Source organism: Corylus avellana, chromosome 2, assembly GCF_965113065.1.
Source record: "Corylus avellana chromosome 2, dhCorAvel1.hap1.2, whole genome shotgun sequence".
In the NCBI taxonomy this organism is placed as follows: Eukaryota; Viridiplantae; Streptophyta; class Magnoliopsida; order Fagales; family Betulaceae; genus Corylus; species Corylus avellana.
Window position 1 is genome coordinate 34,310,819 of NC_142491.1, and position 66,865 is coordinate 34,377,683.

Genomic DNA, 66,865 nt, shown 5'->3' on the forward strand with positions numbered 1-66,865 from the left:
AGGGCAGGAGTTTCCACTGGGGTGTCTAGAATTTGGATAGATCGAAGAAGTCCCGGAAATTATTCATGAGGTAGTTGTTCGAGAGCAAGACGCTCTTGTTGTTTTAGAATCTCTTTGAGTTTCTTGGTATTTAGAGCCACTTGGCTCTAGATGTTTTTTGTATCTCTTCATAATTTTTTGAATAAAGATTTGTCCTTCATTATAAAAAAAAAAAAAATAATAAAAAAAAAAAAAAAAAGAAGGCTAGCTGTTAAACTTTTCCCTTAAGTACACCATTCATTAATACATCTCCCGCATTGAATATTTTTTGTTAGCTTCTCTGAAAATGAAACGATACAAGATTAAATTGAGACATACATGGACATCCCGTACTTCTTCTTAAAACAATTCAGGCCCCATTTGACAATGGATTGAGTAGGTGGTTTTTTGTTTGAAAGTGATTGATATCACAATATACAAAGTAAAAACATTGGAGGTTAAAAAATATTTTAGACTTTGATCGGACGAGGCCCCTAGTCCTCTTCAGTTGGTAGAGCTTAGAAATGAGTGCAACAGAACTTCTCTCCTTTGACTTGTTTTCTTTCTGATATAACAATCTGGCTGTCGTTTGTACGACTCAAAAGAACTCCATACAAGTGGTTGAGTCCAAATCTCTACTAGAATAACGCCTTTCTTTCTAAATGGACAAAAGTTACATATATTAAATCATTAATGAGATCGAAATCATAAAAATCATAACTACAGTTTTTAGAGCTAAAGAACTACTATGATTAGTCCACTTAGTAGATTAATGGTCAACTAATTTCTCAAGTAAAAACTAATAATACTACAAAAAAGGGTCATTTTGTGACGTGTTTTAAACTACACCAATTAGGTAGAAAATGATGTCAACCATTTTGTATTGCTTTTCTCGCATCATTTCAATTAGGGATTAATGCTACAAGAGATCGATAAAAAAAATTTGCACCTTTTTTTCAAGGAACGACGCCTTTTTACATCCTTTCATGCACGCTGTAGTGATGTAAACACGTTCACGTCCTTTGCACAGTAAAGGACGTGAAAATTCATGCCCTTTTCACTAAATGACGTGAATTTTCACGTCTTTTGAAAAGTCAACGACATTATCTTGTATGCCGTTTGCTGTGTAAAAGTTGTGAAAATTTCGTTTTTATTTCGCATTATTTACATTAAAATTTTCTATAAAAAATAAAAAATATCAGCAAATTATTGACATCAATTATTTCTCTAAAATAATTAATACACAATATTAGTACACTACATTGCTTCCTTAACAAAAACCTAACGCAAACACCAAATGAGCATTATTGCTTTAGCCATAAGATGTACCAAATTCAAAATTAACATATGATAGGAAATTCATCATAATTAATTTGCACATGCATTCTCAATCCCTTTCTTCAAAATGCCTTTTACTGGTCAACTACAACTATATGAAATAATATTATAGTGAGAAATTAAATCATATGTAAAGAAGAAAAAGCCACAATAACAGAAGTGAAATGTTTCAAGAATTATACCCATACCAAAGGCAAAGAGTACCATATTCATCGTACTGCTTTGGGTACCTTTGCAATGAGTTGAAAGATGGATTAAAACAATATGTCTAAACAGTCCATTCAGATAACAAAGTTGCTTAAGCATATTACGAACACAAAATTAATAAAATAAGTGCAACTATATATTGTATCAGTAGCATACCTTCTGGCCTCTCTCCCGCCTATATCTCCAACTTAAGCATCGTCATCGTTCGCATTTGGGGGTTCACCTACAAATCAGCAATATCCCACATGTTAATGTGTTACGCCAATTAATAAGTATGGTGTTATATCATAACACTAGATAATTAATCTTAGTTGTGAATCAAGACTAAAAGAAAAATAAAAAATGCTCAATTTCCAGCCCTAAGCCTTCCTACAGAGGCTCCCTTAATTACCGACCAAGAAAAAAAGAAGCTGGCTAGGATATCAAAATGAAAAAGAAAAAGAAAAAAAAAAAGGTATGAATAGCAAGGCATGATAGTACATGCAAGTTTTAGTTGACACATTGCCATTCGTTCGTAGGAATAGATTAGTAGCAATCAGTGAAGGCTCCTGTGAAGAGTCCACATCATTTTAACTGAAAATTGTCCAAACAATTTGGCGTCATCTATGGTAACGAATTTGTTGTTTCCATAAATCAATCGTAGAGTGCATGCGAAAGGAAGTCACAACCAGGAGTGAATGCATCCCTCCTAACTATATGTAGGGAGTCTATATATAGGCGTCTAAAATATGAGGATAAGCCTGAGGTGTTATTTTCCAGTACTGTCATTATAGTATACGAACGTTCGAGGCTATGGTTTCTTGTGAACGTTTGTGTATCCTTCCTCAAATGTTCCATCTCGGACGATGATTAAATCCTTACTCATCAAAACAGTTCTAACACACCCAAAAGTAGGGCTGACAATTTTGAGACGACCCACGAACACGACACAAGGTTACTGGGTTTGGCTGTTCCTGGCAGGTCAACCCGTGGGTGACCTGCCACACCTGTTTAAATAATTAAAAAAAAAAAAAGCCCACATGTGCAGCCTTTAGATTAAAAGCCCACTTTAACCCAAGCTTACTAAGCAGTCCATAAAAGCTTCCTCCTTATTCTTTTACTCCCAAAACTGCACATTTTGTACATTGATATAGCTATTAAGCATTATATCAATAATGCTTGCCAGCTGATTTTACCCCCATGCAATGTGCTCCACGTGTCTAACTTTATTGAATAAGCTGCAGATTTATTTTCACTTCATCAAGAATGTTCCTGCATTTCTCTTTTTGCAAACCAACCCTAGCCATCTCCATCTTCTTCCTTTCTTTTCACCCTAATTCCATCTCTTAGGTTTAACTCCTCAGATTAAACCCTAACACGCCTCCGCTCGCCAGCTTCGCCTCTCTCTCTTGCGCCGCCACCACTCGCGTTTCCATCTCTCTCAGCTCGTATCTCTTTCTCTCTCTCTCTCTCACTCTATTTCCGATATCTCTCTCCCTCTCTCTGATATTGTCTTCAAGTTAACGGGTTGACACGGTAACTCACTAATTTTGGCATGTCGTGCCCGAGTTAGAGATTTTCACCCGTTTAGCGGGTTGCGTCCGAGTGGAGGCTAATCAGGTGGCATGTCATTACGGGTCGTAAATTAATGCGTTAACCCGTTAACCCGTTTTGCCAGCCCTACCCAAAAGTTCATACAAAACTCACTTACATCTAATTAATAGTTTGGGGTATTAAAAATGTCCCATCAAATCCCTAAACCAATGGGAACAGGCATCATGACTTGTTGACATGTAGCATTTGGTCTTGCTAGGGCCAACCCCTAACCTTAGGGTGTAGGAAAAGAGGGGCTTAGCTATCATAACAGCATTCAATGCCCAATCTCTATATAAACCACGTTACACCCAAGTATGAAGATCATTTGACAATTTGGCATATGAATTACATTTATTGTGTCATTTTCTATCTCCACGGTTATAACTGACTTAAACATCAGAGTTATTTTTTATTAGTTTGTTCTGGCAAGCTGTTTGCCTCATCTTTATTTATTTTGCAGGAATCAATTAGCAGCTATCGATGAAGGCTTCTGTGAAGAGGCCCATATCATCCTATCTGAAAACTTTCCAAACATACTTGAAATAAGAGCAATTTATGCAACACAATTATAGGAAATCTAAATCCTAACACTACAAAAAAAAAAAAAAACAAAAAAGCATAGTTAGTGACATGTTACTGTTCAAATGTCACTATTCATAAAATAGTGACGTTCGAATAGTGTTAGTATTCATGTGCGAAAGGAGACGTGAATACGACACCTTCGCACGTGAATAGTGACACATGAATAGTAATACTATTCACGCGTCACCTTTCCCGCATGAATAGCAACATGTAAAAAGCAAAACGTCTCAAAATTTGAAAATATCGTCACCCAAAGTTTGCGTTTAAAACAACTACACATATCAAAAAACTTCAAAAAATTTCCTCTTACACCCACACACATAAAAACTTTTTTTTTTTTGGAAAAAAAAAAAAAAAAAAAAAAAGTAGGGCCAGTTTACTGCCAAACCGGCAGCCACCCTGAAGGCTGGGGTGCCCTTCGGGCCACCCCCCACCCCTCTATTTTTTTTTTTATTTAAATTTGTTTTATTTTTTAAAAGAAAATTAATTTGATTTTTTTGTATATATATTAATTTTTTTTTTTTTTGTTTCGTTTTGTATATATATATATATATAATTTTTTTAAGGGTAGCGACATGTTAATAGTGAAAACGTCACCTTCTAAAAGGTGATAGGAGTATTCAAATGGGCTCTGCCAACCGCTAACCGCTTTGGTAGACGGTTATAAAAAAATCGCTAACCGCCTAGGGCGGTTGCAGTTTTAAGAGTAGGAAAAAGCAGTTAATAACACTAACCGCATACCCTTATAATAATAATAATAATAATAATAATCATTATTATTATTATTATTATTATTATTATTATTATAGTCTGCTTATTATTATTATTATTATTATTATTATTATTATATAACATCCAAAACAACGCCGACATCGTTTTGGCCATGTATGACCGAATGTATGTAAAATATAATGTGGTATGTGATGTTTTGAGCCAAGCCTTATTCAAAAATATTGCGTGGCCTAAAAACTAGCATGTGCTTTTCATCTATTTGGGAATACTTTTGACATCCTAAAAATTTTATAGATTTAAATAGATTTACAATGCATCTTTGTATATATTAAATGCTTTTATAAGTAATATTTATATTATTTATCTATTAAATAATTATATATATGTAAATACCTGGTTATATATATGTAGTTGTTGGTTTTAATCCACGTGATTTATATTGGTGTACATGTTTATATATATATATATATATATATATATATATAGCAGTATCCATTAGTATAGGACTTTAGGTGAGATTATTAGATATAGGTAGATCTCCTAGAATATAGGAGGAGTTTTTTTTTTTTTTTTATCCTTCTCTCTTCTCAACTTAACGCAGGTTTTGGAGTTTAATTCCATTTATTGTTTGGAATTAAACTCCAAAACCTGTGGCTTAAAAACAGCAACTACATAGATACTTATATAGATATAACCACGTATTTACATATATATAATTATTTAATAGATAAATAATATTAATATCACTTATAAAAGCATTTAATATATACAAATATGCATTATAACTCTATTTAAATCTATAAAATTTATAGGATGTCACATCCTCCCCCCTTATTAAAATTCCGTCCTCAGAATTTGCTTAGTCTATATAAATGCACCATAATGCAACATCAAGCATACACACAAATAAATTTATCCGCTACTACATACCTTATATTCTAATAGTTCTCAGCAAACAAAGAGGGGTATTTCTTGTGTATCTCATCTTCTAATTCTCACGACGCTTCTTCAATTTCATGATTTCTCCACATGACTTTTAATAGCGGAATGCTTTCCGTGCGTAGTTCTTGGATCTTGCGGTCTAGTAATTTTACCGGAACCTCTTCATATGCCAAATCTCCTTGTAACTGCAAAGGTTCGTATTTAATTACATGGTAAGGGTCTGTGATGTATTTTCACAGCATAGAGACATGAAAAACATCATATATATTTGCAAGTTCAGGTGGCAAAGCTAGACGATAGGCCACGGGACCTACTCTCTCCAGAATTTTCAAACGCTTTGATGTAGCGGGAGTTCAATTTCCCTTTCTTGCCAAATCTAGTGACTTCCTTCATTGGTGCCACTCTAAAAAACACCTTGTCGCCTTCTGCAAATTCCAAGTTTCTTTGGCGTATATCTGCATAGCTTTTTTGTCAATCTTGAACTACTGACAATCTTCGTCGAATTAATGCAACTTTATCTATTGTATCCTACACAATATCTGGTCCTAAAATTTTCCATTTACCGAGCTCGTCCCAATAAAGTGGAGAACGACATTTCCGTCCGTACAACGTTTCATATGGGACCATCACAATACTTGCTTGAGAGCTATTATTGTAGTCAAATTCCACCAAAGGAAGGTAGCATGCCCAGCTACCACTGAAATCTAGTACGCAGGCTCTTAACATGTCCTCCAGTGTTTGGATGGTCCTCGCTAACTGTCCGTCTGTCCGAGGATGGTAGGCAATGCTAAATCACAATTTAGTCCCCATTGCTTCTTGTAAACTCTTTCAGAATCTTGACGTAAAACGAGAATCTTTATCCGACACTATTGATTTTGGTACCCCATGTAATCGAACAATCTCCTGTAAATAAAGTTTTGTCAGCTTCTCGAGTGAGTGCTTCACCTTTATTGGTATGAAATGAGCTGCTTTAGTCAACCTATCCACAATCACCCATATTGCATCATACCCAGCCTGAGTTCGTGGTAACCCCACTAAAAAGTCCATGGCTATTCCTTCCCATTTCCATACCGGTATCTCTAGAGGTTGCAATGGTCGTGCAGGCTTTTGATGTTCCACTTTGACTTGTTGACATGTCGAGCATCGCTCTATGAATTCAGCAATGTCTCGCTTCATTCCATTCCACCAAAATCACCCCTTAAGATCCCGATACATTTTAGTGCCTCTAGGGTGTATTGTGTATGGTGAGAAGTGTGCTTCCTCCAATATTAGTTTCCTTATCTCCTCATTATTAGGTACACAAACTCGATTCTGGTATCTGAACAAACCATTAGATGTGGCATAAAATCCCAAAGCTTGACCCTTGTTGACTCTCTCCTTAATTCGAATGATCTCCTCATCTTTTTCTTGGGCCATGCGGATGTCCTCTAGTAGCGTGGGTTTAATCTCGAGTTTTGCCATTAACACTTGTACCTCTCCTATCACAATCTCCATATCGAGCTTCTCAATGTCCATCTTCAGATTATGGGGCAAGGCTTTTAAGCACGCTATCTCACTTCTTGATTTTCTGTTTAAGGCATTCGCAACCACGTGGCTTTCCCGGGGTGATAATTGATTATGCAGTCGTAGTCTTTTATTAGCTCCAGCCATCGCCTCTGCCTTAAGTTTAGTTCCTTTTGCGTGAATAAGTATTTAAGGCTCTTGTGATCTGTATAAATTTCACACTTCTCCTCGTAAAGGTAGTGTCTCCAGATTTTCAACGCAAAAACTACTGCAACAAGTTCTAGATCATGGGTGGCATAATTTAGCTCATAACTTTTAAGTTGTCGAGAAGCATACACTACTACTCTATCATTTTGCATGAGGACGCAGCCAAGCCCCTTTTTGGAAGCGTCGCTATAAATAACAAAACCACAAGATTCTAAAGGAAGCGTTAGGGTCGGAGTAGTTACCAACCACCGTTTTAGTTCTTGAAAACTTTGCTCACACTCATCCGTCCACACGAAATGAGCATTCTTCCTTGTCAAAGCAATCAGCGGTCTAGACAATTTTGAAAACCCCTCCACGAAACGCCGATAATAGCTGGCCAAACCCAAGAAACTTTTGATTTCATGTACATTGGTGGGTCTCTCCCAACTTACTACAGCTTCAACTTTCTTGGGGTCTACCGAGATGCCTTCTTTTGACACTACATGCCTGAGAAAAGTAACTCTATCCAGCCAAAACTCGCACTTTGAGAACTTTGAGTACAACTATTTTTCTTTAAGCCTTTGTAAAACACGCCCCAAATGGTCTTCATGTTCCTTCAAGCTTTTGGAGTAGATTAAGAGATCGTCAATGAACACTACTACAAATTGGTCTAAGAAATCATGAAATACCTAGTTCATCAGATCCATGAATGCTGATGGTGCATTTGCTAACCCAAATGGCATTATCAAGTACTCATAATGGTCATATCGGGTTTGGAAAGCCTTCTTGGAAATATCTTCCCTACTTATCCTCAACTGATGATACCCCGAACGAAGGTCGATCTTTGAGAAGATCAGAGCACCCCGCAGCTGGTCGAACAAATCGCTTACGCAAGTCAGTGGATATCTATTCTTGATGGTAATTTTGTTGAGTTCCCGATAGTCAATACACATCTGAAAAGTACCATCATTCTTTTTCACAAAGAGTACAGGCGCTCCCCATGGCGACACACTAGGGCGAATAAACCCTTTGTCTCACAACTCTTGTAGCTGGGTCTTCATTCTTTTAACTCTGTTGGTGCCATCCTATAAGGTGCTTTGGATATTGGAGCTGCTCCCAGAATTAAATCAATGAAAAATTCTCTCCCTGTTTAGGGGAAGTCTTGGAAAGTCTTCTGGAAAAAACATCAAGAAATTCTTGCACCACGGGTATCTCCTCCATCTTCCTCTCCTCATGAGATGACTCAAGCATGCAAGGTAGACTTAACATCCATCTAGCCATAATTGCTTGGCCTGAGTTGTTGAGATTAATTGTGGAGTAGCGCTCACTTTGGATCCCACAAATTTGAATTTAGTGTTAGCTGGTAATCTGAAAATTATCTTTTTGTTGTGGCAGTCAATGATGGCATGATTGTTTGATAACCAGTCCATTCTGAGGATGATATCGAACCCTTCCATATCAAATACAATCAAATTGGCCGTGAGGGTTCTCCCCTCAATAAGAATTGGGCAACTCAAAACTATTTTCATGCATAGCATTGATTTGCCTACCGGGGTAGATACTACTACTCCTACTTCCATTGGTTCCATATTAATATGAAATCTCCTAGCATACTTGGTTGATATAAAAGAATGAGTAGCTCCAAAGTCAAATAAAACAACAACCTTACCAATAAAGAAAGGTAAAGTACCTATGACCATTACATTATCTGTCTCAGCATCACCTGGTGTGAGGGCATATACCCTGACTTGAGTGGGTGGTTTGTAGTTGTTCCCTGTCTGTAGTGATGCAACACCTCCTTTTGTCTTTGGGCAATCTTGTGCAAAGTGGATGGCCTGTTCGCATCGGTAGCATATGTTAGTCCCTGCACGACACGGTCCATTGTGGGGGCGTTGACATTTGGGGCAGGGCGTGCCGTTGGCTGAACTTGGTCTGTTTCCTATGGGTTTGACTCTCTGATTATTTCTATTTGGTCTTCGTTTTCATCCAGCTTGGTTTCGATTCAGTAGGAGTGCAGCCCTCTTTCGTGATTCTATCATTGCCATAGCATTTCTCTTCACACTTTCCTCAGCTAGGGAGGCCTTGTTGACCAATTCCACAAAATTTCGAATTTCAAAGCATACAACTTGGTCATGGATCCGTGGGTTGAGACCCTGTTCAAACTTCCTTACTCGATTTTCTTCATCCATTACCAAGTAGGCAGCAAAGCGAGCCAATTCATTAAAGTGGCCAGCATATTGAGCGACTGTCATATTTCCCTGGGTGAGGTCCATGAATTCTCAAGCCTTCCCGTCTCTGAGTATCTTAGGAAAATATTATTGGAGAAATTCTTTCTGAAATCAAAGCCAAGAGATTGTTTCCTCACTGCCTAGTTCTTGAATCGGTAATACCTTCTTGGAGGTCCACCAGTGCCTGGCTTCACCTGATAGTCAATAAGCGGTGTATTGTACCTTTTGCTCTTCCGTACAATCTGCAAGTTGCAAAATTTCTTCCACGTTGGTCAACCAATTCTCGCACTCCATAGGATCTCGTTTCCTATCAAACAGAGGAATGTGGAGTCACTTAAAGCGTTTGAACGGGCAGCCATGCTCCTCTTCACTGCGTGCTTCTCTCCTAAGATCAATTATAGCCGTGACAAATTTCCTAGCCATAGCCTGAAACATCTTAGCCATATCAGGGGTAGCCTCAGCTCTCAAACCTTGTGATGATCCTTCTCCTCCTTCCGCCATAACTCTTTCCTATTTAAATATTTGTAAAAATTAAAAATTTTAAATCGTAAGTGTAGCGATGAACCTAACCTAAGCCTAGGTTTCCATGTTATTCCCTAGTTTAATTAGCAAGTCAAACTTATAGTTGACTTCGCTCTGATACCACATTTGTCACGACCTCGTTTAAAAAGAAAAGGGGAAACACGAACTAATGAACTTACAACTATTAAGAAATGTTTATATTACTATTAAACATGCACATACATTCCAAGGAAAGATAAGAGAGATAGCTAGTATAATTAAAACTTTAATATAAATAATCTATCATCATATAAAACTTGGAATCCAAAGAAACATAAGAAGCCCTTCAAGGAGGTATAAACCAAAAGTAATTACTATAGGGAGGTCATAGCCTTCCCACGAGTCAGAGTCCTAATACAAAATATCAAATTGTACAGTCGACAAAACAAAAGGCTGCATAGTCGAGGCTTGGTCCATCAATCTACAGTGGAATCTCAGGTGCTGCGGCTAATACGGCTATACAAAATAATATGTCCAGATATCCCAATCATAGGGCCAGATGATTGGGTCCTTAAACACTAGTAGGCCTACTGGTAGACCCATCCTCAAAACTATTATATAAAGCGCCATCTGAAAAAAAAAAAAAAAAAAAAAAAAAAAAAAAAAAAGGGTGAGGTCGACAACTCAGTAAGTAGCCACAACATCAAGATGCTATAAAACATGTTATGCAGATTTTATGTCATAATCTCAATCATGTACAATAATAATCATTTCAAAATTAAATAATTAAAAAAGTGAGAATAGTAAATAAGTGAGTAAGTTATGCAATGTATATGCAGTTCCTTTTATTTTTCTTTCTCAAATCATGTTTTACCCTTTGACCCATAATCGCAATTTTATCATGTGCGGCGCATGTTGGCTTGTCCCGAAGGACCTATTTGCTCATCCTATCGTCATAGGAGAGAGCTACCGGGTTGAGAACTTCTTTAGGTGAAGGCCACCTGGTTGATAGCACACACCTTCTCGTAACCGTCATTCGGTGTACCTGCCATGCTACCTATGTGATCTGGTACAGACCATTCCTTTAGTGCCTCGAGGTTAAGCATTTATTATCATGAATGCATATGTAACATTTCATATAATTTTACAAGCTCATTCCTAATTGTGTAATATACCATGAAACCTCGTGAGCTGTTTCATTCATAATCGCATTCATGCATAACTCATCAAAATAAGGTAATTGTAATACGTAAAATCCTTAAACCATGACATATGATTGAATAAAACTTGATATTAAAATATGAAAGGAAGTGCAATTTTAAATCTTTGGAAAAAAAATGTTGGGGATTTTAAGTTTTATATGAAATGTTACATATGCATTTATGATAATAAATGTTTAACCTCGAGGCACTAAAGGAACGGTCAGTACCGGATCGTATGGGTAGCATGGTAGACACACTGAAGGGCGGTTACAAGAAGGTGCGTGCTATCAGCCAGGTGGCCTTCACCTATGGAAGTTCCCAACCTGGTAGCTCTCTCCTGTGACAACAGAATGAGCCGATGGGTCCTTGGGGACAAGCCAACGTGTACCGCACATGATAAAATTGCGATTATGGGTTAAAGGGTAAAACATGATTTGAGAAAGGAAAATAAAAGGAAATGCCTATATATTGCATAACTTACTCACTTATTTACTATTCTTGCTTTTTAATTATTTCATTATGAAATGATTATTATTGTGCATGATTGATATTATGATATAAAATCTGCATAGCATGTTTTATAGCATCTTGGTGTTGTAGCTACTTACTGAGTTGTCGAACTCACCCATTCTCCCTTTAATTTTTTATTTATTTATTTATTTATTTTTTTTATTTTATTTTTTTTATTTTTTTTTTTCAGATGGCGCTTTATATAATAGTTTTGAGGATGGGTCTACTAGTAGGCCTGCTAGTGCAAGGACCCAATCATCTGGCCCTATGATTGGGATACCTGGACATATTGTTTTGCAGAGCCGTAGTAGCTGTAGCACCTAGGATTCCACTATAGATTGCTGGACCAACCCTCGACTGTGCAGCCTTTTGTTTTGTAGACTGTACATTTTGATATTTTGTATTAGGAGGACTCTGACTCGTGGGAAGGCTATGACTTCCCTATAGTAACTACTTTTGGTTTATACCTCCTTGAAGGGCTTGTTGTGTTTCTTTGGATTCCTAGTTTTATATGATGATAGATTATTTATATTAAAGTTTTAATTATACTAGTTGTCTCTCTTATCTTTCCTTGGAATGTCTGTGCATGTTTAATAGTAATATAAACATTCCTTAATAGTTGTACGTTTATTAGTTAGCTTTCCCCTTTTCTCTTTAAACGGGGGCGTGACAATACTTCGGCCAAAATGTTTAAAATAAGCCCAAAAAATAGGTCCAGTGATGACCAAAAACACTCAAAAGTCCAAAAGCCCATATAAAAAAGTGATTATAAAACTGTTGGTTATTAGTTTGGATAACTGCTAACCGCCTAGGTGGTTGCAGTTATTAAAATCGACAACCATCCAAGGCGGTTGCGGTTAGTGGTTATAGCCAATAACTGCTAATCGTAACTGCTTGTGCAGCCCTAAAATGTGACATGCACTGTTCACACATCACCTTCTCAAATGTGACGTGTGAATAGTGAAAAATGTCACTTTCTAGAAGGTGACGTACACTATTAACATGTCACCTTCTAAAAGGTGACACTTGGGCAAAAACGTCGCCTTTTACTATTCATACTTCATTAATTTGGATTCCAATCTCTATAATTTGAGTCATTTTGAAAAAGTCACTATTCAAACCTCACTAGTTGAATAATGACTTTTTTGGGCAAAAAACATCATTACATCTGGTATTTTTTTGTAGTGTAAACGAGTAACCATTCTATAAGAAGAAAGTGTAATTTTTATTTAAAAAATTGTGTAGAATTGTTGCAGATTTTTTTTTTAAAATTTTTTTTTATGAGCCAATTGTTGAGGACCTTGAAATATGGGTTCGTACGTGCCTTTTACTAGTTGATAAGAGCATCTCCAACCGTGATAAGCTTCCAATGCCCCTTTTGTTTTTGGTTTCTGGCGAACACGCGATTGACTCTTCTTTCCGGTTGCTGTCATCTTCTTGGTATGCTTTTTATGTTTTTTATTTCCCTGTTTATTTTCCTATAATTTTATTTGACTTTCCTTTTTTTTGTTCTTTCTATCTTGTTTTATTTTCCTGTAATCGTTTTTGTTTTTGCTTATAATAATGTTCGGTCCTCTCTCTCGATCTACCCGCCTGATGCCCTTCGAGTTTATTGCTTTGGTCTAGACTTTTGGATTATGGATGTGAACGCTATCCTGACTTTCGAGTTGAGGATGATGAGTTTTAGCTTGAGGTTCTCTACCCTCAGTGTCGAGGAATAAGAGTTACTTATGCATTGGTTTGAGTCTGTTTGGCACAGATCTGTTGTTTAATTTGAAAATTAGTCATAGATTAGCGAATTTTGTTTGAGTTTAGAATGTAATACGTTATTTTTTACGCTTGTAACCTTGTAACTTCGACTATGGTTGCTTCAGAACTTTTGCTATATGTTATTTAAGATTTATGCTCATTTATCAATGAATGAGACTCAACTGATTCATTTAAAAAAAAAAAAAAAAAGGCATCTCCAACTGTATAGGGAAGTGATAATAGTTAAATCTGCCTATTTGCTGTTCATAATTACAAATTTTTTTAATAATTTATCTCTCTATACCTATCGCCTTTCTCTCTCACTCCCTCCAATTCCAACAACCCAACCCTTCTTTCTCTCTCGCCTTCTGGTACTCTCCCTCCCTCTCGCTCTTATCATTGAAATTCCGCCTACTGTTTGATTTTTTTTTTTTTTTTTTTTTCGTTTTAAATTTCGAAACTCATCGGAGAAGGTGATTTTGGAGGGTTGATTTTCTAATTTTTTTGGTCGATTGGTGAATGGGGGTGTTTGGCTGTGGAGTCTGGTGGTATTGGTGGAAACAAAGGATGGGTTTGGGTAAATCCGGTTGGAGGGAAAACTCGATTCTGATGAATCTGGATTCACACAAATTTTTTTTTTTTTTTTTTTTTTTTTTTTCATATTGGTTCTTTGCCTGGTGTGGGTTTTTCATATGGGTTCTTCATGATCTGTTTTTTAATTTTTTGGAGATGCTTTGTGTTTTTCTTCATTTGGGTTCTTTGTCATTTGATGGTTTGGTTCGGTATTCCATTGCTGGTAGAGAGAGAGCCGAAAGAGATGAGATGGGAAGAAAAACGGTTGGGATAAAAATTAATAAAAAAAATATTGAAAAATAATTTTTTTCTTAAAAAAAGTTAAAATATATAGTCTATTGGAGTTTGAATTAAAAAATTAATAGTTAAAATAAATAAAAGTGTATTTTGAGTGGCTAAAATAGTCATTCTTGCTAAAGATGCTCTAATATGAAATGAATGAGAGCTGCTAGGCATCCCAACACTTTTTTTTTTCAAATGATGTGGACCCCAAATTCATTTAAAAAAATATATATATAAATTTATTTATTTATTGAATGAACCAGTTCATTTAAGAAAAGTAATTTGATAAAAAAATGTTAGGATATCTAATATTATTCGAAATGAAATAGATGGTTGCAACTGGCGTGCCCTAATTGTCATCTTTAAAAGGCAATGCCGATTAGGGTTGTTAAGAGAGCAAGCCGCTCGTGAGCGAGCTCGGACTCGGCTTGCATAAATTTGACTCATACTCGGCCCAAATATTAAATAAAGTGTTTCATGAATACGAATCCTGGCTCGAATATTAAACGAAACTAGCTCGGTTCAACTCGGCTAAGCTCGTGAGCAGCTCATATAAAGCTCGAATTGGTAGTTATTCACATAATTCCTCATATTAATATTAAAAATTGATTATTATTATTATTATTATTTTTTTCTAGTAACATCCTTTTATTATAAAATGATGTATATTCACTCACTTTGAAACCAAGTGTTTTATTGTATTGACTCGGGCTTCATACTCTGCTAATCAGACTAAGGAAATGCTCATATATGCAAGTTGGCTTCTTGAGCAGTTTAAAAGTACTTAAAGTTCAAATTTATAATAAAAATAAATTATTAAATTAAATTAAATATAAGAGTCAGCTCGTGAACTGACTCGGCTCGGCTTGACTTATTATGAATTCGAGTTCAATTTTTTGACTTGTCTTTAAGCTCGGCTCGAGTTCGAACTCAAGTAAAATTTAAACAAGCCGAGCCCAAATAAAAAAAAGTTCACTCAAACTCGGCTCGTTTATACCCCTAATGCCAATGTATATATATATATATATATATATATATATATATAGAGTTATATATATATAGTTATTTATATTTGAGTAATATTTTTAACTTTAAAAAACCGGTGAATATTCTACTTTGAGCGAGAGTTGAGCAATGCTAGGAACCGGGTAAAATCAGTTTAAGGTGGTGTTTGGTAAATGAGTTGGCCTATACACTGTAGTTGATGTAAAAAGAATAAGAATGTTTTGTATAAAAAAAATGGAAAAAGTGGTATGGAAAAGTGAAAAAATTTTGTTTTGTAGTGTTTTTTTTTTTTGAATAATAATAAAAAGTAAATTATTTGATATAAAAAGTGAAAAAGTTAGAATGTTTTGATGTTAATTTTTTTGGAAAATGGTGATGAATAGTGTCTAAGCCAACTCCAACCCTTTTATCAAACAAGGCCTAAAGCTGGAGTTACTGACATGGCGTGACGTCATCCCATTTATTATATTAAAATAATTTGAAATAAAAAATTTGTGGCGGGCGTCTAGTTAGGGATTCGTTTTTCATTCCTATTTCATTGCCCCAAATTTTTCTTTCCCTCCCCCTTCGCGTTCAGCCACCGCTCATTAGCACCGGCGCCGACCTCCTCCCTTTCCATCCCATCCCACGCGACGCTTTTTGTCCTTCCCACCAGCCATAAGCACTCGCGCCGACCTCCTCCCTCCTCCATCCGACAAACTCCCGGCACCACCGACGACCCACAGTCGAACGCCGGCATCATTGCTCTCCTTCCCCGTTTGCGTGAGTCTCTTCAAGCGCTTCTTGATTTGTTATGCTGAAACGGAGTTGCGTCCATTTGATTAGATCCCCAGCCATGGGAGATACCCATCTTCTCTAATGCTTTGCTGCTTTTATTTTGGTCAATTTTTTTGGCTTTGTTTTGGTTGGATTTTCAATTGTTTGCATTTCCCAGCGATCTTTTTGTTTTGGGGGTAGGATATCTCATTGAGCATCGGATTTAAAAGTTCCTTTCTTGTGACTTCACTTTCTTTTATCAACTGACTTTGCTGGTGTTGAGTCTTATTTTTTCGGCTAAGAATGGTGTGGGGTTTAACTTGGAAAGATAGTGACCTTTTGCTTCTGTTACTGGCTACTCAAGTTTTGATCTAATTTGCGGTAAAATTATGCTTGGTCAGCTGTTACAATTATTGATGCTTCATTTCTGAATGTTTGATGTTGTCTCATGGCTTCATGTTGTGACCGAGTGGATGTTGTGGCTAATGGGTTTCGCCATGTTTATGCACTACTCGATAATACCTCTCTTTCCTTCCTTATTTCTTTTAATTTGGGTTTGACAGAGAGATGGGACACATCTCAAGTTTGTGCGTGAATCAAACCCATCAGCGCCGTTCATTTTTAATCAATGCTGAATGTGTTAGATTCACGCACAAACTCGTGATCTGTCTCCTCGACAACACGTGCTCATTTTTCAATCCAGATTTCACAAGCTTTTTACTTTTGGCGCCAATTCCGATTCTACCTTTTTCCCTCTTAAGAAAAATCGAGGACGTTCGGAGGAGAGGGAAAAAATAGTAATCAGATCGGATGGCTTCGGGGTCAACGGCTGGGACGGATGACGATTATGAGGCGTTGATTTCGACGACCGACGTGGAGCTCCTCAAGAGGGTGTGGCGTAACGAGAAGGCCGCCCCAGAGATCCTTCGCTTCGAGACTGCTCTGATTCAGCGAACCAGAGGGCAGATCCAGTTGATGGTAACTTTTCAAACTCTAAAAAATCCTAACATCTCAGTTTGGTTCCCCAGAAAATATAGGAAAAAAAAAAAAAAAATCAAAATTCAACATTGCTTTTGTTTAAATTTGGATGCGTAAAATTTACACTTTAATTATTTTTCCTTTTATTTTTTGGATTTTTAAATTATTTTTATTATTACTGCTAGTAGTACTTTTCGTTTAATTTGATTAGCTAGTTTTAATTGTCTGTATCTGATTGGTTATTTCCATTTGTTATTTCACTGATTCTTGATGTTGATTATGGATTGGTCGGGTTGAACTCAGAAACACTAAGAATTTTAGGCTCAAATAGACAGAACACCTAAGATAAAAAAAATTACTATTAAGAAAAGAACGTCATAGTGGATTATTGTTGTTTTTTTTTTTTTACCGGATGAATGAGAAATTTTACTAAAGAAAAACACTTTACAAATACTCCAGACCACACCTACTCTATACAAATCAAAAGAATACAAAAGCACTGCAGTTTAACCGCTGGATTACATAACAGCAGCTAACAAAGACATACCATATATTCTCTATACAAAGATCAAGAACACAAATCCAGAAAACAAACCAATTTTAAATTCCCTATGTTGAAAGAATTTTATCTGGAATCCCCCATCTAGCAAAGCACTAAGTTCTCCTTTGTCTTTTTGAATATCCCTTTAGCCATAAATCAAGTTGTTACCTCCCAAATGGTATTCTGCAGCACAATTTTCTCTTCTTCCTCTGCCTCCAAATATTGTACACTGTCACACTCCAGCTCAATATGCATAATGTTGCCTTCATGTTTGTGCCGTGCAAAGCTTTTAATCCCCATATCATAATTTCCTCCCAATCTGTATATGAATTATTTACTAAACACCTTATCAAGACCCCCTCCATATTCTTTTACTAAAACCATCTCTCCCCTATATATTACTTCTGCAGAACACACACATAACATCTCCTTTAAAGCTCTATTTCAGCAACCTCTCTCCAGTTGATAAACTATCTCTTACAGCCAGCCAAAAGATGAAAGCATGCCTGGGAATTGCAATAGGAAACCAAATTAAATTCCACCAGTTAACTTTTGGCAGTTTGGAACGAATGGCATTCCAAGTTTCTGAACTAGTATAGATTCCTTTTGTAGATATGGCTGATCAAGATCTCCAATTCTCACCATAGGCAATTTGCTTTCAATATTAACAAGCTCATCTGATCTTGCTGGCTGCCAACTCCATACTTTTAATTTTTAAACGCTTGATAGCTTTGCTTCCACCTTGCTACCAGTATCATATACTACAACGTGGCCAAATCTGGTATAAAGAATTCCATTTGGATGCCACCAATCTAACCACATATGGATACTATTTCCATCACCTACTTTGAATTTTTATGAAATTCTTGGCAGTGTCACGAAATTTCAATATTTTCCTCTGACTCCAATAACAATTCTGTGAAATTTCTACTTGCCAAAAACTTCTACCTTTTTAACAAGTTCTTCTTTACCCAAGCCACCCATAAAGAACCAGCTTTGGCGAACAAATTTCATATATTTGTCATGATAGCAGCCTTGTTCCATTTTTCAATCCCAATCCTCCTTCCTTTTTAGGAACACAAATCACTTCCCATGCCACTTTAACTCTAGCGTTTGTAGTCTCATTTCCAGACCACAGGTACTTATTAGATTTCTGTTCTATGGTTCTTATGAGATACTAGACCAAGAAACTTGTATACTATACAACATAGAAGATAAGAACTGCAATCTCCCAGCAAATGACAACTTCTTTGACAGCCAAGAATCAATTCTAGCTGTAATCTTCTCAATTAACATAGCACAGCCAGTTGCTGCCAACTTCTTCGATATCAAAGGGACTCCCAGATATGGAACTGGCAGTGTTACCTTCTTGATTTCCGAACAATCAATTTGCTTCTCTTTAACCAGTTGAGTAACCCTTGTGCAATATAGTGAACTTTTGTTAGGATTTGGAGACAAACCTGACAATTCAGAAAACTATTGAAGCACTTTTTAATGGTCTGAACAGATTTAACATCTGCAGCTGAGAATAAAAGCAGATCATCAGCAAAACATAATTGAGTAAGATGAAGCTTCGAACATTTAGGATGAAAATCGAAGGATCTGTTATCCAAGACAGCCTCTTCCATCAATCTCAACAGTACTTCCATTGCTATCACAAAGAGGTTAGGGGATAATGGATTCCCTTGCCTTAAACCCCTTCTTCCTTCAAAGTATCCAACAAGAGTACCATTTATGGATACTGAAAACCATGGATAAGTAATGCATTCTCTCACCCATTTTACAAAACTGGAAGGAGCACTAAAGTATGCTAAGCAATGCCGAATGAATTCCCAATCCAGTGAATCATAAGCTTTGATCAAGTCCACCTTGATTGTGCATCTAGCTTGCCTTTATCTTTATGATAATCTTTCACTATCTCTTGAGCAAGTAAAACATTTTCTGATATGCTTCTCTTAGGAATGAAAGCTGTTTTAGTTATCAGATTAAAAAAAAAAAAGAATGAAAGCTGTTTGATTATGGCTCACAATCGAATCCAAACCAGGCAGCAATCTATTTGCTGAAATCTTGGTAATACATTTTTTAGATGTTTGTTCATCTTTCTCTATGAGTTAGGGCTTCTCTTGTATACTTCCTGTGTACTTGAGTTGCACCCCTCTACTCTTTAAATGAATATACATTATTTATCAAAAAAAAAAAAAAAAACCCCTTGGTAATACACTATGATTTTTGTGGCGTTTACCTTAGCTAAATGAGGAGCAGTGTAAATTCTACCATTAAAAATGCTTAAGTGGCCACCGTAAAGAGTCCTGGATTTTTCTAAATGGCTATTCTGATTTATTGGTGCAGTAATGGTTATAAAACTTTTGCTGCGTTTTTACAGGAAGAAACCATTGAGGAATTTTCAAGTAGTGGGATTGATCCTCTAACGGTATCACTCTACCAGATGGACTTGGATAGGACTCAGTATTTATTGAGATCGTACCTTCGGACTCGCCTCCAAAAGGTTGCTATTAGCTCTTCTATTGTATCTTTGTTAGTGTCTATGGATGTTTTGTGGAAATTTAATCGGTCATTTTCTGTTTCATTTGAAAAGAATAATGTTCATCTAATATGTAGCTGCAATGGTATAGAGACCCTTCCTAACCAGTAATAAAAAAAATAAAAAAATTGCTAATTTTCCAGAATAAGAAACAGATTGGTGCGTACTGAATTAAATTTTGATGCCCCAAGTTTCCTGCTGTCAACATTGGATTACGTTTTCTATATTGTTTCCTAAGTAAGTTTCTATTGCAGATTGGAAAGTACATGTTCCATATCTCAAATAATCCTGAAGTTCAGAACCGGCTTTCTGAACAAGAGAAAGGGTTTGCCAAAAGGTAAAGGCAGTATGTTTTATCTGTTGAAAGCACATATTAAAGTTTTTATTCTCACTGTTGCTGAAGTTGGCGTTATGTAACAGGTGTACTGAGGATATGGAGAGACATCTTGAAGAGAGTGTTCTGTCAAAATTGCCCGATAATTATCGGGATATACTAAAGCAGTCCATAATAAGTGAAGAGAATGACATGGGTACTTAGTCATCCTTACAAGTTACTTTTGTTTTTTCGTTCTCATTTTAATTCTCTCTCCCTCTTTCCCTTCTGGGTTTCAAATTTTGTGCATGCCTTCGTTATTACTCCAATTCTAACGAATTTGGCACATGAAGGAGTTTTATGTCTTGTTTGGGTTTGAATGTTGATTGTGTTTGTGAGAAAATCTAGATTGCATGGGAAGAAATTATTTTCCTTTACGCATCTTATTAACATTTGTGAACTGATCAATAAAAATTGTTGGACTTACAACATCTGCTCTATTGGGTTGCTATAACATGAAGTCAGTAGAACTTTGACCTAAAATTTCTTGACCTTCATTGATTTGGTAAAATGTGCTTGGAATAACTTGGGCACTAGTGCATCCTGTTTGAGATTCAAAAAGTTATATGGCTAAAGCGTGAACTTCTAAAGCAGGCATCTTGTAAATTGTTTCTTAGGATGCTCAAACAGTTGATTGTGTCTTGATTGGGTCTGAATGTTGATTGTGTTAGTGAGAAAATCTAGATTGCATAGGGGGAAATGATTTTCCTTTAAGCATCTTATTAACATTTGTGAACATTAAATAAAATTTTTTGGACTAAGCTTTAAATTAAGCTTTTCAAAGGAAATCACAATCTGAATTTTTTTGGGTTTCACTAGTTTTTACTGATTCAATGCGTAGATCAATTTGGTAAAGCAGTTTTGGACAACTCAGGAAGTAAATTTCAGCTTCTATTGTCCTCATAGGTAAATTTTTTTCTTTTTATAAAATCTCTATATCTGACAACCTCGTATTGCTTACTGCTATTTTTTATGAAAGAACATTGGCCACTACATCTGCTCTTTTTTCTTTTTCCTGGTTGGTGAGAATTTTGAGTGATAGGGAGGACTCCAATATCTTGCACCTTTTTCTGGATGCCCGACAAGATACTCTCTCATGGTTTTATTAGTCAATGACTATAAGATGTTGATTTGGAGCTTGTGGTAGACATGCTTACTTATTAAGCTACTATGATGATGTGTATTGTTAATAATCTCTTGTTTTTATCTCGTGAGAAATAAGTTGTTTGAGTGTTTGTTTTGTTGCTAGTGTTTGATTATTTACTTTAAAAAAAAAAAAAAGAAAAAACTAAAATGCCTTTTTGTATTTACTAGAAGCAAGAAGTATACAAGGCTCAAAAAACTCATTACCTCATAGCGGATAAGAACCGCAATAATCGTGCAGATTTGGATAGTAATTAGATGATGCGAATACGTATACCTAAAACTGATAACCTCATTATGCAGATGTTGATATTACTAATAACTGCATTCACACGCATTTTGTGTGTAGCCTTACCTATTGGAAGGCATTTCTAGGATTACCGACTACGGGGAATATACACATCCCCAACTTTTCTCCTTTTGCTGTGTCATAAACTTGAGCAAAGCTTTTGAGCATTTGACTTAGGTTGACTTGAATCAAGATTTGGCTGGGTTGATTTGTAACTATATGCACCTTGAAATTTACAATTGCTCTATACCTGTCATTTCCAGTCCCAGAGCCGCAGTTGGACACCTTCGTTGTGTGCAAGAGCAGGAGATTTCTGGGACCTTTCCAGCTTGATGGCAGGCAAGCTGTTATTCTTGCATATTCTACTCTTAGAAATGTTTCATCTGTTTGCTAATTAAACTATATCTCTTTTGGCAGCGATGAACTGCTGGAGATGAAGCCTGACGATCTTTGTATAATACATTACAAGTCAATAAAGGAGCGTGTACAGGAAGGGGAAATTGATTTGGTCTGAGAATTTTCCGTTATTCAGAAAGATGTGCTGCTAAGTGAAGAAAGCCGCGATGTTGTAACACATGTAATTCTAATTGCTACTTTTTCATCATTCAACCAAATGAATGTCATGGCGGTTTGATTGATTGTGTTATTTTATGACATTTGCTATATAAGGTTGAATTGTTACCAAGAATGTTGAGGCACAACCTTAGTCTGACAGACAGGTTAACCTGGATCTGTATGTTTCCCACCCGAGAAAGGGTGTGTAATTAGCGGTTCCATCTTTATTGAGTGAAAAGATGCGAAGCCTATTTGGCTATGTTGTATGAAAAATTATCATCCATCAAATTAATATTAGTTCCCAAGGGAGTTTGCACTAGGGATATCAATACGGTGACAGTTAACGGTTATTAGTAATAACTGCTAACTGTAATTGCTTTATCGATTAATAGATTTCACTAACCGCAATTGTTAACCGTTAGGCGATTAGTGGTTAGCTACTAACCGCCGGTTAGAGGTTAGTAAAATAAGTAACCACTCGTTAACCGTTTTTTTTTTTAAATATTTTTAGTGTTTTCTTAAGCCCAATTTTTATAAAAAGAGTTCATATTGAAAAATTAAAAATATTTGACCCTTAATTTACATTTACTTATACTTTAAAAAAAAATTCTTTAAATATTAAATCATAACAAGTTAACTTTTTTTTTAAAAAAAAAAATTTATAAAAAAAAGTCCAACACAACATATAAAAGAAGTTCAAATAAAACATATGATATATATGATTATATGTCATATTATATATGAATATATATATTATTTGTTATTATATAATCATATGATTTAATAATCAATTCATCATGTGATATAATCATATTAATTATAGTGATAATATTACTAAAATTAGAATGATAATACATTAATACTTCAATTGTGTTTATAAGTAACACATTATAAATACAAGAGGTAGCTCAATCGGCTGGAACCACACTTAATGAAGTGAAGGTCACTAGTTCGAATCCCCCTCCCCCCTCTTGTGCGGACATGTCAAAAAAAAAATGTCAATTACTTAATTTGATATTATACGAATCACATTATCATTGTACATTAATAATATGATTCACTTGAATAAAGTATTTGAATTGTCATTGAATCATATGATTAAGTATTAATATTATACATTTATATTATTCATAATTGTTGTATTTGTATGAATTGGTATACTTATGAGTTATGCCATATTATATATGTATAATTTGTTATTTTATAATCAAATGATTTAATGATCAATTGATCATGTGATATAATCATATAAATTATAGTGATAATATATTAATACTCAAATTGTGATTTAATTATCTAAAAAAAAAAGAAAGTGATTTAATGATCAAGTGATTATGTTATATGTATAAATATTATTATAATTATAATTATAAAAATATATTATATAAAAATGCGGTTAGCAGTTAATATGGTTAAGCGGTTATGTGGTTAGCACGCTTCATGAAGCGCAGGTCACTAGTTCAAATCTCATCTTCCTCTTCCCTTGTGTGAGCATGTCAAAAAAAAAAAAAAAAAAAAAAAAAACTAGTTCCAAATTGTTTATCCCCATTCTTGCAAGACTGGCAGTGATAAATTATTTTACCATTATATTGTTTGATGAATTCAATATATTAAACATTAGAGGGAGAATGTTAGGTGTATTATCTTAAGGTCGTTTGAGATTGCGGTTTCAATAAATGCGATTTTAAAAATTACGTTTTTTAAATCACTACTTTTTAAAATTACAAAGACGTTTTGTAAAACATGTTAAAAAATATTTGTTATGCGAAATCGTAATTTTGGTTTAAATTCACATATTTTCAAATAAGTACTCCCTAAACTGTTTATAAAAATCACATATTTTTTTCTTATTTTAAATTAAGTGCTTTTTAAATCGCAATATCAAACGCTTTATATATTGCGATATTTTTTAAAAATACAGATTATTCATACAAAATTGCAATCTCAAACGTACTCTTAATGTGTCCTCTTACCGTAGATAGATATTATTTTCTAAAAAGAAAAAAAAAAAAAATAGCTTTATTTTTCTCACTTAATTTAAAATAATAACATTTTCATAAATACCATGAGAACAATAAGAGTACAATCAAGAGAGCATCTAATATTTGTCGATTAATACCTACAATTTGAAAAAGGAAACGAGTATTCTTACACCACATGATTAAGGCACGCACATCTACCAGTCAAATCCCAAAACGAACGCGTCTTCACCTGGAATGGCTCAAGAGTCAAGACAATGGAACAAGACCCAACACTAGCGTCGATTATTCTCCCGAAGAAGAAGAACAAAAGTTTGTTGAAAAAAAAAACAATATAAAACTACAAAAACTAATAGGACAAAAAGCTGAACAGATCTCTGAAAAATTGAAAATTCCAACGACGGGAAGATTATGAGCTAAAATCAATGGCCAATATCTTGAGCAAACCGTCATAGGACACACCGCCCTTTTCATCACCGCCTCCCAACGCAATCATAGCTCTAATATCTTCATCAGTGGCAGCGAATCCAGCCCACTCCATGTAGCTCTTCAAATCGCCATGGCTCAGCTTCCCATCCCCGTCCTTGTCCATGATCCTAAACACGTCTACCATAATCTCACCGCCACCACCACGTGCCTGCGGTGACCTTCTCCGATCACCCAAAACGCGCTCGAACTCGTCGTACTCCACGAAGCCGTCTTTGTTGATATCCGCCACCGATATCATCGACTTTATAGCGTCTTCGTCGGCTCCTCCGCTCGAAAACCCTGCGTAGAACGTGCGAAGGTCGTCCCGGCTGATCTTTCCGTCGTTGTCGGCGTCGAGCACGTTGAAAGCTGGCCGCAAAGACGAGCTATCGGCGACCTCGGCACGTAGGGTTCTTCCAGAAGGACACATTTTTTCTTTGTCTCTTGTTGTTGTGTAGTTTTTGCACCGCAAAGGAGGAAATGAACAAACGTGCTCTACGAAATCTGTGGTGAAAATGAAGGGGTCGTTACTCCTTCCTTAGGCCTTGTATCGATCGTATTATATAGGATGAAAATGAAGGGACTAGGTCTTTTACCCCTTCTTTTTATTTTTGTATAAAGCTTTCTATATTTTATTGTTTTTAATTAAGTTACAGTTGGGTTCCAAGAGTTTCGGGGTCCACCCGTATGGAATCGAATATCTTGGGCCACAAGTTTATGAGGCTGCACGTGGGCTTTTAGCATAGCTCTATACGTACGTAATGACGTCATTGGTCTCATCGGTCGTTGTTTGTTTGTGTTTTTGTTACGTGGGCTGTTTGGTTAAACCACACGTGTCACAGTTTACTGGTTGGTTTACTTCGCTTTGTAGTTGCCTACAGTGGCGGAGCCACATGGTCCCGTGGGGGTGCCCCAAGAATTTAATATTTTTTAATTTTAATATATATATATATATTTTTTTTTAACTCACAGCACCCTCAAACTTAACACACATCACATGTTTGGTATAATATCTCAATGATGTGTAGTTGGTCAAATTTTTCTTGTTTTTCTTTAAGTGATTATGACAAGAGACCGTAAAGTGCAATTTTAAACACTTTTTTTTTTTTTTTGTATTTCTATTTTTTTGATCTAGTATCGACATGTTACAGTTATAATATATCAATTTCAGCACATATTTATGAACTTTTATAGATATTTTGTGTAATGCATATATTATGTGAATTACCAAATTTTTAGGGTGAAGAAAATTTTTAAGACGTAAAAAAAATTTTAACAGTACCCTCAATATAAAATAGTTGGCTCTGCCACTGGTGGCCTAGTTGGAATGAATCACATTGACATACCGACTTTTCTCTGTGATTTTTGTGGACTGTGAGAGCAGTTTATTTACTTTTGCCTTCATTTTGAAACTCTTCGTTACTTCATTATATTTTTTAATAAATTATTATAATTCACTTTAATTATTAACTTTATTGCGTCCATTCGTTACTGATCGTACTTTTACACTAACATCATATTGACACTTTATACTCACAAAACTATTATTATTAAATAAAAAAAAATACAATTGCCTTGTATTTGATATCACTGTCTTTAAGAGGTACCTTAGTCGGTTAAGACTACGTCTAATGAAGTGAAAGTCACTAGTTCGAATCATCTTCTCTCTTATACAGACATGTAAAAATAAATAAATGAATAAATACAAGTACATCAATGAATAGCACTTTCTGCGTCACCTCTCACGAACATGCGTGGCATTGTATTGTAATATTGACTTGTGCGACTTGATATTTGATGGGCTCGTGGGTCTTGGCCCACACACGACCCAAACCCATGTGACAACTCTAACGTGTGGTCCAGCATTCAATCCTACCATTCAATTGGAATTTCCTAATCATTCAACCAATCACGTTCTTGTCACTATAGATGCCAAAGGAACCTTATTCTCAATTATACAACCAAGTTACACTCCCTATAATTAATTTTCAAAAGCACCTTTAGAGAACTTTTAATTCTAAAAACTAAAATATTGGTAATGAATTATAGAGTACAGAAGATTAAAAGCATAGATTTTTATTTTTATTTTTTTTTTTTGGGTAAAGCATAGAAATTCTAAATTATGACATACTATATATCTATGGTTTATAAAATTTATATATATATTTTTTATAAAATTATTTTTTCGGGGACCATCTTATGGCTTGGGGGCCAAGTCATAAGGTGATTTCGCTCCTGTCCTCATCGATCCATAAATAAAAAAAGACTTGACCAAGACAAGTAGCTTATTTGGAATAATCTTGATAGATAATATAAATGGATTCCACAAAATGTATTTCTATTTTGGAATATTCTTTTTAGTTTTTAGTTTTGGTGAATGGGAATAGATCCGGAGCTAGTTGAGGCTTAGGGGGACCTCAATGTGTTCCCTATTTTTATTTTATAAAAAGTTCTTTTTATATTATTTTTAGTTTTATACCTCACACTTCAAATTTTATATCCACCCATAAATATAAATGAACATGTATGCACGTAGATCACACAACAAAGCTTCTCATATAAATTATAAAGTATGCCCTGCCATGCCTTCGAATTACATGATCCATCATTAGTGGTTAAGTTTGTTAATGTCTTTTTAAATGGCGTTTATTGTTTTTTTTTTATTACTCTTATTAAAAAAACATATATGAGAAGCACTTATTAAAGCTACTTTTAAAGACTAAGGGCTTGTTTGGAGTTGCGTTTGAGGGTTTTAAAAGTGCTTCTAATACCCAAAAAGTCTGTTTGAAGAAAAAAGTACTCATTTGGTAAAAAAATTAAAAGCGCTTTTAAGAGTCCAAAAAACCTAAAAATTGCCAAAACGTACTTTTGACAAAAACTTAAAAACAAAGCTTTTGCCCAAAAGTTTTTTTTAACTTAAAAGTTCTATTTTTCAAATGCAACTCTAAACATGCTCTAAATTGTCCTACAACTCAATTTGTAAGAAATTTCTATTCTTATGAAAATATGTTATTTTCAAAAATAAATTTTTTAAAGTTTTATAATGGGTTTTTTGTATTATTTTCAGCTTTTCAAAGTTTTTTTTTTTTACATGTCTATGCAAGGGAAGAGGGGAGGAAGACTCAAACTAGTAACCTCACTTCTTGAGATGTGATCCAAGGCCAATTGAACTATCCCTTTGGGACAGCTTGTTTTCAAAGTTGCCGGTAGGCCTGGGTATCGGTCAAAACGGTCCGGTTAAGGACCTTATCGGTTATTAACCGATAATTTTCGGTTAAACGGTTTATTAACCGATACCGAACCAATAAGAATTTTAACCGATAATTTCGGTTAAAACGGTACACGGTTAAACGGTCCGGTTAAACCGGTTAACCGATTTAACCGAGAGCTTTATATTGATTTATTTTTTTGGGCCAAAAACCAAAAATGAGTTTTTTTTACTTTTGAGAGCCCAAATACTTTTTGTTGGGCTAAAATAATTTATTAAAAATGAGTTATTTTAGGGACCAAATACTTTTTGTTGGGACCCAAATATTTGTTTTTTGGACTAAAAATTGAAGCTTTTTTATATTGATCCACTTCAACTTTTTTTTTTTTTTTTTTAATATTATAAAATACATTTTTCCAAAGCAAATGGACTAATTAACATAATGAATGCTAATTAGACTAGCAAAACTAGTTAATGAAAAATGCTTTTACCAAAGGCAAAGAAATCTCATCAAATGCCATCACTTAAAAAAAAAAACATCAAACCTACCCAAACCCAAATTAAAATAAAATTCATTAATGAATAATAAACAAAGTATTAACTAATTAAAGTCACTTAGCAAAAGGAAAATAAGTCATGGGCAACACCATTACACAAATTCGGAAACCTGTGTTACTTGTGGGAATTTGGAAACCTCTCTAAAAGACTAAACGGCGCCGTTTTGGGACTAGGACTTAAAAAAAAAAAAAAAAAATTCCGGTTTCTTATCGGTTAACCGGTTAACCGATAAGAACCGCTTAACCGGACCGGACCGGACCGAATTCCGGTATATTTTTTTTAACCGATAAGGATATCGGCATATCGGCTACGGTTTATATTGGTTCGGTCGAAGCCGGTAGACGGCCGGTTAAACGGTAACGGTTAATTTGCCCATCCCTAGTTGCCGGCTTATGATGTCTACTGTTCTATTTTCACAATGATTAGTGTTACTTTTATTTTTCTTGGGTCCAAATACTCTTGTTGGGCTGTTGACTTTTGGGCTCTGTAATGAGACAAAAGAATTTATGCAAGAGGCCCAAAAGAGTTCGAGCGATTCGTAATTTTACAGAAGATGAAGGATCTTTTTTAGCAAACCCCATTTCCCAAAACCCTAATTCAATGTCTCAGTATATAAACCCAACACCACCATCCAGAGCCATGCTTCTCCCTCTCTCTCTCTCTCTCTTTTTGTTTGCCTGTGTTTTCATGTGTATCTCTGTGGTTGTTGATTTGAAGATGCCTCTTATTTGAATGCCTTTGATCTAATACCCATGGATCTATGGTGTTTTCTTCCAGTCTATTTGGATTAGGAGGCATAGTTTTGTGCAAGAAAGTTGAGTCATTTTGCCTTAGTATTGTTCCCCAGGCACAGTGAATAACTTCTTGCCAAATCCCCTTAGTTTTTTCAATTATTTGTAGCAATTTTCATATTTGATATCCCATTGAAGTTTTCCAAAGCTTTTCAGATAGTAGAACATGGGGGGGCTCCGATGATGGCATGAAATCTTTGAGACCTGATTGTCTAATTTGATGACAACTATAAGCATAACTTCTGAGGACTCCTTCGTATTCATCGTGTTTGTTACTTATTAGTTTTGTTATATATTTTACATGGGTTTTGATTTCAAAAGGCAAAAAGGATAATTTGTAGATGATGAAATATGCACTGGGCTCTGATCTTATATTTGATGGACATTTGCAGCCTAGAAAGCTATATCTGATCTTTTCCTTTTGATTCAGTCTTTTTCTTTTTTGTTTTGTTTTGTCTTTTTTCTCCAGCTGGGGGTTGTTTGGATCTAAATTTAGTCAACCCAGCTTCTTAAATATCGGTGTTTGGATGCCAGCATTTGGTGTATACAGGCTTTAAACCGTTTTGTAAAATGGAATTGAAAAACCCCAATTCAAGCTCGACTGTAAAATGATTAATGGAATTTAAGTCTTGATACGAAGAGTCGTGGAAAAATGTTAGTTTCTCAACTAATTGCATGTTCTAACAATTACGTTATGGCACAGAAGACAGCTCACAGGATGGGGCTATTAGGCATTTCAACACTTTTTTCTAATTTTTTTTTTTTTTAAATCTTCAAATGTCTGAATTCCACATTTATTTAAGAAAAAAAAAATTATTTATTGAATGAAGTAGATTATTTAATAAAATGAATTTAGAAAAAAAAATCATTTGGAGAAAAGAATTTTAAAAAAAGTGTCAAGATGTTTAGTATTTTATCTTCCAGATGATAAAGTTCAAAATCTTTACTTGCTGAATAATCCTCTTAAAATCATCAAGTTGGATGTAATTTGTGGTAGAAGTATGTTAATTAAAAGGGCATGGTCTGAGTTTGTTTAGGAGTATGCTATACTCCTAATAAATTTAAGGAAACTTGTTCAAAAAATAAATAAATTGAAGGAAACAAAGTACTCTTTGTTTTCCCATTCTAAATACAGTTCATAATAACTTTCTTTATATTTATCTAAATACCATTTAAATACCCTCTTACATGCTCGGTTCTCTTTTCATTAATTGATATTTTCTTGGCACCCATATAGAAGAAATAGATTTTGTTTTGAGAATTTCAACATGTTTTCTAGCAACCAAACAGAATAGATATATATTTACAACGAAGAGAATTTTAGAGAGAGTTGAGAGTAGAGACGGGATAAGGAGATTTTTCCCAGTGAAATCAAATAGAAGCATCGTATCCTCATACCCAAACAATCCATCAATGACAATCTAACTCACTAGTGGGTCACGACACGAGGGACGATCTCAGCTTACGACCCACCCTGAGGGACAATGGGGTTTCCGTCCATCCCTAATGAGTGATGACCACCCAACAAGCCACTATTGTTATTATTATTATTTAAGTGACATGCTGAGATGACAAGAATGGACACGTAGCTGCCTGCACGTATGAACAATTTTTTTTCATTTTATTTTATTTTTCCTTTTTTACTCGAAAAAAAAAAAAACCATAGTTTAATGATTAATCCTTAAATTTATTCATTATGATGATCATGACAAAGTTGTACCTTCCTCAGATTTTTTCACGAAAGTCATAGGGAGCATCTTGAACAACTTTACGAGCGCAAAGGACCTTCTGCCTTGTATGTTTATGGTTTCTCAATATGCACCCACCCACTAATGTACATTGATTTAGTCAATTACTACATTGTCACAAACCACACACACCTTGGTTCCACTTCCACACACAAAACCATGAAAAGCGTGCCATGATACAACTGAAACGAGCACCATCTAGGCTGCATAGAATCATCTAATGCTGGTAATATAATTCCAAAATACTAGTTACTGAAGAGATGTGGACTGCCCTGATCTGCTACTCATTGTGTACTAAAAAACCATATAAAGATGGTATAGTCAAAATTCTTGTCAGATTTTAAAAATGCATTTCTTCTACATGTGAGCATCTGAGCTTTGAAAAATTGGTGTGTATTCCATAGAGAGTAAGTCTTAAAGTCAGCGCACGGGATTGGAAAAGAAGATGACAAGGAAGTATACAAAGAATCCAGCAATAAGAATGCCCCCGTAGATGTATGTTTGGGAGGATTGCACCGGATATTTGAACTCGATTTCGCAGCACCTCATCTTTTCCCTTTCACTGGCTAAGACATGATCTACATACCTGCATTTCAAACATGCTGAGGGTAATCATAAAAATTCAAAAAGAAGCTTCTCAAATGGGTACTCCAGATATGTAATGGCATATTTATCCCCCCCAAAAAAAAAAAAAAAAAAGGAATTTGATTGACTACAGACTATTTTGCAGAATAACTTACTGCTGGGTAAACATGGAGCTCTGTAGAATTTCTGAACTGTTAAAATGTGCATCATGTAACCGGTGATCATATAACAAAGAAGACAAATCTACAAGCTGTTCCTCAAGGCTCTGCATTTAATCACATAAAAAAGCAACATTTATTGATATTGAAGCTGTTAAGAGAGAAGAATTTGAGTTTAGCTCATGAGTGACTTACATCTAAGTACTTCTCTAAACGTTCAACTAATTCATGAGGGAAAGGTTCTGGCAGGTTAGTTGTTTTTCTGTAAAACTTCTCCAACCAGAGCTCAGTGGTTGTCTTGTTCTTCTTGCCCTTGACTGGTTCACCAAGTGAAGTTTTGAGGTGATCTGCAGCAAAAGCTTCTACAGCCTGTGCAGAATAGATAAGACTCGATGTAAGCGTCTAATAATACAAATAAAAGATGGGTGAATGAAGATTAAATTACCTCTGAGGTATCACGGATCCTGTGAAGTGCAGAATCTACACGTGCATATATTGAGTTCCTCTGCCAACAAGAATACAAAGTGACTTCAGATAAATGTCATCCACAGTAATGTCAGAATAAAAAGAGAAATTTTCTATTCACAATAATGACAGTGACAACAATAATTACCGTAGACGGTAGATCTATGATCATTATGCATCAATGACCCAAAGTATCATATCTGATATTTATGGAGTATTTGGGTTCGATAAGATTGGCCTTACCAATGCAACATCTTGCAGCATTTGACTAATTTGAGAAGTATTTGAGAATGGTCCAAACGGATGACAACCAGCAGCCCAAAGCCAATTCACAACTGGCCTTTCATGTACATGAGAAGCCTTCTCATATGGTGCACTCAATCCACCCACAACAGAGGCAAGCCCTGCCAATATATGACGCTGTGCCTGTGATGGGATAGCATGCCTTCTCTCCGTTTCTGAAACGTAACTGTCCAACAAGACAATTAAATATTATGAGAACCCCCACTTCTCAAAGGAAAGGCAGAAATATACAATAGCTTAGTCAATCTTAGATCATAATGCAATGCTGATAAATTGGACATTGTGTTGTGCAAGGAATGAAAGCCTGCATGTTTGCATTCTCTGGGACATGCACTCCCATGCATATGCAGAAAGAGGACAACCTACAACTTCTGTATCAGAGTAGCTGCATGGATGGCGAACAGATAGCTGACCATTGCCATTATTCCAATCTTGGTTCAATGATCCACGAACATAGTGAGATTGAAAGGTTGAAACTCAGCCTTCCACAATGTTGCTTGAAGGAAAAAGTACATCTATCAAATTGAAGGAAAAAGTACATATGTACAGACGGCTAGAAAGTTGTCCAAATATTCTGCCGCAAGTGAGCAATACATCCACTGAGAGAGTAGCTCTACTCAGGATCTTGAGATGAGTCATTGGCAAGAAAAGATAGATCAAAATTAGAGTTGAGTGCCTATGCTATGACAACCGACAAACTGTAATCACCAAAGATGAGAAGAGAGATACTCGACTGAAATGGTTTTGTAAAGGCAGCTTTAGGTAATTATTTTAGGGGTTGGGGTTCAGCACGGATTGACATTGCTAAGTTGGAGGTCCTACAAAGAATGACTAAAAAGGACATGGTTGAGTTTCTGAAAAATGACTCAATGCCCTATAAATCAATGGATTATGCATTGCTACATGGGGTAACACTTCATAATGAGCCAGAGTTGACTCTTGATTACCTGTCCGCATGGCCCCAAGGTGGGATGAGGTTATGGAATTTAATAATATAGTTTTGATCAATGACACTTTAATGACTACAACACAAACAGGATATAGTCAACAATGCAGCAAAGCTGGTAGCCAGGAACAATTGGTAGCCAATCACCTCAGAGGTATCTTTTCACTTTGATGCTCAAGTACAATGACAACATCATTGCTTGTCCATATGAGACTTTCGTCTTCCATCATAAGTTGAGCATCCACATCAGCTAATGATAGCACAAAACTGCAAAAGATGAACTCATCACAGTTAAATACCTCATAAATAGCTCTCATATCAAATAAAACAATCTACAGCATCAAAAAAATAAATAAATAATTCAGAGTTTAAATACATTGTTTACAGCAATAACTAAGCAGTCTGATATATTCCATGTTTTGATATAATTGCAATTAAAAAGGTGTCATGAAGACCTAGCCTTTGCCTTCAAATTTGCCCAACAATTTATTGATGCTAAAATTTGTAAGAAATTTAGAGTTGAGCTTTTAGATGTCTGCAGCAACGTGGCCAAGCAATTCTAGAGCTCCAAATTTTGGATGTAAAGAATAATTAAAGAGGGAGAGAACAATTCCAATTTAGATTTACATCATTAACCACCATAGTCAACTACAAAATAAAGGAAAACACTTTTGATGATTATGACACAACTTCAGTCTATGGATAAAACTGCAGCAAGAAGTGAGCAATACATCCTCTATAAAATTAGGATGCATGTAGGAGGCTGGATATACTAATGTGAAAAAGCTGTAAAAATTATGACACTGCAAGAAAAGGAGGCATGCTCACACAGGAATTACTCTTGTTCCATAAGTCCGGTATAGATCCCCCTGTTTCTTTTCCGTTTTCTTTTTCTTCTTGCCGTGTTTTGAGTCGTAAGTAGCCCAAAGAGGTTTATGCTTTAGTATGGAATCACTTGACCCCTCAGATTCATCCATCCAGTGCTGTGGGAAGCAAAATACATTTTACAGCAATAAAGATGAGAGGGAACAAAAGCTTGTAATACGCTATGGACTTCTATATTAAAAGAAACTCCATCAGAAAAGGCCAAATGTAATTCCCTTTTGACATTCCACACAATAAGGAAAAATGTAGCAGCTTTCGACTAACCTGGCGGAGGAAAAATTTACTTGAAAGAGATGGATCAGCCACCTCAAGCAAACCTGCAGCAAGCACATCAGCGGATCGTTCCATCTCCTGCGATGAGAATTTTCAAGTAAAAATGTGAGACAGAATGCATAAATAGATATTGTCATTCAGAAACTCAACCACAAGCATTGTCATTATGTCAAGAAGATAAATATTTAAAAAAATTTGGGCTTTTATCTTTTTTTTTTTTTTTACCAAGTAATGAAAGTTATTATTAAAAGCGCAAGGCGCCTACCTACATAGGAAGTATACAACAGGAAACACCTAACTAAAATGAACAAAACAATCCCCCCAAAACCAAACAGAAACCAACCAAGGAAAACCCCACAACCACAAACACCATCCTAAAGACCCACAAATTTTTTTGGGCTGTATCTGATCTACCAAAAGTAAACTCTACATTTCTCTTGTAAGAAAAATTGACCATTGTACCTTACAAAGATGAAGGGGGTTTGTTCTAATGACTAATAACTACAAACAAGCAAGAATACTATCGCCAATCTTCTCACAAGTGATAGATAATCGCATCATTCAATGCTATAATACCAGGTAATTTGAGAAATGGAGATATATTAGAGTACAAAGAAAATACTCACTTCTTTAAGAATGGCACCATCCAGATATGTCTTTGTATGAACATGGAAACGCCCATCCTTCTTTGTTTCTTGCAGGGAATGGCCTCGCATTGCCTTTGAAACAGCAATAGCCAACTTCTCATGGCGATGTAATGAATGTGAACCTCCAACTATAACTACTTCTTGTCCATCATGAACCATCTTCTTAACCTGCAAAAGAGAGAATACCAGATAAGAGAAACTTGGACAAGTGTTTCTAGGTTTATCATAGAGTGATTGCAAAATTATAATGCATTCAAGAGAAATTTTTCTTATAATCAACCTCAAAAATCACGAGTCAAAGAATCTGCATCACTTTTGAAGAACATCTGAGTAGTAAAACAATATAAGAGCTCTACTTTGAAAGGGTGGGGTTGGATCTTATTCTATATTTACATCCTCAAAAAAAAAAAAAAAAAAAAAATAGAAATAAAAAATGCAATTGCCCATTGGAGCATGACCAGAGGCATTGACCAACTGACACCATATTCGAAATCCTCAGATCACTCAAATTAACAATACGGCCCTAGACAAAGATACTTTAGGCTAGCTACATGAGTGGCGAAGATAGTTCCTCCCTTGCCTCCAATCTAACAGTAGCCAATTGTCTAATGATTTCCTGAAATACTACCATAGAATGCAACATACAAGTCACGGGGAAGCATAACAACAACTTACCTCTGCCTCAATTGCTTTGATATTAATACTGTAATTGTGACCTTTGTCCATAATATTATATCGATTATGATTTTGCAGGACAATGATAGGTACAAGCAACCTCGTTGCCAGATCAACAGTTTCAAACCTGAGTTCATAAAGGATAAACAAATGATCGGATTGGGAAAAAAGATATAGCACACAGTAATGAGGTATAGTATTGAGGTACTTAATCAACTGCATTCTAGGCATTCATCAGTCTGGCCTGATTTTAATATTCAATTGATGTCGTACATGTGTCAATATAGTTCATGTGTAAAACACAGTGAAATTTCAGTAGAATAGTGAAAGAGTGCACCGCATCAAGAATTTCTTTTCTTTTTTTTGTTTTGGTAATTTACACATGTACCAGGTGGGGGTTGAACCCACGACCTCACCTTCCACCTTGCTATAAAGGGAGGAAGCACCATTAGAGCTAAAGCTCATTGGCCACATCAAGAAGTAGAATAAGTACCTGACATCCGGAGCTATAACATGCTCAACTGTGGTTGATATCAAAGAGGCAAGTTGTCCAATGAATATATCATGGGAAGAATGACCACTAGCTGGACCTAAACCTCTTGGAAGCATCACTTGCTGTAAGCGTGGCAATGTTCTAGCACTAACACTCCCCTCTTCAGTCTCAATCTTTCCATAAGTGCATGGGCCCGCTGAGAGGTCGATCACAACAAATCTGAATAGTATAGGCAGACAGTTAGACCCATATTAAACACAGCCTCACATGCACACACACACAGAGTGAGAGAGAAATGGAAAGGAGTAACTTACTATTGTCCTCAAATACAGTGAATAAACACTAAATTCATGGCATAAATTAATGGATTCAATGGAATTGATAATGAAATCATAATATGATTTCAACGATCATTTCCTATATTTATAAGGTTATGTATTAACACTATTAGAGGAAAGAAAGGTTTGACAGTGACAGCAACAATGAGTAACCATCCTTAGAAACCACTATTTGAAATCTCGATAGTATCGGAGATGAATAGTGCCATGAATAAGTTATAACTCAATGAACTAATACATTCACTCTAACATGACAACATAATTGCCTGTGGTTGTAGCAGCAGCACTCCAACCACTGTTCCTGAAATTCAAGCAATATCATTCTCATTTTCCCACTAATTAATTACACAACATTCATCTTACAATAAATCCTATGTCCTGGGATGCACTCTATGTCAAGTTAAATGAAATCCAATACATGGATCACAACTCAAGTAAAAAACCAACATGTAAAACCATCAATGATAAAATCATATTCATCTTGATCTGGTCAGGCTAGAGGTTGATGATAAAGTTTGTGAGATATCAATCAACAAAAATGCCAAAGAAGTTAGATACAGCTAGTTGAATATGAAATATTCGAATCGCTCCATACAGCTCAAATCCCTCAAACTGTAAGGCAACATAACAACCATATGTATCTGACAGCATTGAATATCTTCAGAAAATAAATCGACATTGTGCAGAGAGAGGATAGTAGGATATGAAAGCCTAATGGGATCAATTTCGAGAGTGTGTCTCTTCCATGAACTACGTTACATCAACTATACCTGCCAGAGCCGAGCCAAACTTGGGATGCTCCTCCACCATTATACCGATAACGATATATGTAGCCACCCTCTTGATTTTTAATATCTTCCTCTGTTAGCTGGGTAAGTTTGTCATACATTAAATGTCCGAGATCAATTTCCTTATTCCTAGGATCCATTCTCACCTGCGAAAAAAATATCAGTTCACTATTGATCACACGGCCATGAGCACAAGGAGACTAATAAAACCATGAGGAAGAATGGTTTTGATATCAAATGACTTTAATAAAAGAAAAGGCAAATAAATTAATAACAAATTACTTAAGGCTCTACCTTGTCGAAGTTGACGATAAATATTGCACTCGGCACAGGTCTATCCATCTCCGCAGCGGAATATCTAACATTGTCCATGTCAAATATGTACGAATATAGCTTCTCAAATACTGGTTCAACAGCGGTTGCATCTATCTCGAATAAAGGGACCTCTCTTCCATAATCAGTCTAAAAGTTTAAAAATATAATTTACAATGTTATCAAAGACAAATGATAAATATACTTCCTCACAGACAATTACGAGCACCAGTAATTGATAAATATAGTGTTGGTTGGTCACCTCTCTTGCAGTTCCAGCAGGAACCATGGCCTCTTTCAGTGCCTTCTCAAGTGCTATAAGTTCCGGCTGTCCAGCCTGTAGTGTGACAAATTAGAACACAAAATATTAGAAACTTGAAACAATGCAAAATATGATAGTATCAGCGATGAAACGATTTTGTGAAGCTTACATGAAATGCGTTAAAAACAACATGATGCTCGATATCGAGATGCTCGCCGGTCTCTAAGCACAAGGGCCTGTGAGTCGGGAAGCTGACCCTCAGAAACTCTTCCAATTTGTGATCATCTACCTTGTACCTATAGCCTCCGTCCCCCTTGAAACCAACGAGGACTACATTTACTTCAAGTGGAACCTGGAATGGAACCTGCCCGACACTTATATACATGAGTAAAACATTCAAACAGCAGTCGCACACAATTTCAACTTTTAAAATAACCACCTTCCTTAAAATAACAACAATCTCAACAATCACTACTTGTATATATATATGAAAATAATTTCCATAAATTATCTATCATAAACCAGAAAAAACTTGGAAAAAAAAAATCCAAATCCGAAGCATACAAAAGGCACTCGCACAATCTACTTTTAAACCAAACACCTCCATTAAAATGCCGATTAAATGAGTACTCCATTGAATTGAGCTGAATAATTTTATGAAATTTCAATCCTTAAATAAATTAATTAAAATTTCATATTGTAAACCAGGAAAAATGGAAAAAAAAAAAAAAAAAAAACTAAAAATCGAAGCCAAAATAGAACACGAGGCGATGGAAAATGAGTACCTCGGCGCGAGTATGGAGCAAGCGACGGACATCGGTTCGGACGCTCTCTCTGACGTCTTGGAAGGCTCCGTGGTGCCACTGAGGATGTCCCGGATCTCTCCGAAAGGCTTGCGGTGCCGCCGACTCGGATGGGATTAAGAGTAGATTCAGCGCGAGGACCAAAGCGTATGCCAATGATAATAATGAGCTTTTCAGAGCCATGAGCGCTGTGAGAATCAGCAGCTAGTTTTCTTGCTAATGGAAATATTGCAGGATATTTAAGTCAAAACCTTAGTATTTGTTGATCTTTGTCTTTGGGAATTGGCATGGCTGAAAATGGCGATCGCCCGTCCAGCGCAGTATTGAGCTCCGCTGAGGTGAATGAATGTCTAAGTTGTGGCTTCTTAATCCCCAAAATGCCCTCGATTTTTTAGAATAATTACGCAACTACATGTTGGGCCATTTTGGGTCTTGATTTCCCATTACTGCATAATTGGATTTGGAATGGTCACTCGGCCGGTAATATTAGTCCAAAGTTTTTCTCTGGCGTTGCCTTCAATCATCTTTATTTATTTATTTATGTTTTTGGTGATGATAAACTTGAAAAGACGATATCTGCATCATTTTGATATATTTTGTATTATATTTGTGATTTATTTATTTATTTATTTTTATCAAATAACAAGTCAAACACGTAGTATTTAAGTCAACCCAACATGATTTGTTTATTAAATAAGTTAAGCAGGTCGGGTCACATCAATCCAACACAACCAATTTGTCAAGTGAGTCGTGATGTGTCGTCCGCTTCGTTATCAATTCAATGACATGCAAACTCCTTCCTCATTCGATGATGATGAGAGTGTTTGTGGCTTTGTTCCAACTAATCATGAGTAGTGAGTACGTGCAAACTCCTTCCTCATTTTATGGCATGCACCATATAATTACAGGACTACGTCAAACTTGAGTATGGCTCCAAAGTGGGGTTGTAAATGAACAAAGCCACTCACAAACATGTTCGAGCTTAGCTCAAATTAGCTCGATTCGTGATCAATTCATTTATTAAACGAATAGAGCTTGAACAAAAATTAAAACTCCTTTATTAAACGAGCCAAACTCATGTAAACGCAACCCAATTCATATAAGCTCGTGTAACTTTATTTGTATTATTTTTAACTTTGTAATGAGAACATGTTGAGTTTTATAAATATAGCTTAAATTATTGTAATTATAAGTCTTAATTTAGATATATGTGTATAAGTGAATTTATGTGTATGTTCATTAAGTGCGAATTATGTGTTTTTGCAATTTTCAAATTACAACCATTTTTTCTTGCCAATTGACATTGTGGGGAAGGGGTTTTTATTTATTTATGTAAATTCGACTTTCATTAATACCAAATCAAATACTAACTCTAAGAAGTTATAATATCATGGAGAAACAAAGGACAATCTTCCATCCAAATTTCCTCCCTAACTTGTTGAAAAACTGCTTTTGCCAAAAGATGAGTTATTGTATTACTTAAGATTGGAGGCTATTTAGAATAGTCTTCGAGTTGTCAATCAATTGTCCACATTGATATCAAGAGTGGTCATTCTTCCATATCACATGTACTATCTCCTGACCATCCTCTTCCAAAATAAATATTTTTGAGTCTTAAATCTTTTCCAAACATCACAGCTTTCTGTGCCGCCATGGCCTCTGTAACTGTTAGATTAATGAAGAACTGCACAAGTGAAGACATTGTTGCCATAAGCTGTCCCACATGATCTCTAACAATAACGCTCACACCCATCATTTATCAAGGGCCACATTCCAATTAATTTTGTACACTCGACTAGGAGGAACCAACAATCTCGAGGTCCCAATATCCGGACAACGTATTTCCTTATGATTTTTCTGCAACTATATCGCATAGAAATCCTCCATAGCCTCCCTTTTCATTTTTAACTGGTTGATTCGGGTGTAAAAACTTCCTATCAAAAACCAAAGCATTTCGACGAAGCCAAATTCCTCTTGCTATTGTGGCAATTAGTTCGAAATCTCCTTTCTCAACCCTATCCAACCGCCCACCTATAATATAGAAAAACACCATCTCCTCTAGTGGAGCATTTTTGAATTTTTCGAGAACACTCCCGCCATACATCACAAGTTGCCACAAAATATGACGTATTTTCTACCTCAGTCCCACAAATGGGACACAAGGAATCCTTAACCACCTGTCTCTTAAAAATATTTTCCTAAAAAAAAAAAAATTCACAACTCCGAGAACATTAAGACCAAATACTCTTCCATACAAAACTATTCGCAGAGGCTCTAGAATACTCACTTGACATGTGTATATGCAAATTCTTCCCCATATGGTATGTATGCGCTTTTTACTGAGAAATTTTCAGACAGCAAACCACTCCATATTAATTTGTTAGAGTGACCATTTGAACCAAGAGGCAGACTACATATTTTTTCCGCTTCCCCCTCCAAAAAAATCTCCATCACTAGGTACATTCCACCGGCCAGTATTGTCATCAATAACTGCCTTGACTCGTGTGGCAAAGGTTTTATGCTTTAGAGATAATACCTCAACTTTCATTCCATTAGGGTTGATATGACCGTGTCCATCAGTCATTATTATTATTATTATTTTCTTTCATAAACTAATGGGCACTACAACATTGATTAGAAGTAAGAACTGAGTATCTAGCATTACTAAAATCAAAAGGTCAAAACCAGCAGTATCAGCGAGTGAATCCTCACCTGCTGCCACTCGGAACCTTCTTTGGGATGAACAACCTATCTTGAGCGGAAGAGACTCGGGGCGCAGGCGCTGATGCATGATAATTCTTTCCACGTTTGATTCAATAATAAACCATACACTGTTACACATGCTAATACAGATACATTATCCATAAATGTTAGCAAACACAAATATTAATACCACAAGTATATTCTCACGTTACGTGATTGGAAATCAAAGAACGTGCATTTAAATAAAACTATATCAATGTATAACATGCAATTTGTAGTAATTAAAGTTATCATTTCTCACAACATTATACAAATTTTGAAGCCTCTTTCAGATAAGGTATCTCAGTATCAGTATCCAAGCAGAGAAACTGCTTTGTCAGTGCTGCTCTCAAGCCCATGCAATCATATCTTATAATGGTAGAGTGGTTTTAAGGATGTCCGCCAATATCAGATGTGGCAAAACACGTTTGCTTTCAGAGATTACACGTGATCAAGAGCACTTCGGATTGAGAGCGGGGGGTCTTCCACTATGCCTTTGGATATAAGGTCGTGGTTTAAGAACAAAACAATAACAGTAATATCGTCATGAAAATGGCGACGAATCTTCTTGTCAATTTTACGAAGATCTGAATATCTCATTTCTCGTTTTCTAGCCGCCTCTTGTAGGGCAGCCTTGACAAGTCTTTTTGCACTTCCCTGCATTTAACAAGCTGGTGAGCACCGTATAAAAAAATAAAAAAATAAAAAAACTATCAATTAAACACAGGCAAATTGATCAAATCCCCTCACTGCATCGTGAATGTGAAAAATATAATGATTCAGCTCAGCCCCATACATGAGGATATAAGATTCTGGTTTCTGAGAATATAAAAAATTCAGCCTAATGGCAGTCAAATTGGAGGCTAGCTTTAAATAACTATATTTTCATTTTACCAGAAGAAGCAGGGCAGGATTTGTAAAAACTGAGGGCCCAGTAGAATTATACAGTACATGACACCAGCAGATAATAGCAGAACAATCCGTTCAATCATCAATGCTTGAGTAATTCAGAAGAAGCTGTTTAAATAAAGCAGAACATAGTGATGGTCTTAACATCCAATACACATCGACATTAAAATAATAAACTCCTGAATCCAAAAAACATAGCCAACAGACATGAACAAGAAGCTAGAGCTAGATGATCATATATGAATGAGCTTATGAAATTGCCTGATCAATCAAAGAGGAAGACTGCAAGGTAAAATCTAAACTTTGTCAAGCAAAAAGAAAATGGGCATATAAATTATAAGTGCATCTGATAATGATATAGCAACACTCAATTCCAGCATGTGGCTTAATATCATAAATTACTTTCCTCACATCTAAGATTGATTAAGTAAATCCTGGTTAGTCAACAAGCTGACTAGCAATAAAGAATGATGCAATATTAATAGATTAAAGAGGACAAAGTCTTACTGCTCGTGGATGACTGTGGACAATATCCACAGCCTTCTCATTACTCAAGTGTTCCCATAGACCATCAGATGCAAATATGAGGAAAGAATCATTTGGTTGGAGATGATGAGAAAGAATAGTTGGAACAGCACTCAAGATTGGCATGTTCATAGGTTCAGGAAGCCTGAATTTTGCATTAATCGGCTCCCTGTTGTACTGCGCATGTTTCATATATACATCACCTATGGATCTAGAAACCTGCATCAAATATAATAATCACATCCGTGAAAGGATATCACTTTAAGGAGCATGGTCATAGAAAGTTGGGAAAAAAAAAAAAAGATAGAGATTTTCAAATTGATGCATGTTAGAATAATTATAAGAAATTCCTAGGGAAAAATAAAATCAAACAGTCGCTTTCATAATGAATTTTCTATAACAGTTTCTATTAAGCTGTGAAAAAACAATTATTAAAATTTCTTTTATGCAAAGAAATTTTTCACTTTTCTAAAATTGTATCATTAGCAGAAGTCATACACTATTGGACCTTTTCCTACATATGCCTAGCAATTTCATCCATTATGACAAAACAGGAAATTCAATGGTTTCCTAAGTCGGTTCAACTTCTTTCTTTTTTCACTCAATATTTACACAGTTATTGAAAGTTAAGAACAGTTTACTGGAAGGAAACTGACTGATCAAGTTATGGTGACTTGGACTTGAAAGATTCTAACAAAAATTGATACTGATGCAGCAACATAAATGAAGATAAACTAATAGAAAAGAAAAACTTCAGAAGGCCCCTTCCCTTCATAGATTTCCAAAGTGATCAACAATTATCCTTCAACTCATCTTCTCATGCCAATATGGTACATACTGCACAGATGCCACTTAGTCCATATGTGACGGAAGTTATATATATATATTTTTTAAACCTCCATGAATGATGGGGCTAATAAAAACACTTCAAAAGGCAATCACCTAGGTCGCCTCTTTGCACTGTCTTGACACATGGACTTCAAACTTTTCTGGATCAGATGTACCGGCATACATTAGGCAATCACAAGGGAAGCACCTAAAGATCTCTAAGTTAAGTCATTTCTCGAATAAAATATGCAACAAAGACTAAATTCTATCCACTAAAACATATGCTGGAGAATTCAAGCAACAGTAATGAAACTTACAGAAATTTGTTAATTTCTGCACACACTAGTCAACAAGTAAAATTTTGAAATAACCTGGATAATGCCCTTTACTCTCCAAACTCCATGCTTAAGAACAACAATTTGAGGATCATCAGGGTGTAACTCCTTAAGCTCCTGCCTGACAGCCTCAATGTTTGCATTGTGCTCTGTCGATAATTGTATGGCAGCAATTCCTCCAGTGTTGCCAACTTTCTTGCCCAACACAACACGTGAATCTCCAAGGTTAGCAATGAAGAGGGTTCGCCGAAATATAACTCCAACCAGACAGCATGACCCAACAGTTGCTATGTTGGGTCGAGTACTCCATAACTCTGACACACGAGCAGTAAACCCTTCCTCTGTTTCGTGGAAAGCTCTTTGAATGGTATCCGTTGTCACAACTCCCTCCGCCTCCGCTGATATTGCTGCATAAGCACAAAGCCTAAGATAGCCAACATAAGAAAGTCTCCTTCCCTATTAAACTAAACAAATAAACCAAAAAAAAAAAAAACAGAGAAAAAGGGGCAAAGGATAACTTATGCCACGAGTTTCTTATTAGGTAAGCAATTTCTGAAGCACTTTTCTTGCTTTTGAAAACAAAATCTACATTGCTTTAAGCTATTAAAAAGCAAAAAAAAAATAATAATAATAATTACTAACCAAACAGACCACACATTTGTACAGCCGCTTTCAACTGTACCCGATACCATACTTTGCAATCTAAAATCTCAAAAGGCCCAATCAAAAACCACAACTTTTCAAAAGCTCGCAAAAAGTAAAATTTGATCCAAAAATCACCAATAACTAATCACAAAAAAACAGTTGCATTCCATTGAAAGCACACTAAAAATCATAAATATAGTTAAAGACGTGGCCAATTGAAAACCACAGGCAGCACCAAAAACCCTAAAACTACTGTATATAAAGAAAAGTTGGGGATTTCAAAATCACGAGAAGCAAATTTGGTCCTCGAAAATCACTGATAGCTAATCACAAAAACAGTTGCAATCCATGAAAAAGCACACAAGCAATCATACACATAGTTCCCAGACGTGACCAATTGAAAACTACAAGTACCAAAACCCTAATATCACCGTCTATAAACCAAATTGGGGTTTGGAAACCACGAACCTTGGAAATGGCGGAACAAGTGGTCGCAGACATAGCGAGCAGCATCGGGGCCACCGTGGCCGTCATAGACGCCAACGAAGGTCCCGAAGGGCCCGGACTCGATCTGGCTCTGGTCCTCGAGGACCTGGTTGGCCTGGATAACGGCCATGGAGAAGTCTCCGGCGGCAAACCTCCCCAAATCACGAAACCACAGCAGCCCATTCTTGCCTTCTCTTCCACCGGAACCGCCGCTGTAATTGGCGCCGATCACGCCGACGGAATCGAGTTTCTCACCGCCGAATGGCTTCAAGCAGAGAGAGAGCAGATTCATCAATGCCTGGAGCATCCCACATCTCTCATAAACCCTAACCCAAACTCTAGCCCGTGCACTGGAACCTTCTTCGTCGTAATAGGAGTCGTCGTCGTCGTCAGAAATGGATCTCACAAGTTTTGAAGAGAAAAAGAAGGGAAGGGAAAATCTAGTTTTAAAGAAGAGGGTGCTTAGGTTAAGATGGGGAGGGTGCGTAGGTTTGCGGCTGTTCGGTGGTAGAGGAACAGCCAAGGGGTCATGGTATTGTGGGAGGAAGATGGTGTGGCCGTGTGGGGAAGCCTTTTTGTTGGGTGTTGTTTTCTCTGTCTCATGTCTGTTTTTGTACTTCTGCGATACAAGTAAGACTACTTTCTTTTCTTTTCTTTTTTTTTGAATTTTTTGTTTTTTAATTAGTTTTTCAAATTTTGTTCGGGTTGTGACGTAATTTTTTTTTTTTTTTTTTTTTTTTATGTCTGCACAAGAGAGGGGAAAATGATTCGAACCTTCGCTTTATTAGGCGTGATTCTAAGTTGTGACGTAATTAGTTCCTATCAAATTTTTTTTTTTAAAAAAAAAAATTTGTTGTTGTTTATGTTCTGGTCCAGGTTCAATGTTTCTTATAGAGTTTATAATTTGTATACGTAAATTAAATACTTATTAATAATTTAAAGCTTGTTATTAAATTCTCTTTACTCCTTGCAAAGCCTAGATTATTAAATTATTAATTTTGATTTCTTGATGCCCTATTGGGTGTTTGGGGACGGTGGATTTGTGAAATTGTGAAAGTCTAAAGCCTACCTTTGTTTCTTTGGTCTTTTACCTTTACCTTTTGGTTACCTTTACTAGTTTTGACTTTCAAACATTTAGAACCAAGACATCTATCTATATGGAAAAACAAGTCTAGTCTACTTTTTTTTTTAGGTCAATATAAAATCTTAAAAATTTTGACCATCTTTGAGAGAATTCACATTGTGATCATAATAGTGGCCAAGTGAATCAACAATATTCTTCTTTGAGTTTATTTGTCAAACGAGTAATGCTATACATTATTCCTCATCTATCTAAACCTAAAGCCTATGTAACACAGTCTCTTCAAATATCTTGACGAGTAATGTTATATATCATTCAATTATTCAACATCTCTTCAAAGCTTATGTAGCGTGATCCTCAAGACTTTCCATAGCATTTGATGCATGAAAATTGATGTTTTAGTTGAATAATGTTATATATTATCCTATCACTCTCCATCCCTCGTGTGGTCCTCTGACCTAAAAATTAGTCTCTATGCATCAAATACTAAGGAGGACCACCTCACCTAAGCTTGAAGGATGGGGGGAGTGATGGGTAGTGCTGTATACCATTACTCTTTTTTTAGTTGGGAGGACCACAACACAAACATTGAATTAAGGGATAATGAGACACAATTTACATTGTGTTTGCGTAACAATAAAGTAAATCAAAAGCATTTTCACTATATTTTTCCAAGAAGAGTTTAGTATTTAATACGGTGAGATTTCAAAAGTTGGAGGCAATTCACATTGTCTTAGTATAGGGACAAAGTGTCCCTCAAGGAATAGCTCAATCGGCTGGGGATCATGCCTCATGAAACGGAGGCCACTAATTTAAATCATCTCCTCTTGTGTGGACATGTAAAAAAAAAAAAATGTATAGAGACAAAGTAAATCATGAGCATTTTGCCACTATTGTGCTAAAAGGGTAATTGGTCAAACATTAGAGATTTTAAAACTTATACATACTTTTTATTATAGCCTCTTCTTACCTTATTGTTGACAATAGCATTGCTTCCAAAATTATTTATCAAATTCTTTAAAATTGGGTAGAATATACCATAGAAAATCTAGAAAATCTTCATCCTCATTATGTATAGTTTGCTCATACCTATTATGCATACATGGTATTTTATATTTTATTTTATTTTATTTTTTTCAATCTTTCTGGTATGAGGTAAATTGATGGAGGAAGGCATGGTCTGCATGGATGAGATTTGATGGACCGGCTGTGTAGATCAGAGATGGGCCTAGAAGATTTTGTGATGGGCTTAGATGGGCCCAACAATGAAAGGCCAGAAAGATTTCTGATTTGGGTTTTAATATTTGAATTGGAAGCAATTGGAAAAATACATGAACATGTTGTTTGAATAGGTGGTGGTGGGGTCATTTTAACCCAGAAAAATGGCATCATATTATTATCCTTTCACTACAGTGAAGGTGTTGCACTTTATGGGACATGCCAACCGAAATGAAGCTCCACCATACATGATTGCCCTTATGCCACCATCTAAATTAAATTACTAAATTAGTGCTTGGTTTCTGCAAAGATCGAGCAACGCCAATGCCACCAAGCAAATAATGGGGCAGTTTTGATGACATTCGGGGTAGCAAATTATCAGTTATCAATCAAATGAAAAAGCTTTTATCATGAATGATGATGATTTGTTTTTAAGCAAAATGGTATTGAAAATAGGGAAAAATGAAAAATTTGTACTTGCGGTTTACCTGATTTACAATTAATTCTCTGTGGTATCAAAATGAACTCAAAGGTACCTAAAGTATGTCAAAAAAATAATTTAGTCCCTACAATCAAATTCTATCCACTAATTTAACAGATTATGTTAGTGTGACACTGATTTAAATATGACAAGTATTACAATTTTATTGTTTCTAACGTTTCATGTTATTATAATCTATTAAGTCAGTTAACGCAATTTAACTGTATGGACTAAATTATTTTTTTTGTGTACCTTAGGGACCTTTGAATTCTTTTTGATACTACAGAGAATTAATTGCAAATCAAGTAAACCACATTGATTGATTTTGCCAACCAATGATTTATTAATAGATTTTGTCAACTTTTCTATAGATAATGATTCATTTGTTCTTTTTTCTTACTTTAGTGAGTAATTAACCATTTTTTAAAAAACTTGGAGAACCATGTATCAAAACCACAAATCATATGGACCAAAAAAGCATTTTGTTAGAAGATTATATTTCAGTAATATTTATGTGACAAAATATTCCCGTAATATTCTCAATATATTACGGAAATATTCTCCACATATATTATTGCAACATTTGATACAGTATTCATTATTATAAATATGTTGATTTTATGTGATTTTGTAATTATTGTATTTCTTTTCTTTTTTGGCCTTATTCAACTATGAATAGGTCATTCTATTGTACAATTGAACATACATCAGAAATATAAATTTCTTCTCTACAATTATCTTTCTGTTGTCTTTTTCTACATGGTATTAGAGCCACTGTTTTCTAGGTGCCTCTTTTAAGCCTCCATTTCGTGTCCGTAAAGTTTTCTTTTTCCGTTTGAGTGTTCTTTTTGGTGTCTCTTTTTGTTTCAACAATACACCAAACGCTTGTTGCAGTTGTTTTTGTACGTGACGGAAATTGTAGAGGTCTTTTTGCGGCCTTGTTGCTCAAAATCGAAAAATTTGTGAAGAAACAAAGTCCACCACTCGCCTCCACCACCCAGCACGCGCCTCCACGCGCCGGACACTCTCTCTGAGAGTGAGTTTCACGCGCCACACACAACCCACTCTCTCCATGCGTCACACACGCCAGATCTACAGCCCCGCACCACACTAGATCCTTGGCCGCTGGTCTATATTCCTTATTGTGTACCGCGTCACACTAGATCGCTGCTAGTTGGTGCACCATAGCTGCTGTGTGCGCGTCACACCAGATCTTTCCCTAAGGTTTTACCTACACCTCTGCCACACTGGATTACTGCCCTTATGTTTATTTATTTAGTATTTTCCCTTTTCCCCAAAAAAAAAAAAAATTCTACCAATCTTGATAATATAGTCTGTCCTATTGACAATATTTTAGACGGTTCCAATTATATGTTTTGGGCTCAAAATATAGAAGTTTTTTTATAGGGAGAAGATTATGGCGTTATGTTTGTGGAGACGCTGTTGCACCCACACAAAAGGAAGGTGAATGAGCCGACAAATTTGCCAGTCGACTTGAATATTTGGATAGTGCAAATTATCAGATTATTTATTGGTTTATCAACACTTCAGTTCCTTCCATTCACAGTCTGCTCCCCAAGCTTGGAAATGCCTAGGAGTTTCTGGCAAAGTGATATAATTGCACTTATGATGCCTCACTAGAGCTTTAGATTGAAACTACACTCTATTAGACATGTTAGTAGCCAGGTCAGTCTATTGCTGGTTTTTATTCTCAAACTAATAGTCTTTGGGAGCAATTATCCGCTGCAGATCCTCAATTGAAGTATCCTGAAGATGTTGAAATATTAGCAAAGTATCAGGATCGTCGGAAGTTTATGCATTTCATGATAGCTCTTCGTGCGGATTTTGAACCCACCCGGGCTTCTCTCTTACACCGCACTCCTCTTCCCACATTAGAAGCTGCTATAGCATAACTTATGTTTGAAGAGACTCGATAGTTCACTATGCACTTGCAATCTCTCAATATGGTTGTGACTGATGCACCTCAGAGTGTTCCTAATTTACTCCCGGACGATCCACACCACAGTCGTCCTTCAAGAAATTAATTTGCAACTATTGCAAACAACTTGGTCACTCTATTGCGAATTGCTACAAGCTCCAAAACAGACATCAGTCACAGGCTCCTTTCCAATGGACAGCCGCAGTTGTTTCATCTGGTTCCTCTACACCTGCATTTTATACTGAGATTCCATCTCAATCCTTTGCTCTCACCGCATCTGACGTTGAGGCATTGATCCATCAGATTCTGTCTCGTTCCTCTACTGCATTGTCTATAACATCAGGTAAAAATTTATGTTTTATCGACTCTGCTTTTTGTAATCATATGACCCCTGATCCTACTTTATTTTCCTAAAAGTCTGCCCTTTCTCCTAATCCTGCCATTTATACTGCTGATGGTTCTAGGTTACCTGTTAGTCACACTAGGTCTATTTTTTTGCCTAATCTGTCTGTTGATAACACATACCTCATTCCCCAAATTGTCATTAAATCTTCTTTCAGTTGGCTAACTTTGTGAACTAAGTCTAGAGTTGACATTTTCTAACAGGGGTGTTGATGTGCAAGATCCATAGACGAGTCAACTAATTGGGATCGGCCGTAAGATTGGACGTCTTTTTAGCTTTCGTTTCTGTAGACTCCTACTCACTTGACAGCTGCTGACACAACATTCAATGCCTCTTCCAGCTTATGGCATTCTCGTTTGGGTCATGCCTCTCTACCACGTGTCCAACTTCTTGCATCTCAAGGTCATTTAGGATCAGTAGATTTAAAATATTTTGATTGTGTTTCTTGTCATCTTGGAAAACAAACACGTTTATCTTTTAATAAAAGTGAGTCTTTGTCTTCTATACCATTTGACTTGGTTCACCCTGATATTTGGGGCCCTGCCCCTGTTCCCACTGAAGGAGGGTCTCGTTATTTTGTTATTTTATTTTTTTATGATTATTCTCGTTTGTACTTGGATATATTTACTACAGCATCGCTCTGAACTCACTCAAGTTTATCAAAATTTTCATCAAATGGTACAAACCCAATTTTCTCGCACTATCAAAAATTTTCGTTCAGATAATGTTATGGAGTATGATGAGAAATCTTTTCAAAAAAATTTTAAAACAAAATGGGACCCTCTCTCAGTGTTCTTGCCCTTACACTTCTCAGCAAAATAGGAGTGCAGAACGCAAACATCATCACATCTTAGACATTGTAAAGCTCTTCTCATCTCTGCCTCACTTCCTGAACATTTTTGGGGTGAGGCTCCTCTCACTGCTATTTACACGATTAATTGTGTGCTTTCCCCGACTATTCACAACCAAACTCCTTATAAGCGCTTGTATGGTAGCATACCTAACTATTCTTTGCTTCATGTCTTTGGTTGTATTTGTTTTGTCACTCTTCCTCCACATAAGCGTACCAAACTTGAAACCCGCTCTCGCTCGTGTTGTTTCCTTGGTTATGGCATCACTCAAAAAAGGTTATTGCTGCTATGACCCCATTGCCCGACAATTTCGGATCTCTCGTCATGTGGAGTTTTGGGAACATAAAATGTTCACCAATCAAATGCATTTTCCGCATTTCTCCTCCACATATTCTCCTATCTTCATTGACCCCTCTATTGTCTTATTTCCTAGATCATCTGCAGATAACTCAAGCACATTGAACGAACCTTCTACTGCTACTCCTAATTTGCTTGATTCGACTATGAATTCTCCTACTGCATCACACACTCTCGAGCTTTCCCATGAACCTCGTCGCTCCGATAGGGTAAGAGCACCACCTGCCCATCTCCATGATTATCATTGTTTTTCTGTTCTTGCTACTCTTCACGAACATCACTTTTATCGTGAGGCTAGTGCTGACCTTCTTTGGCCGGAAGCTATGTCTGATGAACTATATGCCCTTTCTAAAACCCATACATGAGACTTGGTGGATTTGCCTCTTCGGAAGTTTGCAGTGAGATGTAAGTGAGTTTCTAAAATTAAGACTCGTGTAGATGGATCTGTGGAACGCTCTAAGGCTCGTCTTGTTGCGAAAGGCTTTGCTCAGGAGTATGATATTGACTATGAGGAAACTTTTGCTCCTGTTGCTAGACTGACCTTTATTAGATCCTTACTTGCAGTTGTTGTTGTTCGTCATTGACAGTTATTTCAGATGGATGTTAAAAATGCGTTCCTCAATGATGATCTTACAGAAGAAGTCTATATGCACCCTCCACCTAGATATCACCATCCGCCACACAAAGTTTGCAAATTCTGTTGGGCACTTTATGGTCTCAAGCAAGCTCCTCGTGCTTGGTTTGCCAAGTTCAGTTCTATGGTTGCTCAACAAGGCTTTGTTTTTAGTTCATATGACTCAGCCCTATTTCTTCGAACTACTGATATTGGTACTATCCTTATTTTTCTCTATGTAGATGATATGATTATTACTGGTGATGACATTTCAGGCATCCGCGCTCTTCAATCCTTCCTTAGCCATTTTGAAATGAAGGACTTGGGAACACTCAGCTACTTTCTTGGTCTTGAGGTTACTTTGAATAATGATGATTATTATCTCTCTCAAGCCAAATATGCATCTGATTTACTTTCCTGAGCGAGTCTGACAGACAGTAAAACAGCGAGCAGCCCCCTTGAGATCAATGTCAAACATCTAGCCACATATGGTGAGCCTTTATCAGATGCTACTCTCTACAGGCAGCTAATAGGCAGTCTCATTTATCTTACTGTTACATGGCATGATATTGCCTAAGCCGTTCATTTGGTGAGTCAATTTATGGGTACACCTCAATCTACTCACTATGTTGTTATTCTTTGCATTTTGCACTATGTTAAGGGTACTATGTTTCATGGTCTTCACTTCTCTTCTCATTCATCTTTTGAGCTCCGGGCCTACTCTGATGCTGATTAGGCTGGTGATCCTACTAATCGTCGCTCTACCACTGGATATTGTTTCTTACTTGGAACTTCTTTAATTTCATGGTGTAGTAAGAAGCAATTTGTTGTTGCTCGATCTAGTACTGAAGCTGAGTATCGTGCTCTTGCTGACACTACATCTGAACTTCTCTAGTTACGATGGCTTTTGTCCGACATGGATGTTTCTCAGTCCACTAGTTCTCCGATTCATTGTGACAATCGGAGTGTCATACAGATTGCTCATAATGATGTTTTCCATGAGCGCACAAAACATATCGAGATTAAGTGTCATTTAATCTGGCATCATCTTCAGCATGGTATTTTACATCTTCATTCTATCACCTCTGCAGATCAATTAGCTGACATTTTTACCAAATCTCATCCACTAGGACGACTCAATGATCTTATCTCTAAACTCAAGTTGGCTTCACCCCCTAGAGTTTGAGGGGATGTTAGAATATTATATTTCCGTAATATTTATGTGACAAAATATTCCCATAATATTCTCAATATATTACGGAAATATTCTCAACATATATTATTGCAATATTTGATATTATATTCATTATTATAAATATGCTGATTTTATGTGAATTTGTAATTATTATATTTCCTTTCTTTTAGGGCCTTATTCAATTATAAATAAGCCATTTTATTGTACAATTAAACATACATCAGAAATACAAATTTTTTCTATACAATTATCGTTCTGTTGTCTTTTTCTACACATTTATCTCTTGATTATTTCAGTAACAATTGCTACTTGTGCTGATGAATAAAAATGCTTACCAATTAAAAAAAAAAAAAAAAACTGATTACCAGCAATTTTTTTTTTTTTTTTTTAGTTTTGCTTACAGACTTGGGTTTGAAAGATTCTGACAAAACTTGATACGAATGCAGGAATATAAATGAACTTAATAATAATAATAATAATAATAATAATAAAAAAAACTTCAAAGGGGAACGCTACATTTTGATTAGAATTGATGAAAAACTAAATTTGACTAAAATCTTTCAAAAAGACTCACTTTGACTATTGAAAAACCATATTTGCCATTTATAATTAGTAATTAGTATAAAAAGAAAACTGACATTTATTTTCTTTAAAGGGTAAATTTGATTTTCAATAGTCAAAATGAGTGTATTTTCGAAAGGTTTTGGTTTTTTCATCCATTCTAACGGTCAACCTTAATGAAGTGACCTTTTTGTCACAAAATGATAGTTGAGTGACTTTGAGTCCTGCTATTTGGTTGCTAAGGGTCAGACAAGTGTTTGCCAAAATCTGATGTGGCTTTATTAAAAAAAAAAATCGTAGAAATCTCTCTCTCTTCCCCCATTTCGTATTTTTTTTGTTAGTTAAATTTTTATGAATTAATATTTAGTTTCTAATGCCTCAAAACTTATTTTTGAATTCAAAACAAAAACCTAGGAATGGAAAGTTAACCCTTTAGGAATGGTATCACCCAAAAGGGATTCAATCATCCTAAATTTGACGCTAATGTTTCAAATTTGGTGCTAATATCTCAAATTTAAATTTTCCTTTAATGTTTATCTTCTTTAATTAAAAAAAAAAAAAAAAAAATTGTAAATGTCCGACGCTTGGCTGCCTCATGGCAGCCATAAATCTCTACTCATGATAGTTTGATGTAAATGTGTACAAGCAGTTGTAGTTCAAACTGCTAATCGTAACCATTTTAGGTGGTTATTGAATTTTCGTAACCGCAACCACTCCACCTTACGCGGTTAGTAGCTTTAAAATAGCCGCTGGTTAGTAGTTATTGAAATTCATATCCGCATCACATAACTGCTTTTTAGAAATGGGCATTTTGAGCCAATTTTGGTGTTTTGAAACTTCATCGAACCTATTTTTAAGGCATATTTTAGATGGGTTTTGGACATTTTTTAAATAATTAGAAAATATTAATTTTCTTTTTAATGAATAAAACTCAATGAAAAAAACGAAAACCCTATATCAAATGCACCAAAGCGACGTCTATTTGTACATTATTATTATTATTATTACACACATACATGTGTGTAATAATAATAATAATAATGTACAAATAGACGTCGCTTTGGTGCATTTGATATAGGGTTTTCGTTTTGAGTTCAATGAAATTGAGTTTTATTCATTAAAAAAAAATATATAATATATAATATATTCAAGGGTAGGCGCTCCTACCCTTAAAACTGCTACCCGTACCGCCCTAGGCAGTTAGCAGTTTTTTATAACCACCTATAAAAGTGGTTATGCGGTTAGCGGTTGGTAGTTATATGCGGTTAGCGGTTATTGGGCTCGTTTGCACACCTCTAATTTGGTATATCCAAGTGTCAGACTTATTAGTTTGTAGGAGTTTGAACAACATCTTTTGTAATGGTTATGGTTGGAGGAGGGCATGGAATTGAGCCATCCAAATAGCCATAGATGTTCCCCCTTTTAGGTGAGGAACAATTTGGGGCCGTCAGAGTGGGTAGTTATCTTTGGTCAATTTGACCGGATTGAAGTTGGTGAAGGTAATAAGGGTTGAGGTTTGAGTAGCCATAACAGAAGAGAAAAAGAGAAAGGATCAAGAGACGTAAGTCTGATACCATATATAGTCTGATAACATGAATAATTGAAGCCTTACCAAACACAGGTAAAGGCACTTGTATATATAAAGTATTCAGTTACACAAGATAATTACTATAGTGTTTTCGATGAACAATAACACTTAGCTATGATAAGCTTACATTTGAATCTGGATACAAGATATGATAAGCTTATCCAAATATTCAAATAATATTATTCAAATATTATTCAATATTTGAATCTAGTTGTAGATTGTTATCTTGCTTTGACGTAGGACTCTTCAATGTGGGTACTTCTCTCATTTTAAAAATAACTGGCATTTGATTTTGATATATCCAACAATACAATTAATGTGACACTTGGATGTATCAAAACAAGTGGCCATTTTAAGTATATTTAATTAACCAGATTTTCTTTATTCATTACGTCAATAGATATTTGGATGAGAAAGCAATATTTATTTTAGATTGATTTCATCTAAATTAAGTATGATAGTAGAAAAATAAGTATTTGAGTTAGAAGGTGGTTTGGTTTTAGTATTCAAGCTATTTCCAAGAAAAGATAGCTTCATATGTATATATATATTCCCAGTAAAGCAAAATAAGTTTTAATTGGAAATATTTCACAAACATTTTCTTGTTGACTAAACCTAGAATGTGAATGCTTTTTTTTTTTTTTTTTTTTTTTTGATAAAAAGCGGACTTCTCATTATAATTCAGGCAACTAGAGCAACTTGCTCTAGTAACACAGCCTCACGAATACAATCAGGGGGTATATCTTTCCAACAAGATTCATGTTCATGTTCCACCGCATATTTTGCTAATAAATGGGCCACATGATTTCCTTCCCTCCTAGTAAAAGTGAGCTGCCACCGTTGAAATGCCTGGAGTTCCAATTTTATATCCTCAATGATGTGCCCCATCTAGCTGCTATCCTTCTCCATCGAGTTTACAGAATCTATCACGGCTTTTGCGTCCCCTTCAAAGTGCACTTGAGGGAGACATAGAATGTGAATGCTTTCTACTTAACAAATAAGGTGACTAAAACATACAGAGATTAAGGCTGTTGTAGTAGTAATAGAGGAGGGAACCAAGTAGGAGATGTAATAGATCTTTAGGACGTGTTTGAACTTGCGATTTCGTAAGAATTATTTGTGTTTTTAAAAGATATCGCAAAACGTAAGGCGTTTGACATTACGATTTAAAAATCACTTAATCTAAAATAGAACAAAATATATATATATATATATATATATATATATATATATATATATATATATATATATAAGCAGGCTAGGAGGTGCTTATTTGAAAAAGTGCAAATTTAAACCAAAATCACGATTTCACATAAATAAATTGCAATAGTAGCCTGCTGTAGATAATTAGGTATTTTTTTGAAAACGCACAATTTTAAAGGTCAAACTGCGATTTTGTTAAACACTTTAACTGCACTTTTAAAAATCACATTTTCAAATTACAAATGTTAAAATCATTATTTTTAATCCACCTTTTAAAATCATAATTCCAAACTGACCCTAATAAATAGTCGGCTTACACCATGGAGGAAAAGCGAGCTCAACAGTTTCCGCCCATGAATTGCTAGGATATTTTTTTGAGAAATAATAAAGGCACAACTTTGGCCCAGCTTTTACTTTAGAGAAATACTATACTTACGAAGGATTTTTACAAACAAATCCTTACAAACACATGTGGCAAGGAAAATGACAAAAAACACAAAAAAAAAAAAAAAACAATTATATTTATTTTGTCTTCTTTCTTGCCACATGTGTTTGTAAGGATTTGTTTGTAAGCGTAGCAATTCTAAGATTCCTTTTTATCTTATGTGGTCATTTTTTTTTTAAAAAAATAATAATAATTAAAAATTAAAAAAATTTTGAAGCAATAATCTTCTGTGGTCCTTTTTTTTTTTTTTTTTTTTTTTTATCTGGTATTTTTTAAAAATTAAGAGAAAAATTGGGCCAAATTATGCCAAAAATTGTATCTTTGTCCTGCTTCTAATTTTTTCTTTTTGTTGGTTAGTTCACAACCTCGAAACAAAGAATCACAACCTCGAAACAAAGAATCCTAGTCCAGTGAAAAAAAGCTTTCAATAGACCATTCGGATCTTTCTGTGTCAACTATTAACAAAAGCATCACATCCTGTCAACCTCTGTGTTGTACGTGAATTTTTTTTTTTTTTTTTTGAAAGAAATATTTTAGGTTACATCATAAAGAACGTAAAGATACTACTAAAGAAAATTTTAATTTATTCCTTTTTAATTTCGTTGAAGACTAGTGTTATTTTTTTTTTGAGCACAGAATAATTATTTTATTATAAAAATAGTTATTTTTTAACTAGTCATTCTCATGACTATTCTAAATTTTAAGAATATTTGTATACTTTAATATCAAAGTTATTTTATTTGATATTTTTTCATTCTTAATAAAGACTATTTAAAAATAAATAAATAAATAAAATAATCACTCTAAGTACTAAGTGAAGGTTATTAGTTCGAATCTTATTTTTTCCTTTTTTTGTGTAGACATGTCAAAAAAAAAAAATAATAATACATACATACATACATATATAAACATTAACATGTAACGAGTCAATTGATCAGCTCAAAAGCAAAATAAAAAAATAAAAAAGCCAAAATTAAGTAACATAGAGAGCAATAATTGCTTGGGTGAATGTTAATCTTTATGTACAACCCAAAATAAAGTGTTTTTTTAACTTTAAAATAAAGCTTCATATCCTGTTCCTTTGAGTAAATTATGTATCGTAATCATCATTCAAAACCTAAAGAAATAATTGAAGACACAAAAAAAAAAAGAAAAAAGAAAAAGAAAAAAAGAAAGGGTTAAGTCCTAATCTTCTTCCCATTGTTAAAGTGCCCTAAAAAGAAATCAACCCCCCACCACCAATTTGGTCCCCACTTGATGTCGTCTCTCTCCCTCTTGCTCTGTTTTCTTCCGTCACGTTGCGCACCCACTTCAAGAAGAGTCCTTTTTGGTCACATCTCCATCGCTTTTCCCACTCTTCTTCTTCCTCTTCAATCCCAATGCCTTCTTGATTGTCCGAATGACCCTCCTCGCAAACCCACCACCGTGCTTATTTTTCACAACCACCTGAGCCGCCTTGGACGACGATGGCGCCGATTTTCTCTCGACATTCAACCGTTCGACGAAATTCCCCACTGAAGCTCCGCCCCTATGAAAAGCCGCAACAAGCTCCGGGTACAGCTTCTCCATAGACCCTTTGAATTTCTCCGACACATCGACGCTCGTTGAAGACGAAGAACACGATGATGATGATGATGATGACCCATAACTCCCATAGTACCCGACTCTCTGAAGCCCACCTCTATAAGCATCACAGGCCCTTAATATCCAATCCCCTCGCTCCCGAAAATGCCTGACCACAAGGTCCTCGAAATTCCTCGGTGGCCTTCGGATCAAAAATAGCATTGTCTTGCACGACAAGATGAACACGTCCTCGTTATAAGCCTGCGACTTCTTTTCCCAGATAGCCCGACCCAACATCCCGTGACCCGGTTCGTTAAAGTAGGGTTTCTCGTTGAGAACCAGCGCCTGAATCGAGAGCAAGACCTGGAGCACAGTGGACTCACATGGGTTCCACTTCTCGCTCTTCTTACCGGCCCAGGTGTTGAGCAGCGACAAGCAGACCCTCCCGTTGGCGTACAGGTTCGGGTTCAGCCTCATCCCGTACGAGCGGAAATGGACCTGGGGCGGGCTGGTGGAGTAATCGGGCGGGAAGGCCAAGTCGAAGAAGAAGAGTCCATCGTGGTACGGCGTGCCCGCAGCGCCGACGATCACCGCCCTGAGCAGATCGATGCGCTTCTCATAGGCCCGCACGAAGATCGTCTCGGGGAGGTTCTTCTCTAGGATCCTCCACTCCTGCATGATCTTCTTGTGGGTCCTACTGTTCCCGTTGATGAAGCAATCTCCGCCGTCCTTTTTGGGGCGGTTCAGGTTGAGGTAGGAGTGGTCGGACTCGTCCGAAACGACGTCGAATCGCTTGAAATGCGCGTCGATCGCTTCTTCAATCTCGCCGTTCGCAGAGAGTGCCATTGGATTTGATGATTCGTATGTCTGCGTGTTGGGAGAGACAAAAGTACCATATGGGATTGGTAGGAATGTTCCTTCCACTGATTTTTAACAGGGGATTAGTGGGGTCCACCTTTTGATTAAAAAAATCAACGGTGATCCAGGGCCAACACTTAATGCTATGCATTCCTTCAAAGAGGTAGAAAAAATAAAAATATTCATCGATTATAACTAAAATACTAAATAGATATTATTTTAGAAAAAAATCCTAATTCGTTTTATTGCAACAACGGAATAAGTTCATTTTGGAGAGGATCCTAATTCGTTGGATTGCAGCATCGGAGCAATTATATCAATTTGTTATATTGTAATGAGAAAGGATCGGAATCATCATGGGTAGATGAAATGGACGGTGATCAAGGCATTACGTCTGATATGGTGTTTCATCAAATGGGTAAGCATGTAGGCAATTGGAGACAATGATCATGATGAGTTCGTGTGCATTAGCTGTTTATGGGCATTTACGTGATCTGTTGGGTTAGGCAATGGGCACATGTTGGAGTGTTTGATTACCCACTCCCATGAAATTTGTTGGAATTTACTTTTAAATTAATTCATATCAAACTTCCCACCAATATTTCTCTTGAATTAGCTTAATTAGAACTTCCCCGTAATGTGGACTTCAATCTGTGTTAAACATGCTATATGTCGTGCTACCTCCTATGCATTTACTATGAAGCGTCTTCGATCTTCAGGCTCCTACAAAATAACAAAAGCATTAAAGGGGTCTTTGCCGGAGATTCTATGACGCTTAAATTAGCAATTGTATATGGAGTCAAAATCTAACAATATATTGAGAATTGATTGATCCATCCCCTATACCGAGGCCTTGAGTTCCCTTTTATAGGATTTTATCAGTGTAACTGCTCCCTCGATCTTCTCCCTTCAAATGATTGAGGAATAATTTGAAATAGTGGAGAAATAATGTCAGTAGTTGAGATAATGGAGAGATAGTAGAGGATTGTTGAAAGATAATGGGACTCATAGTGAATTTTATCCCCAACATAATACATAACTAATAGCTAGTACTAATGGTTATTGTTTTCTGTTGGAGTAATGCTATATATCATTATTTTTTTATTCTACAATCGTGACGTGGTAGCTAGAGCCAACGAATCAAATATATGTATATTTTCCTTTTAATAAAGACTAATCTAAGAGTTGGTTGAGACTCATACGTTAACATTGTGAGATATTGTATGATAAAAAAGTAACTTCTAGTAGTACTCTTTATATTAAAAAAAGAAGAAGTAATGATATATAACACATTTTTATTGCACAACTATCTCACAGTATTGATGTGACAGTTCCAACTAAGTACTAACTTTTGGATTTTTTTTTTTTTTTTACAATGACACTAATCCAAATGTTGGTTGAAAAACTGTCACATCGACATTGATGGATAGTTAAAGATAAAAATTAAAAAAAAAAAATGTAGTTTTTAGCATTACTCAATGTTGAAAACTACATCTTTATCCCACAATACTGATACAAAAATTCAATCGAACTCTTAAATCGGTCATTAAATAAGAAAAAAAATTAAGTTTTAGTTAAGACTACAACATTATGCTATAATTGTGAAATAAAAATAGGGTATATATATATATGTAACTCTTACTCAAATGGAAAAGGTTATAATCAGAAAGATTCTCTTTCACAACATTTTGGAGGCACAGACGTTTCACCATGTTCTTGGTGAAGTGTGAGTCGGAGTTACTGATCCAACATTATCTTCTTTGAAATGTGGGAAATGATTCTCTACTACTAATTAGGTGGACCCTGCTCAAACTAATTCTAATCTTTCTTATCTTATAATTATTTTAAAATTGAATTTTTCTGTTTCATCTATTGCTTTCATATCAGACGAGAAACAAAGGTGATATGCTAAAACTGTCGAAGGATCAAAATGTGAAAACAATTGTATCTCCTCCGGCATACACTTGAATCAAGTTTTGGTCTCTCCAATAAGAAGCAAATATCAGAGTTTGAAACACCAAAAAATGATATAACTATTCACATAAAATAATTTCATTTCTCTTGACAAAATACCAATTGATAAAACCATGGGATTTACCATCTTGATTGGTTTTGGAGACTCCGGTGTTGCGGGCTCGAAGGTGGGTGGGGGTTCAGTGGTGAGTGGTGGGCATCGTATTAGAATTGATGGAAAAGTTCATGAGAGTGATTTGAATTAAAGATACGGTGTTTTCATCTCCATTGTATTTGATTTTTACTTGATGTATCAAATTTGTATAGAAGGCTGTAAAAAAGAGTTTTACGTACACCACATCCTGATAGAAGTGACTCTCTATTTTTATTTCACAATGTTGTTGTGTTAGTCTTAATCAGCTGTTATTTATTTATTTTTTAAAAAAACAATGATTTATCTAATGGTTAGTTAAGACTATCACATTTATATAATAATTATGAAATAAAAACATAATTTCTAACATTACTTGAGAAATATAATAGGACAATGACTAAAAATTGAGTATGGGATTTTCACGAGCTTGTTAAAATTAAAGGGAAAAATTATATTTAGACAATAAGTTTTTATCTTATTTGGATTTAATCCTTAGGTTTTCAATTTAAAAAATAAGGTCCTTAAGTTTTGCCAAAATTTCAAATTTGTCATTCTATTACTTTATTGTCAAAATTAATGATTTTTCATCTGTAATGTGTATCTCATTTGACATGCTAATGTCCATGACATCACCCAATATCAATGCATTGCAAAAATTCAAGGGTTTATTGACATTTGAATAGTGACATTTTTAGAAAATGTTAATAAATTACGACTTAACTGTTCAAACGTCACTATTCGTAAAATAGTGTTACGAAATAGTGTAAAATAGTGACATTTGAAAAGTATTACTAATTTACACGTCACCATTCATGCTCAATTAGTGATTCGTGGTTTTCCCTCTAATGTTACAAATCCAAAAAAATTAGGAGGATGAAGAAGATGGATTTTGTTTATGGAGTTGGGCTTTTTTTGTTTTGTTTTGTCTTTTGTTTTGTTTTTTTTTTTGTTTTTGTTTTCCATAGATGACGTGGCGCTTAATGATATGACATAGACATTAGGTGCTGATATTAACACTGGATTGTCAATTGAGACACACATGACATATCACAAACCATTAATTTTGATTAAAAAATGACAAAATTAATGACCTGTTTAAAATTTGGACAAAACCTAAAGATTATATTATTGAAATTAGAAACTCAATGACTAAATTCAAATAAGATAAAAACCTAAGGACTAAGTATGATTTTTCCCAAAATTAAATTAATATTTTCTTTTTTGATAAGAGCAACCCATTGGTAGTGTTGTATTGGGATAAAATTGTAAATTTTAGTTTTTTTAGTTTTTTTTTTTAGTTTTTTTTTTTTGGTTTTTGCCAACATTATAGGTAGGGTATCCTTTTGAGTTTTGAGTATTACATATGGTGGGCCTAACAAAGCCGATTGGTTATCCCGTTATAATCAACTATGTATTGGGAGATAGGTCCTTAATCTGCAGATGACAGAAAACCTAATTTCAGCATTTTTTTTCTTTTCTTTAGAACCTAATTTCAGCTTGAAAAAGAAACAAGAAAGCTTGGTTTTCGTGGGAATAGTTATTTCCTTACGAAGACTAGTATTTATTTCTCTTAAAAAAAATAAGAATAGCTATTTTAAAAATTTTATTTTTGTTTCTATTTTTCTGCAAGCTAAATATTAAAAAAAAGGGTAATTTCGTTTTAAACTCCTGAATTATCACGTGATTTAGCAAGTCCTCCGAATTTCAAAATCTCTCAATTTGAACCCGTGAACTTTTAACTGTAGTCAATTTACCTCCTCAGTCAATTTTTGCCATTAAACCTCTAAAAAGATAAAATTACCTTTCAATTTTCTTTTTATTAAAAAAAAATTTAAAAAGATTGAAAAAAAAGGGTCACAAGGTGGCTCAACCGTAGGTCACCTTGTGATTTTTTTTTTTAAATTTGAAGTTAAGGATAAATTTAAATTTTTTTAAAAAAAGTTAGGATATAAACTATTAGAAATTGATCTTGGGTCTAACTAAACCCAAAAACTAGGTCAAGAGTTGAGGTTTCCCCTCACCTTATAAATTGTCAATCTCCTTAATACCCAAGCAATGTGGGACTTCCAACACGCTCCCTCACGTGTGGTGGGAGGATATCTAAGCCAACACGTGCGACAATGAGTGACGGTGGACCACAGCCAATTGGGCCTGGCTTTGATACCATATTAGAAATAAGTCTTGGGCCTAACTCAATCTAAAAGCTAGCTCAAGAGTTGAGGTTTTTCCTCAACCTTATAAATGGCCCATCTCCTTAATACCCATGCAATGTGGGACTTCCAACACGCCCCCTCACGTGTGGCGGGAGGACATCCAACTGATCCAAGCTAACACGTGCAACAATGGGTGATGGTGGGCCACAGCCAATTGAGTTAGGCTCTGATAACATATTAGAAATGGATCTTGGGCCTAACTCAACCCAAAAGCTAGTTCAAGAGTTGAGGTTTCCCCTCACCTTATAAATGGCCCATCTTCTTAATACCCAAGCAATGTGGGACTTCCAACATAAACGTCATTGCCTCACTTTTAATGTTTAAAATATGACGGGGGATTGAAATTGATTACAATTGAATGTTCATAGGTTCAAATTGAAAGGTTTTAAAGTTCAAGGGCTTGTCAAATTCAGAGGTATAAAGTGAAGTTACCTTTTAAAAAAAATATATTCACAAAACATTTTATGCTATACTGGTGTTCTAAAGACTAAAGGGCCGGAAAATTCCAATCTCTTGTCAAAATCAATAACTAGGTGTCTCAAACGGGTAATTCAATCGGATGAAGACCACTCGTCATGAAACGAAAGTCACTAGTTTAATTTTTTTTTTTTTTTTTTTTTTTTTTTTTTTAAAATTAATAAATAAATTCAGCTTGATATTTTGTGTATGGATTTGATTCTGACATCTTGATTACTTCATATCTGCCAAAAAATTATCTTCACGAAGCTACTCGCTGAAATTAGAAGGATGAATGTTAATAAATAATAAACAGTAAACAATTTATTTTTGTAATAAAAAGGTTATTCGGCGTATTAGACAAGTCGAAGAAATTCCTGTCTGGCGTGTTCAAGAGCAGAAGAAAGTTAAGCTTGTTTGGATTTAGCTTTCCTCAAGTAAAAGGAATATATTCCAACGGTCGCCAAATACGCTATTATTCGTCGCATGTGGTCTAAAGTCTTCATCATCCAAAGTTGCCCCTGGCAAAGTCTTTGCTATCATTATTGCACTTTAATTTTTTGTTTTTCAAGTAAGAAAAATAAAATAGTAGAAACAAAACGTAAATTAGGAAGTATGCGTAAGAAAAATAAGTTATATATATATATATTTGGTAAAGTCCACTTAACCCCCTCAAACTATCACCTCAATGCTAATCTACCTCCAAAACTACTAAAACAATGACAATGTACCCCAAATTTTGAAAAAAAACTAAATTACTGTTACTAAAATAAAAACAAAAATAATAAATTAAAATTCAAAATTTTAATAGTATTTTTGTCTTATTGAAAATTCTATAGAGATAATTTCGTCATTTTGCTAGCATTGAGGAGTACATTGTCATTGTTTTGATAGTTTGAGGGATAAATTATCGTAATTGATAGTTTGAGGAGTAAATTATCGTAATTGATAGTTTGAGAGTAAATTGTCATTGGGACGGTAGTTTAAGGAGGTTAAGTGATTTTTTTTTTGTTTTTGGTTTAAATAAATGTCAAGCCTTGATTTCTTTCTCATCAAGGCACTTTAATTTAGTAATAAATGTGATTTTATTATTCTCCACTGCCATATTTTACGAGTAAACAGTCATGGCTTTGAAAAGAGAAAAAAAAAAGAAAGTGGAAGTCATGGATTCAACGTTAAGTACAGCCTTTGATATTCCTACTATTTCTCTTTGGGAAAATTATAATTTACCCCCTCAAAGTTGACAGCGTTCTTCAATTTAAACACTAAAGTTTTAATTTTTGCAATTCACCCCCCCAAAGTTCCAAAATTTTGCAATTTGATCAATTATATTCAAAACTTTACATATTGCTCATAATTTTTTATTTTTTTTATTTTTTATAAAAAATTTTAAAAAAATTCGGGGTGGCCGTAGCTACCCCTTTGGCCATCTGGCCATTTTTACACCCCAAAATTTTGTTTTTTTGTTTTTTTTTTTTTTTAAATTAAAAAAAAAAATTAGGGGCAATAGAGAATTTTGGGATAATATTGGTCGAATTGAAAAAAATAAAACTTTGTGGGGGTGGATTGCAAAAATTGAAACTTTGGTGTTTGAATTGAAAAACGCTGTCAACTTTAAGAGGGTAAACTGTAATTTTCCCTTTCTCCTTTATTAAACTCTTAATTGTATGTTTTTTAAATTGTTTAAAGGAAAATGCTTCATTTCCTTTGCGGGTTTTTCTCCCATTCATATAAGAGGGGGACAGAGGATTCGAACTAATGATTTCTACTTTATGAAGCGTAATCTCTAACTGATTGAACTACCTCTTAAAGACAAATTACAATTTAATATTTTTAAATAATTAATGCCTCTTTAATCACACGTTTTCATAAGCAGCAAAGCTTTCCACCGCTTGAGAAGGCAAAGAAGCGTGTGACCAGATACAATATGCACTTTCTCTTTATTGACCAAAATTGGCAGTGAAAGAGAAAAGCTATTTTTTTATTTTTTTATTTTTTATTTTTTATGAGTAAAGAGAAAAGCTATTGATATGTCTTGGAATTGGTTAACAATGCTTTTATGCTTGGTTTCTTGAACGTGATTTATGCGACAACTATGCTTCCATGCTTGCTTAGTTGAACGTGAGAAATTACAACTTTGGGGGTGGGTGCGCATTTTGACTGCCCACTGCTTACCGGCCGTGATGTGAACCAACTAGCATAAACACAAGAGGGCAAAAAGATTTTTTGAAAAATAAAGTAAATTCAAATCTGATTTGATTTAATATT

The 66,865-nt window shown here is 35.4% G+C and overlaps 6 protein-coding genes and 2 non-coding genes across 9 annotated transcripts; 4 read left to right on the top strand and 4 right to left on the bottom strand.

Moving 5' to 3' along the window:
* Window positions 1–15,649: 15,649 nt before the first annotated feature.
* SLD5 (DNA replication protein-like protein) lies at window positions 15,650–22,617 on the top strand. Of its 2 annotated transcripts, none has more exons than XM_059579230.2 (7): window positions 15,650–15,895; window positions 16,474–16,867; window positions 19,792–19,914; window positions 20,205–20,287; window positions 20,371–20,480; window positions 22,019–22,094; window positions 22,173–22,617. In XM_059579230.2, exons 2-7 carry the CDS (start codon window positions 16,700–16,702, stop codon window positions 22,267–22,269), a joined length of 657 nt encoding a protein of 218 aa, XP_059435213.1. In that variant the 5' UTR covers window positions 15,650–15,895; window positions 16,474–16,699; the 3' UTR covers window positions 22,270–22,617. The 2 variants fall into 2 exon arrangements, with proteins under 2 accessions (XP_059435213.1, XP_059435215.1); XM_059579232.2 differs by having other exon boundaries at window positions 16,593–16,867.
* Window positions 22,618–24,391: 1,774 nt separating this feature from the next.
* Window positions 24,392–25,317, bottom strand: LOC132164325 (Ca2+-binding protein 1). Its single transcript, XM_059574821.2, has one exon. The coding sequence runs from the start codon at window positions 25,185–25,187 to the stop codon at window positions 24,699–24,701; it is 489 nt and encodes a 162-aa protein (XP_059430804.2). The 5' UTR covers window positions 25,188–25,317; the 3' UTR covers window positions 24,392–24,698.
* Window positions 25,318–29,490: 4,173 nt separating this feature from the next.
* Window positions 29,491–29,564, top strand: LOC132168313 (small nucleolar RNA R66). Its single transcript, XR_009438830.2, has one exon. It is a non-coding gene; the product is annotated as a small nucleolar RNA R66 (small nucleolar RNA).
* Window positions 29,565–29,651: 87 nt separating this feature from the next.
* LOC132168344 (small nucleolar RNA snoR118) lies at window positions 29,652–29,728 on the top strand. The gene has a single exon (XR_009438858.1). It is a non-coding gene; the product is annotated as a small nucleolar RNA snoR118 (small nucleolar RNA).
* A 1,654-nt stretch (window positions 29,729–31,382) lies between these two features.
* Window positions 31,383–39,356, bottom strand: LOC132162061 (uncharacterized). Its single transcript, XM_059572310.2, has 16 exons — window positions 38,978–39,356; window positions 38,362–38,556; window positions 38,193–38,267; window positions 37,913–38,080; window positions 37,601–37,764; window positions 36,493–36,711; window positions 36,000–36,126; window positions 35,304–35,492; window positions 34,669–34,755; window positions 34,348–34,502; window positions 33,667–33,786; window positions 32,514–32,739; window positions 32,251–32,310; window positions 32,001–32,174; window positions 31,803–31,912; window positions 31,383–31,648 (listed from the first exon to the last, which is right to left on the bottom strand). Exons 1-16 carry the CDS (start codon window positions 39,176–39,178, stop codon window positions 31,483–31,485), a joined length of 2,436 nt encoding a protein of 811 aa, XP_059428293.1. The 5' UTR covers window positions 39,179–39,356; the 3' UTR covers window positions 31,383–31,482.
* A 2,540-nt stretch (window positions 39,357–41,896) lies between these two features.
* LOC132182861 (Protein phosphatase 2C family protein) lies at window positions 41,897–45,867 on the bottom strand. Its single transcript, XM_059596221.2, has 4 exons — window positions 45,448–45,867; window positions 44,371–44,741; window positions 43,154–43,390; window positions 41,897–42,394 (listed from the first exon to the last, which is right to left on the bottom strand). Exons 1-4 carry the CDS (start codon window positions 45,770–45,772, stop codon window positions 42,179–42,181), a joined length of 1,149 nt encoding a protein of 382 aa, XP_059452204.1. The 5' UTR covers window positions 45,773–45,867; the 3' UTR covers window positions 41,897–42,178.
* A 6,537-nt stretch (window positions 45,868–52,404) lies between these two features.
* Window positions 52,405–53,303, top strand: LOC148587681 (uncharacterized). The gene is made up of 3 exons (XM_088512755.1): window positions 52,405–52,534; window positions 52,651–52,763; window positions 53,145–53,303. The coding sequence occupies exons 1-3, from the start codon at window positions 52,405–52,407 to the stop codon at window positions 53,301–53,303; spliced, it is 402 nt and encodes a 133-aa protein (XP_088368881.1).
* A 5,200-nt stretch (window positions 53,304–58,503) lies between these two features.
* LOC132166933 (putative ubiquitin-conjugating enzyme E2 38) lies at window positions 58,504–59,978 on the bottom strand. Its single transcript, XM_059577795.2, has one exon. The coding sequence runs from the start codon at window positions 59,807–59,809 to the stop codon at window positions 58,712–58,714; it is 1,098 nt and encodes a 365-aa protein (XP_059433778.2). The 5' UTR covers window positions 59,810–59,978; the 3' UTR covers window positions 58,504–58,711.
* Window positions 59,979–66,865: the final 6,887 nt, after the last annotated feature.

What these genes read in the sequence shown, in the direction of transcription:
- SLD5 (XM_059579230.2), top strand. Translation starts at nt 16,700, where the DNA reads ATGGCTTCGGGGTCAACGGCTGGGACGGATGACGATTATGAGGCGTTG. An exon ending in GAGGGCAGATCCAGTTGATG is followed by an intron (nt 16,868 to 19,791) that starts GTAACTTTTCAA and finishes GCGTTTTTACAG; the next exon opens with GAAGAAACCATTGAGGAATT. An exon ending in AAGTGAAGAGAATGACATGG is followed by an intron (nt 20,481 to 22,018) that starts GTACTTAGTCAT and finishes TGTCATTTCCAG; the next exon opens with TCCCAGAGCCGCAGTTGGAC.
- LOC132164325 (XM_059574821.2), bottom strand. Translation starts at nt 25,187, where the DNA reads ATGTGTCCTTCTGGAAGAACCCTACGTGCCGAGGTCGCCGATAGCTCG.
- LOC132162061 (XM_059572310.2), bottom strand. Translation starts at nt 39,178, where the DNA reads ATGGCTCTGAAAAGCTCATTATTATCATTGGCATACGCTTTGGTCCTC. An exon ending in CTGCTGGAACTGCAAGAGAG is followed by an intron (nt 38,081 to 38,192) that starts GTGACCAACCAA and finishes TTAAACTTTTAG; the next exon opens with ACTGATTATGGAAGAGAGGT. An exon ending in AGTGAAAAGATACCTCTGAG is followed by an intron (nt 32,740 to 33,666) that starts GTGATTGGCTAC and finishes CTTGTTGGACAG; the next exon opens with TTACGTTTCAGAAACGGAGA.
- LOC132182861 (XM_059596221.2), bottom strand. Translation starts at nt 45,772, where the DNA reads ATGCTCCAGGCATTGATGAATCTGCTCTCTCTCTGCTTGAAGCCATTC. An exon ending in CTTGTTCCGCCATTTCCAAG is followed by an intron (nt 44,742 to 45,447) that starts GTTCGTGGTTTC and finishes GTGCTTATGCAG; the next exon opens with CAATATCAGCGGAGGCGGAG. An exon ending in GAGTAAAGGGCATTATCCAG is followed by an intron (nt 43,391 to 44,370) that starts GTTATTTCAAAA and finishes TATTTGATGCAG; the next exon opens with GTTTCTAGATCCATAGGTGA.
- LOC148587681 (XM_088512755.1), top strand. Translation starts at nt 52,405, where the DNA reads ATGCGTTCCTCAATGATGATCTTACAGAAGAAGTCTATATGCACCCTC. An exon ending in AAGCAAGCTCCTCGTGCTTG is followed by an intron (nt 52,535 to 52,650) that starts GTTTGCCAAGTT and finishes TTCTCTATGTAG; the next exon opens with ATGATATGATTATTACTGGT. An exon ending in GCTACTTTCTTGGTCTTGAG is followed by an intron (nt 52,764 to 53,144) that starts GTTACTTTGAAT and finishes GATGCTGATTAG; the next exon opens with GCTGGTGATCCTACTAATCG.
- LOC132166933 (XM_059577795.2), bottom strand. Translation starts at nt 59,809, where the DNA reads ATGGCACTCTCTGCGAACGGCGAGATTGAAGAAGCGATCGACGCGCAT.